The sequence below is a fragment of the Triticum urartu genome, chromosome 7A, assembly GCF_056163025.1.
Source record: "Triticum urartu cultivar PI428250 chromosome 7A, HENAU_Tu73, whole genome shotgun sequence".
Classification (NCBI taxonomy): domain Eukaryota; kingdom Viridiplantae; phylum Streptophyta; class Magnoliopsida; order Poales; family Poaceae; genus Triticum; species Triticum urartu.
Window position 1 is genome coordinate 102,030,058 of NC_141879.1, and position 71,353 is coordinate 102,101,410.

At 47.4% G+C, this 71,353-nt stretch overlaps 3 protein-coding genes and 1 pseudogene across 4 annotated transcripts; all 4 read right to left on the reverse strand.

Annotated features, from left to right (window-relative positions):
- Positions 1-1,986: 1,986 nt before the first annotated feature.
- LOC147958278 (F-box protein At5g49610-like) lies at positions 1,987-4,229 on the reverse strand (annotated as a pseudogene).
- A 5,833-nt stretch (positions 4,230-10,062) lies between these two features.
- On the reverse strand, positions 10,063-11,796 carry LOC147958279 (uncharacterized). The gene has a single exon (XM_087532026.1). The coding sequence runs from the start codon at positions 11,794-11,796 to the stop codon at positions 10,063-10,065; it is 1,734 nt and encodes a 577-aa protein (XP_087388152.1).
- Positions 11,797-24,296: 12,500 nt separating this feature from the next.
- Positions 24,297-29,434, reverse strand: LOC125520434 (F-box protein At5g67140). Of its 2 annotated transcripts, none has more exons than XM_048685352.2 (5): positions 29,051-29,434; positions 28,813-28,959; positions 28,551-28,677; positions 27,944-28,042; positions 24,297-24,783 (listed from the first exon to the last, which is right to left on the reverse strand). In XM_048685352.2, the coding sequence occupies exons 1-5, from the start codon at positions 29,176-29,178 to the stop codon at positions 24,583-24,585; spliced, it is 702 nt and encodes a 233-aa protein (XP_048541309.2). In that variant the 5' UTR covers positions 29,179-29,434; the 3' UTR covers positions 24,297-24,582. The 2 variants fall into 2 exon arrangements, with proteins under 2 accessions (XP_048541309.2, XP_048541308.2); XM_048685351.2 differs by having other exon boundaries at positions 28,551-28,686.
- A 706-nt stretch (positions 29,435-30,140) lies between these two features.
- LOC125523765 (F-box protein At5g67140-like) lies at positions 30,141-33,793 on the reverse strand. The gene is made up of 5 exons (XM_048688835.2): positions 33,573-33,793; positions 33,323-33,469; positions 33,079-33,214; positions 30,900-30,998; positions 30,141-30,626 (listed from the first exon to the last, which is right to left on the reverse strand). Exons 1-5 carry the CDS (start codon positions 33,716-33,718, stop codon positions 30,426-30,428), a joined length of 729 nt encoding a protein of 242 aa, XP_048544792.1. The 5' UTR covers positions 33,719-33,793; the 3' UTR covers positions 30,141-30,425.
- Positions 33,794-71,353: the final 37,560 nt, after the last annotated feature.

Sequence of the window (71,353 nt, forward strand, 5' to 3'; positions counted from 1 at the left end):
CTTTTCAAAAAACTAATTGCCGTAAATTTTGAAACAGAGAGTGTTTTTTTAACTCAACAACACAAAGGACGCAGCAATGCTCAACCCTTCTAGTAAATACACTATGCTCCCTAATTTTTAAGGCCTCACAATAAATTGAGGTCTCCAATTTAGAACTGAGTCATCTGATTTTGGCGGGTCAACAATTTCTCAAGGAGCACTCTCATTCAATTCTTTTAGTTTACTATAGTCCTTAATTTTGGAGCTTTTCCATTTGATAGAGGCATTCAATTTTGGATTTGGTTCATGATTTTGACCGGGTCAACGATTTTTCAAATCATTGAGAGCAATCGACTCACAAAAACAAATCAGTCTGGCGCACCCTCTCAACACCTAAAAGAAAGCGTGAACATGTGATATTGTAACACCAATATAGTACATGTAAACACCAAAACCAAAAATTTCTCCATCCTCTCCCCCACCCGCCAGTTCCAAAATGTAAGGTGCATTTGTTTTTTGAAATTATTTTTTTAACTTTGACCAAGGTCAAAGCCAAAAATACTGACATCCACAATATTAAATAAATAAGATATAAAAATTCAATTGATGATGAATCTATATTTCTCTACTAGTTTGGTCGAACTTAAAAGATTAGACTTTTTAAAAAACTAATACGCCTTCTGTTTTGAAACATAGGGAGTAAAAAAATTATGAAAACCCAACAACACCAATGGCTCAACAAAGCGCACCCAACCCTTCTAGTCTAATATTATCATAAGCTAATGTGTTTTGTTAGGGCACTTCACAACGCTACACTTTATTTTGTTTTTGTAAGATAAATAAACACTCATTTGGTTAGTAGACTGGATAATACGAATTGAAGAAAATATGGAAACTCAGTGCAAATGCAGCTATTGTACATATACAAAAAAAATCTATCAGAAGGATTGTGATGTTCAAGTGCAGCGAACGAAATACTATGGAGATACATAGGGGAGCCTATTTTTTTTCTCATCTGACGATGATGTGTAGCTTATTTGACTCACTTAGTTTATTTTGTTTTCTGTATTTTCATGGAGGATCCGGGGTTAAACTTGTGCACGTGTTATTCCCATCTAATATGTGTAGTGCCCTTGTGCAGATGGAAGGCTGGAACATGTTCCCGTGGTGCAACTTCTTATTTACGAACAAAAATAGATACAAGGAACTTGTTGGATGCAGTGCATTACCGCTGAGGACTAAGATATTGAGACTTTCATATTCCTTAAATACTACTAAAAAATGTATGACATTTTTGGTTTTGCATAGGGCATAAAAACGTCTTACATTTTGTAATGGAGGGAGTACTTCCTCCTTCCCAAAATACAAGCCATGTGGAACAAATCCGTGTCTAGGCCAAAAGGTAAACAAACAACAGCAGTAACCATGTTGTTTGTGCACAATATGCTTAATCTGTAGGGATACTAGACATTGCTCCGAAGTCTCGAACAAAGAATCAAGATAGCTGGAGTGTAAGCACCAGCGTACTGAACGACATCACTAAAGTTGGTTCAGAAATCAACTGAGAAATAATGCAGCATATGGAAGAGCCATTTCTTTGTGTTATCTCACCCAGCAAGAAGACTTCTAGTAAAGCTGGTATTTTGTTTGCATTGATGCAATTTTTCAGTCCCTTGGTTAACAGGCAGAATAAACACATGATTTCAAATGCAGAAGACTGAATAGCTACAACAGAAGCAGATAAAAACTCGCTAAGTGGCACTCTGCATCACCGAAATCCTGATGATTATAACATAGAAAATAGACAGTACAATGGTCTGATTGGGACTCTCAATACACTAAAATATTTAGAAATGAGACGCACTGATATTGGGATTTAGGACACATAATCCTTAATAGTATCATCGACAAGAAAACCAGACTTCAGAATAATTCAGCCACATGAAACTAATTCGTCTGCAGTACGATATCTAGCCAAAAAAAAATAGAAACCATGTTCTTCGAAAATTGCAGTATGCTTAACATCTAAGGTTTCCTGGAATTGCTCCAAACAGAAAATCAAGCTAGCAGGAGCAAGGTCTGTACGTAAAACTACTGCCCATCTGCACCTGCTAATGAGTCTGAGAAAAGTGGAACATAAGGTAGATAATTCGATGCCTTCTTTTCCCGAAGATTAAGGATTTGATGGAATTTCTGATGCTGCATATCGTATGATGCCAATGCATCAACACCACATGCTTCCAGAAAAATGGTGTCGCAGTCTGGATGAAAAGCAGCCACCTTGTACTCCACCCCACCCCATTTATGTTCCGCAACTCATCATTGCTAACACTATGCTTCAAGACCCATTCTTTACTATCATAATCCTCCATGAACCAAACTGATGCTACCGTGGTATTCTTCTTTTTCTTCTTGACCCTGGGTGCCGTAGAGTAGTGCAAGCACCCCTGTGATAAACCAATTCTACCACAAGTCAGACCACCAGATGGCACACGGATAGTTTTCCACACCTTCCCCTCCATGTCCAATGCTAGCAGCAGTGCAGCACAGCATCGTCGCTCATGTTATTGGGTAACAGCCAACCAAGCAAGTGCAACATGCCATGAAAGAAGACGCTTGTAGCGCCAAACTGCAGGGAAATTTATCAACCAAGAGGCTTTCTCTACGAATCCAAGCTCCAGATTTCGAAGAGTAGATGTTCACTCCTGTGATGCATCCCTCCTGACGGGCCCCCTTAAACTGAAGAACGTGGAAGTGTGACGAGGCCGCTGGATCAAAAGCCAAACGAGTAAAGATGGGGTGGTCATTTGGCACCTCTAAGTTAGGGGGCAGGGCGGCCCACCTCTCGGTGGCTGGATTGCACACGATGTAATGGGATTCAAGTTCATCCGGCGCATTCTCATCCGTGGATGGAGAAGAAGGGACCATGTAGCAGAGGCAGAGGAGGAGGCCATTGCACGCACTACAACACCGTTGAGAAACAGAGGCATTTTCTAAAAGGCATTAAAAAAGTGCCTTGGATTACCTCTCTTTAAAGGCGTTCTGTCCAAAACGCCTTCAAAGGCCCCTCGTTAGCAGGCATTCTAAAAAAATGCCTCAAAACATGCTTAATTAGTGGCATTCTGAAAAAGTGCAGTAATATGTAATAGTTTACGGAGCGTTTCGCGAAATGCCAGTACAGAATGAGAGGCGTTTTCAGAAAATGCCGTAATAGATCAGAGTATAGGGGGCGTTTCGAAAGTTGCCAGCACGCACTTTTGAAGGCATTCCGGAGGAAAATGCCTCGAAAGCTCGGTCAGATTTTCAAATGAGCCCCTAATGTATCAAATATCTATCTATACGGCCTTCCACTTGGGCGAGCCACCTGTCCAGATGGAGACATTATAAAAGTGTAAAGCTTCCTCAAAACTGAACAGAGAACTGAATGGTAGGTTGGTTGGGGTGGTAATCTTTTTCCCGAGAGGTTGCAGTCGTGCTGCTTTTTTTTTGTGAGCTACTCCCCTTGCTCGCAAACAACGTAGCAGTTTATTAGTCCCATACCGCCCCCCGAGCTAAAATCTGGCCGGTTTATAAGGTGAGCCGCGCATCTTCTCATGAAGATTCTCTAATCTAAGAGGAAATGAACCTGTGCATTTGATTCAGTTTGACTTGTATGTGATGACCATACCTTCATTGAGCTGTGCGGACGGGGATGATTTGGGCCGAACGCCTCAGCTGCTGTTCAATACTGACAGACGTGATCATCGGAGGCATTCTCCAAAAGTGCCTCTAAAGACCTTTCCCTTCGGGATTATCTCTAGCGCTTTTCTAAAATACCTTCTTATGTCTTTTAAGGCACCTTTTGGGTCTTTAAAGGCATTTTAAAATGCCTCCTAATTGCTACCGTGTTGTAGTGACGTGTCCAGGACGCACAAGTCCTTGTTGGGTGGCAAGAAAGGGAGGGACATGTCGACCGGCGGGGCTGCACCGATGGAGAAGTCTGCGAACCGAAAGTAATGGACGCGGGGGCCTACCTTGTAGTAGGTGCTGTAGAGGAAGCCCGCGAGAGTGTGGGGCAGCTTCTTGCGGTTGGCGGGGTCGGCGATGAGGTCGCGCCAGGACGGGAAGACACACTTGAAGCGGTGGACGGACCTGGCGGGGAGGCGGGAGAGGATCTCCACGATGAGGTCGTCCGTCAGGAGGGTGGTCGCCTCCGCCGGACCATTGGTGATCCTTGCCTCCCTCTTCTTCCTAGAGCTCTTCCGCTCCATGGCGCCCCTTAAAAGAACAAGGGGTCAAGAGAAATCAGTCTAGGGAAGAAGGACAAATTGATGGGGATCTAAAACACCTTAAAAAACCAATTATAAGGCATACAAAAGTCAAGCTATGTTGCATAACTAACAAGATCCCAAAAATAATATTCAAAAGTACTCACGCTATAAATTAATATAAGATCTTTTAGGTCTCTAAAGTAGTATTTGTTCAATGGTGGCTCAACTAATAAAGTAAGACATAATCAAACAATGATATATAGCATAAATGATACGTACTACAAAAGATGATACCAAATCAAAGGATTTATAGATCTGGGCCTCCTATGAGTACATCTTAAATTGTAGAAGAAGGTAAATCTTCAATGGTTTGAAATGCAAACCAGTGCATCTTCAATGGATGTACTACGAGGAACATTATCAATTTATATTGAGATAAAGGACATGTGTCCGTGGATCCGGCGGTTTGAACTTGAAAAAAATTGGCATTGTGTTGTTTCTTTTATTCATTTTGCCTTCGTGTAAAATTAGATGGAAACAAAATTTACTAAATCGGTTTCAAATTTACAAAACTTCAGAATCTAGTACAAAACAACCAAGGAAAAGAAACAACTTTGAATTTCAATCAAGGTTGCTAGCAAGAGAAGTTGGGATTGAGATGAGCAGTATGGATACCTTTGCTTTGCGTGCGAGCCGCTGAGCTCGAATCAGACTGGGCGAACGAACAATGGGGCGGCCGGGCGGGGCACGGCGACGACCAGGCAGCGGCGGCAGGGTAGGGTTCTTTTCTTTCTCGTCAGAAGAGGACTCGCGCAGGCACAGGCGCAGCCGCACGGTCGCACTGTTTTTTTTGTTCTCTTTCGCTGTGTTTTATTGGGCCGAGTCTCAGGCCCAGCTAGGGTTAGAAGTCGGCTGCGCCCAAGGCCGAATTATTTTTCCTATATTTTTTTAGGGCATTTTTTTTCTTAGATATAGGGGCTGAGAAATTTTCAGAGTTCGGACGCCCCAGGCCAGCTCTGCCGTTGGATGGGGAAGTAGCTCGCTGTTTCTCCGTGAGCGTCAGGAGTTTGTCTCGCAAAAAAGAGGAGAAATACCTTGGTCCCTTAAAAAATCTCTAATGATAACGCCCATTCGTGTGGAGTGCTTCAAATTCAAGGGCCGTGCCTCGGTTTTGGTGTGCCAGAGGTGTCAGAGTCATACTTGGCGGCGATTTGGACTCTCGTAGAGCCCCTTGGTTTGTGTCCGATTTGCGGGAAAACAGATGCGCAAACACGTTCGCTGACAAATGGATCCGCGTTGGATTGCAAAGTGCGTCTGAACAGCTCGGTCCGGGCGTTTGCGGATGTTTTGAGGGTCATCGTTGAAGATGCCCTTACCTTACATTATTTATTCTTTGTAACATGTATACAAGGCAACATATGCCAACACATCAATCTGTATCAAGAACAACACAAATTCTTTAATCTTCACTTTTATTTCAATGGTAATTTCCATGGAGCGATGGATCACGGTATATAGCAGGGGTATTTTGTTCATGGACCTTTATTTTTTTTTGAGGGAAAACCCAAAAGGGTTACACAGCCGGACTACAATCGTTTGACAAAATATCCTGCAGCTCACTCGGAGCATAGCCAAAGAAAATAAAATCGTCATGGGTCCTCACGCGCGCTGCAAGATAGTGTGCTGCTTTGTTTGCAGTCCTACTAATCCATCCAATTTCAACGCCCCTGAATCCAGCAGAACTGATCGGATTCCAGCAATGATTGGGAAAAGACTTGATCTATTCGTGGACCCTGGGGTTAGCGCAGGGACCAGCGACGAGCAGTCCACCTCCACCTGGATTGGGCCCCTGTAGATCTTAGCTAGTTCCTGAAGGCCATGCAGCAGCGATAGCCCCTCCGCCTCTTCCACCGACGAGCAATTATCTAGCTTGCATCCCAATGAGAAGAGGATCACACCCTGGGCGTTTCTAGCAATGGCTCCACATGCACTTGCTCCGGAGGCGGCCTCAAATGCCGCATCGGTGTTTAATTTAGTAACACCCTCCGGCGGTGGCAGCCAGCTTGACGACACGGGCTTTGACACCTGAATCCCCTGGTCCCCAAACAGAGTCTGGCATCTAACTGCGCTCCCAGGCTTCCGTTTATCTTGGGATGCATTGATCTCTTGCTCATACTGAACTAGAAAAGCGGCCGATCTTGATATATGCTCTTTGCCATTTCCGTGGACAATGTTGTCGCGCAGGTATCATGCCCGCCACAGCAGGAGAAGAATTCTGTTCCGTGTCTTTCCATCGCATGAATTTAACAGGCTTTGGAGCCAGTCTGTTCCAGTGTAGCGGAAAAGCTCCTCTCTAGGCAGAGCCCATTTGGCCCTCATTTCCTGTCGAAGTGCTCTGCTCTTGGTGCATTTCACCACTGCGTGGTACTCGTTCTCCTCTGCGTTACCACAAATGTTACAGGTATTATCAATGGCAAGAGTATGTTTGCATTTGTTCATCTTGGTTGCTAATGTATTAGTCGCTACCCTCCAGGCGAATATTTTAATCTTCTCCGGTATACCTGCTTTCCAAATGAGGTCCCAGCTGCTACGATCATCTATCTCAGCTGTCGAGCTTGACGTTTGAGGTCCGATTCCCTTGAGCTTCGTCGCTAGCTTATAGGCACTCCTGTCCGTAAACACACCTGACTTCTCATAGTGCCATGCTATGCAATCAGCCACCTCCCCTTCTGGTATTCTGATCTTGAGGATTTCAGAGGCATCAAAGTGGTTAAATATACGCTGGATAAGCGCCTGGTTCCACTGTTTTGATATAGGATCTATGAGTTGGTTCACCCACCGGATTCGAGATCTGCACGTAAAGTTTGCCGCTCTGAGGCCCTCCCTTCTCGGAATCCATTGGTCCTTCTGTACTTGGATACTCCTCCCATCTCCTATCCGCCATATCAGCCCTTTCTTAAGCAGCTCAAGGCCAAATTCGATGCCTCTCCAAGACTGTGATGCATCAGCGGCAAACACCGTATCCATCAGCTCTCCGTTTGGATAATATTTCGATTTCAGAACCCTAGCGCACAAACTATCAGGGTTTTGGATCAGCCTCCATCCTTGCCTGGCTAGCAGTGCTTGGTTAAACAAGTGCATATCCCTAAACCCAATGCCTCCCCCTCTCTTCGGTTTCGTCATTTTGTCCCACGACATCCAATGAACCTTGCGCTGGCCCTCCTCTTCTCCCCACCAGAATTCTCTTATTAATCTTTCATATTTCTCACAGAAACCAACTGACATTTTAAACACGCCCATGGTAAAGGTCGGTAGTGCTTGCACTATTGATTTGACGTATACTTCTTTCGCAGCAAAGGACATATGTCTACCATTCCGGTTGCTACATCTCTTCATGAACCTTTCCATGATGGGCTGAAAGTTCTCATCCTTCATTCTCCCCTCTGGCGTTGGTAGCCCCAGGTATTTGCTTTCGAACGTAGAGGTTTCCACCAACAAAATGTTCTTGACCTCAGTCTGAATGTTACTTGGGCACCTCTCAGAGAACAGTACCGAGCATTTGCTAGTACTAAGGAGTTGCCCTATGCCACTTTGAAATCTGTCCAGAGCACTCCGGATAACTTTTGCTTGTTCTACGGATGCACGAAAGAACAACATACTGTCATCCGCGAATAGCAGATTTGAGATACCTGGGCTTCCCCGAGCGACCTTGATTGGCGTGATGGATCCTTCCTCTACTTCTTTTCGCATTATGCGTGTCAAGCCTTCCGCTACAAACAGGAATAGATATGGGCTCAGTGGGTCCCCCTGCCTTAAGCCTCTCGTCGGTGTAAAGCACTCCAATAGCTCTCCGTTAAACTTCACTGTGTAGCTGACCGAACGGACGCAAACCATAATCCAGGTTATCCATTTCTTACTGAACCCGTACTTAACCATCACACCCTCAGGAAGTTCCAATCTACTCGGTCATAAGTTTTGGCGAGGTCGAGCTTGTAGGCACAATGCGTGTTTTGCGGGACCTTACTGTGGCTGATCTTATGGAAGCATTCGAAAGCTATCAACGCATTGTCCGTAATCATTCTCCCTGGAATGAAAGCGCTTTGAGTCTCCGAGATAAGCTCATCCAAAAGTGGTCTCAAACGGTTGACCAAGCATTTTGAGATCACCTTGTAAATCACGTTGCACAAACTGATCGGCCGGAAATCCTTTAGATTTTTGGGATCATTGCCTTTGGGAATTAACACTATGACTGTGTCGTTCAGTCCCTCCGGCATTGTGCCTTCTACAAAGAATCTCTTAACCGCAGACACCACCTCAATTTTTAGCACCCCCCAGTTCCTTTGGTAAAACCTAGCATGAAAACCGTCTGGTCCAGGGGCTTTTAGTGGGCCTATTTGGAACAAGGCATCACTGATCTCTTTCTCCGTATATTCCTTCTCCAGTTCCTCATTCATCCCTTGACTCACAAGCTCACTGAACAGCCCCAAGATTTCCTGTGGTTTTACATTCTTGTCTTCAGCGTAGAGCACCTTGAAAAAAATTGTCGCCATTTTATGTAGATCCGTTTTTTGCTCTATCCATTCCCCTTTCTCATTCATCAATTTTGTGATGCTATTCTGTTTCCTTCTCCACGTCGCCTGCTGGTGAAACCATTCCGTATTCCTGTCTCCTTCCCGTAAATATGTAGCCCTTGATCGTTGTCTCCAAAGTATCTCTTCCCTTAGTAATAGTTCATCAAGTTCCTTAGTAACCTTTCTTATCTCTGTGTCGTTTGCTGCACATGCCGGTCTGTGCATCAATGTGCGTAGCTGATTCCTGAGTTTGCTGGTCTGTTGTGTAATGGACCCGATTTTCTCAGAACTCCACTTCCCCAATCTCTGCTGCATTATACGTAGCTTCTCCTGTATATCCTGTAAACTTGTTGCCGGCCTCGAGCTATTCCAACTCTCTTCTATCGTAGATTGTAAGGACTCCTCTCTCTCCCAGAGTGCTTCATACCTAAATTCTTTCTTCTTCCTGTATTCTAACTTCATTCCAAACTGAAGGAGCAACGGCAGGTGGTCTGACCTGGTGGATCAGATGTGCTCTACCTGCGCATTTTGAAACCTATTACTCCAACATGGTGTGGCCACACCACGGTCAAGCCTTGCCTTTACATTTCTCCTTCCCTCCTTCTTGTTATCAAAAGTCCAACCTGGACCCCGGTATCCCAGATCGTGCAAGTTACACCAGCTCAACACTTCTCTAAAGTCTGCCATCTGCTTCTCTGATCTCTTAGAGACTGAAAAATGTTCACTTTGCCAGAGTGTCTCGTTAAAATCCCCAATTACTAGCCATGGGGTGCTGGAGTGGTGTTTAATTCTTTTCAGGAGGTTCCACATGTGTCGCCTGTCTTGTACCCTCGGCTCCCCATACACAAAGGTTCCCCTCCACCACATCTCATTCGGGTTATTCCGTATTAGCACATCAATATAACGCGGGCCAACGGATAACTTCTTTATTTCAACGGAGGCATTCCAGTACATAGCAATTCCATCCCCTTTCCCTTTTCCATCATGAAGCATGCAATTTTTAAAGCCTACTCCCCAACCAAGACTACGTACCCTCTCTTTATTCTGCCTAGTTTCTGAGAGGAAGACGATAGAAGGACAATGCGTGCTTACCAAGCACACTAGCTCCTGAACTGTCCGAGGCTGTCCCAAACCCCGGCAGTTCCAGCTGAGGAGCTTCATGGCTCCTGACGAACGCTTGCAGTCGCGTCCGCCAGTTCACCGGGAGCCCCTGGCCCGATCACTGCCAATACTTTCCCTTGTCCTTCCTCTTCCCTGTTTAGCTACCCCTCTGCACCTCGTTTTTTCTTATGGTAATCAGACTCCCCAGTGGTGTGGTCCATCTCTGTCAGGGTAACCCCCTCAATCATGCGTTCACCTCTCTTCCCAAGCACCGAGGTGTTACTCTTGAGGTTTCCCCCAAGCTTCTTCTTTCCATGTCCGTTCTTCCCTGATCTTGTGGCCAGTTTTGCTGTTGTAGTCTTCATGTCAGGTTTGATACCTTGCTGAAACTGGCTCTCCTGTCCGAGCGAAGCGACTACTTGCTGCTTCTCCTGCTCTTTCTCCATGCCGAATCCTTGTCCTTGACCTTCCTCCTTCATGCTTTCCATGCCTGGTGCCATCTGTCCCTTGGTTTTGCCTGTACCTCCTTCCTCTGAGCCTAGCAGAGCCAGGTCCGGTGATAATTCAGAGTCCTTGTGAGAATAGGGGGCCGGTTCAAAACCAGGTGGAAACTCTGGTGTTTGAGCCCTACCCAACCCACCATGCCCGGCTGTGTTCACTGGGAGGTCGCCCATCTGGTGTTGGTTGGTGCCTTCATCATTCCCATTGCGCACACACCCTGTCCCTTGAAGTCTGGGCGTCTTCATCAGAGCATTTCCTTCAGCAATGTTTTCCTTCTCAGTGCCCAATTTGATGGCACTGACAGCAGCGATCGCTTCTTGTACCAGCGGATCAGCAAGAACTTCTTCTGGTACCCCTCTGTATCTCTCCGCAGCAAGCTTTGGTGGTGCAGACCGTGCTTCTCCTTCTGCCGCAGGGTCGAAGTGAAGGAGCCTTCTGGCACTAGCTGTTTCCGGCACTATGAAGCCTCCTCTACTGTTACTTCTCTTAAACGGGGAGGCACGCAGCGCTGTCGAAAACCTCATCTTTTGGAGGTTTGCCGGCAGCTTACACTCGCGTTGACCATGCCCAAGATATCCACAGAAACTACAAAACCGAGGGAGTCTCTCATATTTTACATTGAGGCGATACATCACCTTCTCTCCGAACTCATGAAACTCTAGCTTACTGCGTAAGGGCTCATCCACATCATGATTAATTCTGATCCTTATAGACTCCCCCCAGATCCTGCCCTCACTATCCGAGTCCACCTCAAGTACTTCACCGAGCTCATCTCCTATCTTGCGTGCCACATGATAGAAGAACATGATCGGGGGCGCATCGAAGATGCGTGCCCAGATCGGCATGTGGGCGACCTCCACGTCTCCCGGTCTGGCTCCTCCGTCCACCGCAACCATCAGGAACGGATCCCCTTTGTGTGTCCAGGGCCCGTTATTGAGGATGAAGCGAAGATCCTCCTCGCGCTCGAACTTCAGGAGAAACCTGTTGTTCTTGAGCGGGGAGTAGTTGAGGCGCCCCCTTAGCCCCCACTTGTTCTTCAGCTCCTGGAATAGGCCTCCTACGCCGAACAGCTGCACGGAGAAGAAGAGTCCGATGGCTATCCACCTGGACCGCATGGCTGCCCTCTGCTTGGACAGGTCTAGGCCAACCACATATGCAGCCTGCTCTTTCATATGGACAGGAAACACTGGAGTAACTGCATCTCCAGCCGCATCATACCTTGCATCCTGGGGTGTTTGCGTCCCCTGATCCACCGACGGCTGGCACAGGACGCCCTGGGCCTGTGACGGCCCCCCACGCTCCATTGGCCTCCCTCCCAGCACGGTCTTGCCGTTGGAGGCCACCCCCTCGATCTGGTCCACCGGTGCCTTGTTCTTTTGGAGTTGGTCTGCCATGCTTGATGGTTTGATCGTAGGTGTGTTGAATATCTGATGAGCACTGGCCCCTTCTCTACAGCCCTTTATACCCTCTGTGGCTCGCTCAGGTAATCTTGTTTTAGCCGCGGTCAGTGGGGAAAATTGAACTCTTGCCTCTCTTTCGCAGATCTGATCCTTGAATTTTTGGTTCTTTCCTCCTCGGTCATCAGGTGGATCCGCAAGTTGTGTGCCCCCGCACATACTTTCCGATTCATCCTGCTCTCGATCTCGCAACCTGGCGCACAAATCTTCCCGTAATTGTTGCAGTTTCCCTCTAATCCTTTCCCTGCCTCCCCCTTGCTGATTCGTTTCCTCCGATGTATGAAATGCTTCCTTAGATAGGATTTGTCTCACATACCTCTGTATCGCGAGCCTTGATTTGATCCATGATTCCCTCGATTTCCGCAGATCCTCTTCTTCGCCAGAACGCCAATCCTCATCACCACGATCTCCTTCCCTCTTGATCTCACTGGATCTCGCCGGGGCAGGGGCCTGCGATCGCCTCCAGATGGACCTTTATGTTTGTTAGTTGTAAAAGAGATACATCGGACTAATGTTGAATTATTGAAAAAATATGTTGTGTCTCTTCCGATTTGTATTTGCCTATTCGTGGGTGAATATGCTTTTTTTAAAGTGAGATGCTTCGCTTTTACGAAAACCAAGAAATGTGGAATGCTTGCAAAGAGCTTATGCTTCTTTAGTCTAGTGGAATCTAATACTATCTTCAAACTGATGTGTTTTGTTAGAGTACTGCACAAAGCTACACTTTATTTCGTTTTCTCAAGATAAGCACTCATTTTGTAGTACTAACACGAATTGAAGCTGAATATGGAAACTCGGTGCAAATGAATCTATTGTACACATACAAACAAATCTATCAGAAGGATTGTGATGTTCAAGTGAGTGATTTGGGTCGCGTTTCTCGCTGCTGTGCGTGTTGTCGGTGGACCATGGCTGTGCGGCTTCGATGGCAGGTTGCTGCGGTGGCGGCGGTGTGAGGCTACAAGGACGTTGCTGCCCCAATCCTTGGAGGTGTGGAGATGTGCGGCGATACGGACGAAAGTCTTGCCTGGTGTTTACCGGGCCGGCGGCGAGGGCACCCGCGGATGTCTTTTCCCTTCTTGGAGGTGTCGCCGAGGCGTGCAGCCATCTCCCTGCCTCGCTTGGCATTGGAAGTTGTCTTCGGGCGAAAGCCTTGATTTGCAGGATCGGCATGATGACGGCGCCTCGACGTCGTTTCTCTGTTGGGAGCATCGTTCCTAGAGACACGGTTTGGAGGTCCTTCGCTGCATTCCTCTGGTGTGCGCTGCTGTTCATGATTGATCTACCACGGCACAATGTACGACCATCGCTAGTGATTCCAAGAAGGTGGCTTTTTCGGGTCTGATCGAGTCTCGTCATTCACTTGCAACCTCCTTTAGGCATAAAGAGTGGATGGTGCGTCGATAAGGGAAGCTCGGTGAGAGTTGATGTTTCTTCGGTGGTGACCGGCATCAATCGAGACGCGGCTAGGTTTTTCGGTTTTGGGCAGGCGCTTTTGTGTTGTTGTTGTTTTGCTGTGGGTGGAGTGGAGCTATTGCTACACTCGTTGTTCGCAGCGCGTTGTAGTTGCCTTGTATTTGAAATTCTCTCTTCTATAAAGCTATGGTACGCATTTTGCGTATTCTCAAAAAAAAAAATAAGTGAATGAAATCCTATGGAAATACATAGGGGAGCCTCTATTTTTTTCCCATCTGATGATGATGCGTAGCTTATTTGACTCCCTTAGTCTATTTTGTTTTCTGCAATGTCATGGAGGTTGGAGGGTCCAGGGTTACACTTGTGCACGTGTGATTCCATCTAATATGTGTAGTGCCCGTGTGCACCTGGAACGCTGGAAAATCTCCCCGTAGTGCAACCTTTTAGGCCTAATTTGGTAGTGAGGGATCCGCCCGGGATCCCTGTCGTTTCAGAAATGATGCAGCCTAGGAAAGAGCCATTTCTTTCTTTGTGTTTGCTCACCCAGCAATAAGACTTCTTAGTGCAGCCGGTATTTTCTTTGCATTGTTGCAATTTTTCAGTCCCTTGGTTAACATGCAGAATAAACACAGGGTTTCAAATGCAGAAGACTGAATAGCTACAGCAGAAGCAGATAAAATCTCGCTAAGTGGCACTGCATCACCGAAATCCTGAGGATTATAACATAAAAAACAGACGGTACAATAGTCTGATTGGAACTCTCAATACACTAAAATGTTTAGAAATGAGATGCACTGATATAGGGATTTAGGACATATAATCCTTAATAGTATCATGAACAAGAAAACCTGACCTCAGAATAATTTAGCCACATGAAACTAATTCGTCTGCAGTACTATATCTAGACAAACAAAAAAAATAGTAACCATGTTCTTCGCAAATATTGCAGCATGCTTAACATCTAAGGTTTCCGGGGATTGCTCCAAACATAAAATCAGGCTAGCACTAGCAGGAGAAAGGGCTGTACGTAAAACTACTGCCCATCTGCACCTGCTAATGAGTCTGGGAAAAGTGGAACATAGGGTAGATAGTTCGATGTCTTTTTTTTCCCCAAGATTAAGGATTCGATGGAATTTCTGATGCTGCATATCGTATGATGCCAATGCATCAACATCACATGCTTCCAGAAAAATGGCGTCGCAGTCTGGATGAAAAGCAGCCATCTTGTACTTCACATCCAACTCCACCCCATTTATGTTCCGCAACTCATCATTGCTAACACTATGCTTCAAGACCCATTCTTTACTATCATAATCCTCCATGAACCAGACTGATGCTACCGTGGTATTCTTCTTTTTCTTCTTGACCCTGGATGCCGTAGAGTAGTACAAGCACCCCTGTGATAAACCAATTCTACCACAAGTCAGACCACCAGATGGCACACAGATAGTTTTCCACACCTTCCCCTCCATGTCCAATGCTAGCAGCACAACATCGTCGCTCATGTTATTGGGTAACTAAGCAAGTGCAACATGCCATGAAAGAAGACGCTTGTAGCGCCAAACTGCAGGAGAAATTTATCAACCAAGAGGCTTTCTCTACGAACCCAAGCTCCAGATTTCGAAGAGTAGATGTTCACTCCTGTGATGCATCCCCCCTGATGGGCCCCCCTTAAACTGAAGAACGTGGAAGTGTGACGAGACCGCTGGATCAAAAGCCAAACGAGTAAAGATGGGATGGTCGTTTGGCACCTCTAAGCTAGGGGGCAGGGCGGCCCACCTCTCGGTGGCCGGATTGCACACGATGTAATGGGATTCAAGTTCATCCGGCGCATTCTCATCCGTGGAAGGAGAAGAAGGGGTCATGTAGAGGCAGAGGAGGAGGCCATTGCACGTGTCCAGGACGTTGGGTGGCAAGAAAGGGAGGGACCACTACTAGGAAAAGGCTTATGAGTGGCGCACCTGTTTTGGCCATTAATGGCGCACTACAGATGCGCCACTATCATCACGCCACTAGTAACATATACTAATGGCGCACCCCCGATGCGCCATTAGTATACCATACTATAGTGGCGCACCAGGCAATGTGCCATTAGTAAGTCACACGGTGCGTCATTAGTATGCCTCCCAGGGGGCCATATTCACCTTGTGCTCTGGGTTACTAATGGCGCACTAATAGATAATGCGCCACTAGTATTTTTATAGCAGTGCGCCACTAATGTGATGTTTGGTGCGCCACTAGTATGAATATTATGATTTTTTTTATTTTCTGATATTTACACAGGTTACAAAATATATTACTGCACAGAATATAGACAGCACAACATATAAACAGCAGATTCATCAAATACAATAGAAGATTAGTCTCCGAATACAATTCATCATATTAGTCTCCGAATTCAAAAGACCGAACAAAGTTAGAACATTACAAGCCTCGAGACCGCGAGTAGCGAGTTTGTCGAAAGTAATACTGCATTCGGAGATAATTGAGAGATGTGTCCTCTCTTATCTCCGTGCTACTGCTACTGCTATGCCTAAACATGACTTAGATTGAACTGAGGCAACATGTGGTGCATGTCGAAAGTAATACTAATCCTAACTTGATCAAGTTTGGATTGTACTACTTTCGACATGCACCACATGCATGTTGCCTTCACTTCAATCCAATCCATGTTTATTTCACCCACAGATATATAATAACTCTTCATGCTCGCATCATGCATCATCATAATAACAAGTCCTACTAATCATCATCATACAACTTCTACTCGTTATTAAAAACAAGTCATACGATCATCATCCTCATAGTCATTGAACCAACCCTACTTAATTGTTCTTAGCACATGATCATCAGTATTAGGTAGGACCTAAATACCCTCTTTAAGGTAAAATAGTATAAAACAAAATAGACCCTGACTCTCCATTATGGAGAATGGAGATCATCCTGTCTCCAATTCTTGCGCTTCGATTCCTTTTGCTTCCAAGAACTTCCTTACGACTGTCCATACATTTTTTCCATCCTTTGATTTGCATGTCTCCACTTCTTTTAAAAATCTGGTATGGACAGTTGAGATTCGTAGGATGACCTGGCTGTATGTTCAAAACATTAAGGCTAGCTTTCTGATACATCAAATGAGGCACACAATTCTCTGGGATTATCTGTTGAAAAACATAGTAATAACTTCATAGTTAGCAATGATGTACTAGTTTTAGAAGTATGCAAAAGATGCACGGATATCGTAATAATAAAAAATCTTACCAGGTTATCTCCATGGTAGTTACCGTAGTTGAACACATGCACTAGTGGCACGTATTGACCATAATGTTGAGAAGTTTGATTGTAGATATTGTAATTCTCAATGTCAGTACAAAATTCGACCAGATGATTTTTCTCCTTGTAAGTTAATTCGGAGCTATCGGTGTAGTGGGTTTTGTCTACCATCTCCCGCACATTCTTTGAAGAATGAAAATAAACTGTCAATGGAAATAAGTTGTCAACTATTTCGAAATGAATAATATAAATTAGTTAATAATTAACTATGTTTGAGAAACTCACATAGCGGTAGAACTAGAGGCGTATCAACAAGGACCCAAATATCCATATTGTCTTGGTCGATGTCAGGATCACCAAGATCCATGGTGACAAGCATACCCTCATCAAAACCATACATCTTGCAAAATGCTTCCTAATTTTTGTAACCAAAATGGTTTACGCTCTCAGAATTATACAGATTTACCTCAAAATCCACATCATGATGAGTCCTTAGGTGAATTTTCTTTGTTTCATAATAACTTTCATGGTCTTCAAAATCCATCCTCTCCAAGACATAGCGTCTTGCATGGCATGGGATAAGCTATACCCGAATTGTAAAAGATGAAAATTACACGTTGAAATAGTTGAAGTCATGCTTAATTATGAAAAAAACACTTGTCGTCGTTGTGTACCGTTTCAACTTCGAAGGTCTCCTCGAGCTTAATGCCGAAGCGCCGATCATCATCCAGATGAGGCCTGTCGCACAGACCTCGATCGTCGTGGCACCAGCCGCACTTGTTGGGGAACGTAGTAATTTCAAAAAAATTCCTACGCACACGCAAGATCATGGTGATGCATAGCAACGAGAGGGGAGAGTATGATCTACGTACCCTTGTAGATCGACAACGGAAGCGTTTGGTTGATGTAGTCGTACGTCTCCACGGCCCGACCGATCAAGCACCGAAACTACGGCACCTCCGAGTTCTAGCACACGTTCAGCTCGATGACGATCCCCGGACTCCGATCCAGCAAAGTGTCGGGGAAGAGTTCCGTCAGCACGACGGTGTGGTGACGATCTTGATGTACTACCGTCGCAGGGCTTCGCCTAAGCACCGCTACAATATTATCGAGGACTATGGTGGAAGGGGGCACCGCACACGGCTAAGAATATGATCACGTGGATCAACTTGTGTCTCTAGGAGGTGCCCCTGCCTCCGTATATAAAGGTTCAAGGGAGGGGGGCCGGCCGGCCAGGAGAGGCGCGCCAGGAGGAGTCCTACTCCCTCTGGGAGTAGGACTCCCCCCCCTTTCCTAGTTGGAATAGGATTCGTGGAGGGGGGGAAAGAGGAGAGAGAGGAGGAAGGGGGGCCGACCCCCTCTCCTTGTCCAATTCGGACCAAGGGGGGGAGGGGCGTGCGGCCCATCTCTGGCCACCTCTCCTCTCTTCCACTAAGGCCCACTAAGGCCCATATACCTCCCGGGGGGTTCCGGTAACCTCCCGGTACTCCGGTAAAATCCCGATTTCACCCGGAACACTTCCGATATCCAAACATAGGCTTCCAATATATCAATTTTTATGTCTCGACCATTTCGAGACTCCTCGTCATGTCCGTGATCACATCCGGGACTCCGAACAACCTTCGGTACACCAAAATGCATAAACTCATAATATAACTGTCATCGTAACCTTAAGCGTGCGGACCCTACGGGTTCGAGAACAATGTAGACATGACCGAGACACGTCTCCGGTCAATAACCAATAGCGGAACCTGGATGCTCATATTGGCTCCTACATATTCTATGAAGATCTTTTATCGGTCAGACCGCATAACAACATACGTTGTTCTCTTTGTCATCGGTATGTTACTTGCCCGAGATTCGATCGTCGGTATCTCATACCTAGTTCAATCTTTTTACCGGCAAGTCTCTTTACTCGTTCTGTAATACATCATTCCACAACTAACTCATTAGTTGCAATGCTTGCAAGGCTTAAGTGATGTGCATTACCGAGAGGGCCCAGAGATACCTCTCCGACAATCGGAGTGACAAATCCTAATCTCGAAATACGCCAACCCAACATGTACCTTTGGAGACACCTGTAGTGCTCCTTTATAATCACCCAGTTACGTTGTGACGTTTGGTAGCACACAAAGTGTTCCTCCGGCAAACGGGAGTTGCATAATCTCATAGTCATAGGAACATGTATAAGTTATGAAGAAAGCAATAACAACATACTAAACGATCGGGTGCTAAGCTAATGGAATGGGTCATGTCAATCAGATCATTCATCTAATGATGTGATCCTGTTAATCAAATGACAACTCTTTGTCCATGGTTAGGAAACATAACCATCTTTGATTAACAAGCTAGTCTAGTAGAGGCATACTAGTGACACTCTGTTTGTCTATGTATTCACACATGTATTATGTTTCCGGTTAATACAATTCTAGCATGAATAATAAACTTTTATCATGATATATAAGGAAATAAATAATAACTTTATTATTGCCTCTAGGGAATATTTCCTTCAGCACTCCCCCGGGAGACTTTCGTCGTCTGATGACGACATTTCATACGTTCATAATTCAAAACTACATCATCTCTTGCGTCCGATGACTTGTGCATTTTCAGCCAGGCCTAGTGGAGTTGGCCTAAAAACATTTCTTTCTTTAAGCCTGCTACATCCATATTAGGGTTTATCGATGACGAGCAACTGACATTAGTAGGTCATCCTACCAGATTAGGGTTTATCGATGATGAGCAACTGACATTAGTAATAACTATGAGTTGATATCACACTTCTATATGTATAACACAAGAGGCAGTTGATCCTACTTAATTAAGTACTAAGATACCCCAGCCCATGCATTAGTCGCAAGCACCCCATATGTCCTATTTTTAGCAAAGTCATGCTAAAATTCACGGAAAATTTCAGCATGACCTTTGCTGAAAATAGGACATATGGAGTACCCGAATTTGCCGGAACGGAAGTTAATCGACATTTCGGCAAACTTAGGGGCCTCTCGGGGTACCTGCAAAATCATCACGACACGATGGTCGGAGACAAAACCCAGCAAACTAGCAAAGTTACTGACGTGTTTACAGAAATTGTTTTCTGTAAAATATGATCATCATCTTTACAAGTCTTTCTCAATGTGATCACAGAAACAAAGCAGCACCACAATCTGCCTCTACTTTCGTATGGATGAAAAGGCCACAAACCATATGGTCCTCTGCTTTCATATGGACAAAATAAAAGTTGACACATATAAATGGAAATGAAAAAGGATAGTAGGAAATGAAAAAGAATTATGCTCAAAGAACAATGGTAACAGCAAAGATGATAAGTATATTTGAAACAAGAAAACAAGACATGCATAGGCTATATTTGAAACAAGATATTCTGCCAATCTTTGTTAACTGAAGCTAAGATGATAAGTATATCTAGAGTGCATTAGCTATGGTTCTTATCTAGCTAAAATAAAAGGAGAAAATTGCTTATTTACACCTCACAAATATTTTGGCTTGCTGATCTAGGTAGAAGGCATTTTTGTCATCGGTGCTAGTCAGATCTGAACCTTACATCAAATACACTTCTCAATGTTCACTGAAATTTAGAGAATAGATTGAGAGAGATAGCAGCAGCAAGAAGTTGAGGTTCAGACTCTGAAGAGGAACAACAGGGGTGCAAGGAGATGGAGTAGAAGCAGTAGAGAGCGGCGACGCACCATCTCCAAAAAGAGACACCTCTCAGCATCAGCATCAGCATCCAGGGAGGAGCTGCATGACACCATCTCCAAAAAGAGACCACCACAAAGCCAGAATGCTTTGCTTTCTTACTCTTCTTACTCCTCCTTTTAACACAACCAGAAAGCTACCACCACCTAAATAACAAACACCTCCTTGGATATGCTAAAACCACAAAATGATCACGGCAGTGTGTTTGTGGCATCCGTGCATGTGACAAGATATGCTAAAACTTAGCTCAACAACCAATACAAAGTAACTTAGCCCAAGAACAAGCTTTGTGAAAACCAATAAGTCACACATATAAAACCACCTTTGTGAAAACAGTCCACACCAGAACAGAGTCCACTCACATAAGTCACACATTATGTCGATTCAACAACTACTACCCTTTACACTAGCATTGATAGAGCCCGATCAGTCAAAAATTACATAAAAACCATCGTAAAAGAACTTGTGTATAGAAAAATCTCAAAAATTAAACAAATTAGTACATGATGCATGTTCTATGAACCCTGAACATGTACATTGGGAACTATTACAAAAACTGAGAAAACATTATGCGTGCTCTCTGAACATGTACATTGAAGAATGAAAAACAACTATCTGGTGCGGGCTCTTTTGCTCTGAATTCATTGAAGAATGACAAACAACTATCTGGCCATTAGCAGGAGTAGTAGCTAGGGGCAGCAGGCAGCACTAGCAAAGAAGCAGCGGCGCAACAAGCAAGAGCAGCAGCAGTGCAAGAGCGGCGGCGATGGCAAGAGCAGCAGGAAGCAAAAGCAGCAACGGCAGCGGCGCTATAGGCAGAAGCAGTAGCAGGCGAGCAGCAGAAGCAGAGTGGCAGCAACGGGCGCGTGCGAGGCGCAGCCAAGAGAGAGCGTGGGTGGCTGCGGGCGACGACAGGCACGTGGGGGCGCAGTGCAGCAGCGGCAGCAGGTCATCGGTGAGCTCGGGGACGACAAACGACGACGAATCGAGGCGAAGTAAAGGGGGATCCGGAGGATAAGCTCACCACGAAGCCGGGGACGTGGTCGGGGAGGCCGGGGACGGACCAGAGCGAGACGGGGCCACGCGCAGGAAGAGACAGCGAGAGGTGGCTGCTGCACCTCGGCGAGGTGGACGCGCTGCTGCTTCTCCTTGTCGGCGGGGGTCGTCGGCGGCGGTGGAGAGCGGGCGCGGGGGGTGAGGGAGGGGGATCGATCTGGCGAGGGGGAAAGGGACAGAGGGGGGAAGGTTAGCAATGGCGCACCACCCAGGGGTGCACCATAAGTACATCCATAGCAATGGCGCACCACCGAGGGGTGCGCCATAAGTAACTTTTTTTTATTTTTGAAAATATCATCAAATTTGTTATTTGAAAATATCATCAAATTTGTTATTTGAAAATATCATCAAATTTGTTTTTTGGATTTTTAGTTACATTCATTTGTGAATTGGTAAAACATTTATGAATGTGAAAAAATATCATCAAATTTGAAAAAATATTCATGAATTCAAAAAGTGCCCATGAAATTTAAAAATATTCATGAGTTCAAAAAATATTAACAAATTCAATACTTTTTGTGAGTTAGAAATTCAATACCAGAATAAACACATAAATAAATATTCATGAGGACTAGAACAGAAGAAATATCATTACTAGTTTCGTAAAAAAATTGTTAGTAGTGGCACACCTTGGTTGTGGTGCGTCATTACTAGTTAAAACTATTAATGGCGCACTGTGCGCTGGTGCGTCATTAATAGTTTTGAAAAAATAAACAAATAATAAAATTTGTTAGTAATGGCGCACTGTGTGTCTGGTGCGCCATTAGTAATGAGGACACTAATGGTGTACCTGTATCTGGTGCGCCACTGCTATATAGCAGTGGCGCACCACATACATGGTGCGCCATTAATGTCCATATTGGCTATAGCCCTTTTCCTAGTAGTGGACATGTCGACCGGCAGGGCTGCGCCGATGGAGAAGTCTGCGCACCGAAAGTAATGGACACGGGGGCCTACCCTGTCGTAGGTGCTGTAGAGGAAGCCCGTGAGAGTGTGGGGCAGCTTCTTGCGGTTGGCGGGGTCGGCGATGAGGACGCGCCAGGACGGGAGATGCACTTGAAGCGGTGGACGGACCTGGTGGGGAGGCGGGAGGTTTTTTGCGAGCATTTCCAAAAATAAGATGTACATCATCCTTTTCCCAAGTGAACACTGTTTTCAAACCCGTCACTGCCCGATGAAGTTCTCAATAGATAAACACAACAAGCTAACTGGACTCCACAAAGTAACCATATTATTCTCTCTCAGCCTTTTTTTTGCGGGTGTTTTGTCTCAACCTTAATTGCAAACCTCAACAAAGTCTGAAATAAGTCGCAGAACTATGAAAACTAAAAGGTATCCTAGAATGCGATCATGAGCCTATCTCCATCCTGAGAGTTGAGCTTGCATACGGACAATTACTATAGTTCATTTTCCATGCTGAGACCAACCAAGCTACTTGCATGAAATGTAGTAGTTTTGTCTTCATTAACTGCTAATGCCACTTCATAATTCGAACTACTCCCTCCGTCCGAAAATACTTATCATCAATATGGATGAAAAGAAATGTATCTAGAACTAAAATACGTCTAGATATATCCCCTTTTATCAATTTTGATGACAAATATTTCCGGATGGAGGGAGTACCAAATAATGTGCTTTTAGGCCCTTTTATTTCGGGAGACTTTGTCAGGTGCAGTTTGCTACACAAGAGCTGTTCCAGGCCCTCTTTTATTCGTAGGATTCTCAAAACGCGGATTGGAGTGGCATGCCCACTTGAAACCCATAGGATTAGCATGGAGTGTTTGATGCCATAGGAAAAACAAAAGAAATGAAAAAAGAGGTTAGAGTGGATGCTAGATTTTCAATGAAATGTAGTACACATGATTCCATAGGAAGAATTCCTATAGAATTCAATCCTACGAATCAAACAACCAATATAAAAAAAATCCTAAGGGTTCTAATCCTTCAAAAATCCTTTGGAATTCTTTTGAATCAAAGTAGCTCTTAAGTTCAAGGAAGAGAAAAATACATACCTTCAGATTTGCGAAACGATCTACAACTGCATAGGACGATTCGTCAGTGATAAATGTCCCACCAAAGTGCCCTTGGAACCTACAGAGCAGTGGCGGAGCGTAGTGGGGACAATTCCGGGCCCTGCCCCCCCCCCCCCCCCCTCCAAAAGGAAAATTTACCAAATACACTTACTTATCTGCTAATTGCTCTACTAATCGTCCGGCGTCTCTGATCATCCTAGCCTTTTCTATGCCATATACACTCATTTGGCCCCTCCTAATATTTGATTCACGCTCCGCCATTGCTACAGAGAACTAGATTTTATAAGTTCGTATTGGTAAAATTATTAGTACAACAAAGTAGGGTTGCCTTCGTAGTTTGGATTAACCCGTTCATTTTTTTATAGCACAACAAAGTACGGTTGCCTCAGTCAGTTTTGCTCTTCCATTTTTCTTTGACTTTTTTGGACATAAATAAACAAGTTTTTAATGAACATGGCAAAACTGAAAACAATTTACGATTTTTAGGCCTGCAGAATGAATTTTGGTATATATTGTCTCACTCCTTGACCTGTACAATGAAATATTTCGTAGGCTCGGCAAGTCTTGTAGTAGGGTGGTTCAGGTGACTAACCCATGAGTGAGTCAACTCACTCACTGGACGTGCTATCCCACGCTAGTGCCTTCTCCATCCATGGCGTCAGAGCAAACCAACCCACGAAACTCTGTTCGTGCAGCTATTGACAGTTAGAACAGAGGCAGCTACCCCTTTGACTGGGTTCGCGTCCTTGTCTCACAGCTTAGCGTATGGCCGGCGAGACGTTTCCATCTTGGAAGGTTATCTTGGTGGAACACATGGTCCAACTGAGAAACTCTAGCATCAATTACTCAAGCAATGCTAAACAGTGAATAAACAAACAGCAAAAAGACCCAAAAGATAACATTGAGATCCCTGTTCCTAGTCCACCGGCATGAACATCTCAGTCAAAGGAACTTATTGTCAAATTGATCTCACAAATGAACTGAAAATGAATCTGTAACTGTACAGCATCCAACTTTTTGAACAGTCCGGATGCATAGTTTTGCAGAGTATGTACACTTTTATTCTTTACAACATGTATGTACAAGTCAACATATGCACAACACTGTCAACACATCAACACAACCTGAATCAAGAACGGCATAAAGCACTTGATTCTCACCTTTTCTTCCAATAGTAATTTCCATGGAGCCATGGACTGCGGTATATAAGAGTGGTATCTTTTTTCTTTCAGGCGACCTGCACGTCAGCGTTGAGGATCTGCGGGATGGACCTGATCCGCAGGGCGGGGCTGATGGACTGCAGGCCCGCGAAGCTCTCCGGCGACACCCGCATCCCGCCAACGTTGATGCACTCCAGTTCCGGGCACTTGTTCACGAGTGCTACTAGTCCGGCCTCAGTCACGTGGCGGCAGCTCCACAGTATGATACTCTGCAAAATATAGTCCATGGGAACCATCCTCGTTTCAGCACTGAATTATAGTTTGTAGTTGAGGTAATATAAGCGTGTAGTTGAGGACCACATAACGGCAATATATTGTCTGGACTATGTATGTGTACAACCTTGGCCATCTGCCAAATTGGAAGGTGATGACGTGGTTTCTTGTCAGGCCATTTTTGGGCCAAGGACAACTTTTTCTTATATGCTCCCTCCTTCCCAGAATAAGTGACTCAATTTTGTACTAAATTTGTACTAAAGCTAGTATAAAGTTAACCCAATTAATTTGGGACGGAGCGAGTATATGCTAACAAAATCCTACCTCTGTAAACAAATGCAAAAAAAAAGTAAGACATTCTAGATCCAATGACCTAAAACAGTAAAACGTCTTGCATTTGTTTAGAGGGAGTAACATATAGTTTGATTTACTTCAGTATTTCATACTATATACTTTGAGTGTCTTTTTTGACTAATTTTTCTGTATTAAATTTGATATTATCTAGTTGAAGTATTGAGTCATTATTTTTAAATATTTTCCATTAATTTAGTAACTACACTTTGAAGAAAATAGTATCAACAAGTTGTTTATTCAGTTTCTCAAAAAAAAAAATCACTAACATTTAGCTAGATCGAGAAATGGTGTATGATACAGCTTATATTGGAAAATATGGCTAAACACAAGAATTGTTCTGAATATTAGAAAACTTATAAAAAACAATAAAAAAATAGATAATTTTAACAATTTCAAGTTGAATGAGTTGTCCCTTAATATTTGTTTCTTAATAGATATTGCTAACTTGTTTTATGTTTAATAATTTATGCTATGATTTGATAACATTTTAAAAAATAGACCTGAATTTTTCTCCAATTTATACGTCTCCCCAAACAAACATGTTTTTGAACAATTCAAATATATGCACCTATTTATAAATGAGTATTTGTCACAAATAATTGAGTACAAAATCGGTGAGACTTTTATTCAAATAGAAATTTAAATTAATACATTTATTTGTAATAGTCCAATAATTTTTTCATTAGTGCTAATAAATCGAAAATGAGTTAAAAATAATTATTTGTATTTATTTATATTTAACTTTTTTTATACCACACAGAAGAGTTGTATGTATATACATCAACATCGTCACAACCCTTATATTTTAATGAAGAGGCGGTAGTGGAGAGATTATGACTTTTACACCGGCAAGAAATGTAGAAACTAAAGTTAATCATGACTCTTACATCATTAAAAGATAGCACGACCCAAACATAATCATTACCTAAAAAGAACACACAAACAAAAGACACAACCAACTCATAACAAAGTATGAGTCATAACTATGTTCTTTTACTTTGTTATAACTTATCTATTCGTCTAATGCATTGCATGTATTTATTTTCGGCACACCCATTTAAATAATATTTTGCGATGGCCATTTCAATTAATAATTAAACCACACTATAGTAATATACATATTTGTCATATTCTAATATTTATCCATACATATGCATTTCTTATGCTGAACTAAGAAAATTGTAATAGTATTTTTCTTAGTTCAATGGGGTTCCTTAAGGAATATTTTGTTACAATTTTCTCCAAATCTGGGAAAACCAAAAGTAGCACATCAGTTCACAAACTAATTTACGCATTTTCATTGTACTATTACAATTGTGTTTATGTGTCATTATCAATAGTAATCTTAAATATCTACAAACTTCGTGGGGTGTTCTAGAGTGTATGAACCTAACAGAATAGCTCCATAGAATTATTTTGAGTGTAATAATATCAAGTTTAGGTGTGACCAATTAAAGATTTTATAAATGTTTAATTGTTGACAATTAGTTTGTGCTCGGATCATCTGAACTCTTGCTCATTAGTAGTGTTCGCTTTTGATCGAATAAGCCATTTTTACTCTTTCGGGTGGGGGTGGGGTGGGTGTTATTTTTTACTTGGTACCAACATCATAGCAATCATAACATGCACCGACAGTTCGAATTTTAATTTTTGTATATTCATGTTATTCATTTGAACTTTTTTTCCAACTTAGTACTTCTACAAAGAACCAGTGTAAGCTGTGTGTACTCAAATTGGAGATACCAACAATTTGATTTCACATTTATATAAACATGTGAGATTGTTTTCATATACTTTTTAGATTTTGAAACATTTTTTTATTTTTTTTAAAGTTGGGCTTAAAGGAGTCCAAAATCCATTTGGAGATTTTGTGACATTTATATAAAATTAGATGTATATTCTCCTTTTTCCGAGTGGACACCGTTCTCAAACCCGTTACTGTCCAATGAAGTTTCATTCCGACACTATTTACGATTTCAAATTCTTGTAACTAGATGTTATGTAGGAATAAGAAGAAATCGCAACTCGTTTGCGCTACTCATAAAAATTGATTTCGAGGGTCTAATTTTTTTCTTCAGAATCCTTTATTTTAGTTCTTCCACCCATGCAATAGAGAGGGAATGAGGAAAGTGGGGTTACTTTTATTTCCATTCCCCCTTAAAAGATAGACTTTGAAATAGCAGTCATGAAATAATGTTGAATTCAAAAGTTTGTTTTTATAGTAAATAAAGTTTATTTTTATCATGGATTTACCACGACCTCGGTTGTGACTCAATAAATAAAAAAGTAATTTTTCTCTCTTCGAGACTATTGAAAAAGGGCATTGAACAAGAAAGAAATCGTCCACGGATAATCAAACTATCATATGCCTTGGAAAGTGATATGAGCTGCTTGGAAATGGCTGCATATAAAGCTAAAGAAGTCCACAAAGCAACCTTATTGTTACTCTCAACCTTAACTGCAAATCTCAATAAAGTCTGAAATGAGCCGCTCAACTGTAAAAACTAAAAAGTACCCAAGAAAGTGCAATAATCATGAGGCTATCTCCATCCAGAGAGTTGAGCTTGACTAATGACAATTAGTTCATTTTCCATGATAGGTCCAACTAACCTACTTGCATGACATGTACGAATAACTGTTCCTTTTTTTTTCATGAACTGCATACACCACTTAATATTCCAAACTATAAATTAACGTGCTTAATTAGGCCCTTTTATTTCAGACAATTTATCAGCTGCAGCTTGATACACGAGAGCTGTTCCAAAGGAAGCAGTAAAGTTCAGGGAAGAGAAACATACACACCTTCAAGTTTGCACAACTGTCTGCAACTGCATAGAGCGATTCGTCAGTGATGAATGTCCCACCAATGTTCAGGTGCTGCAGTGAACGAGCCTTTGAGACCTGCAGGGAATTGAATCAGGTTTGACAAATTCATATTGGTAAAAATTATCACAACAAAGTACAGATTTCTTGTAGTTCAGATTAACTTTGGCAAAAATATTTTTTTGACTTTTTGGACGTAACCAAGTGGATTCATTCCCTCAAAAAAAAAAAGTGGATTCATGATTTTTTTTTGTTTGTTTAAAAAAATTGGGAACCATGCATCAGTACGATTCTTCAGACCCACATAATAAATGGTTCTGATAAGCGTATATTGTCCACTCATTGACCTGTACAATGAATTATTCTGAAAGCAACGCCATAATAGTATGCCTGACGACATCCCGCGCGATGCGACCTCAGAATCCAGTATCCAAATCCACCTTCTACACTATGATAGGCTGATAGCAATAGCCGGTGGTAGATAGGATCGATGAACACACCATCAGTTTGACAATTTGGTGGGCATGTGTCATCAAAATTAAAAAGTTTGGTCGATGGAGGAAAAACCGACGAGGAAATTAATTACCAGATGGACGACGCCCTTGTCAGTGATCCCGGCGAGCCCCCACAGCGAGACGGAGGTGAGGTTGCCGACGCACGCCGCCGAGGAGATGTCGAGCAGGCCCTGGTCCGTGATGTGGCACCCCCAGCAGCTTCGTGAACTCCAAGAACGGGCGGAGAGAGTTAGAAAGATATGATTAAGCTATAGTTGGGGATGTGGAGCGGGAATTGAGTGTTTGATTGGCCATGATTGCTCAGGTGATCGATTGACCGATCGGCTCACATACATGTCGAGGTCGCGAAGGTTGACGGCGGCGCGGACGAGGCGCGCGGTGGACTCGTCGCCGGTGCGCTGCCCCGCCAGGCTCAGCCGCCGCCGCGTCGCCAGCGACCGGCCCACCGCGCGGCGCCACCGCCGGCTCACTGCCCCGGCCCTGGCGAACGACGACGACCACCAAATTCAAGATAGAGCAGAAGCGGTGCCCATGGAAATCAATCAAAGGCGGGCGCGTTCTTGGTTCTTACATGGAGAGGTCGTGGAAGGAGGGGAGGAGGGAGAGGACGTGGGCGAGGATGTCGGCCGGAAGCCGCTCCACGTGCGGCTCCTCCTCCGCCGGCGCCACCGCGCCGGTCCGGGCGTCGTCTCCCGCCATCTCCTGCGCGCTTGCTTCTCGAGCTCGCGCTCTCTGGCTCCCCGGCCGCGCGGAGGAAAGCAGGGGAGGACTATACTACCAGCGGCGGGCCGGCAGCATCGCGAAGGCTCACGTGATGGTGATGCGGGCGGCGGGAGGGCGACGCGAGGCGCGAGTGGACGACGCAGAGCGGGGACAGACGGGGCTTGGATTCTTGTTCCTGCACGGTTGGAGCAGGGGCGCCTTTGGATTGTGCGGACGGCGCTGCGCCGTGCAGCCGCCCTACCCCTGCCCGCCACGTTTGAAAAAAAGATCAATCAATTGATGATAGGTCCCTGGACCTGTACAACGGTATTAGTTGGGAGATTTAATAACTAGACTGAAAGATTATGAACTCGGCGTTCCTAATATTTTCGGGAATGATTTTTAGGCATGACAAATCAATTTAGTTGACGTGAGGATGACAAATTTAGTTTACAAGCACGGCAATTTTCTGGCAGAAAAAAAATGAACTGAGGCGAATTGGCTGGACGATGCGTGTGCGTCGACGTAGTTACATGAGTTTGTATGGATTTGAGATATGGTAATTGAGATGTCCAGATGTGGAATGCGTTTTTTTAAAGGTGACCAGTCACTATTTAAGGCGTTTGAGAAGTTGAATTTGTCAAATCCGGCTGTACATGCTCTAAGCTCACTCTTTACAGCAGGAGGTCGCGTGTTGGAATCCTCACCTAGCACTAATCTTTTTGTGACATTTTTCCCTGGCGAACTGATCGTACAAGTGTACAACATCCGTCAATGGACCGGCCCAGCGCGGCGTACACAGGCGGCGAGGCGATGTATTTTCTAAAAGACTATAGTATCCTTTATTATAAAATGGATGACGAGATCACATCTGTTGATGTGTTTAGGAGATTGTACCGAAGCATACAAAATCTATACTAATGCACAGCACAAGTATGTATTTCTGAGCATTTTTTGAATCTCCAGTGGCTATAATCATGCTCACAAAGATCCACCGATCACAAATAGGTGCTCCTCACCTCTCGGTAACAAGTGAATGTTGATAGGGTTTTTGTGTGCCTGATTTTGATGGAAAAACATAGGTGGGCTATGGACGGGCAACCCTAATTTTTATTTGTTGTAACACAAGTCACATACAGACAGAGCATGAACACACCAGGAATAAAAAAGCGCCACAAATCCTTCTCGTCAATCTTTGTATTTTCAGTTGCATGAACCACTGGATTACGGCAGCGCATTTTCCTTCATGAAACCTGAACGCTGGCGTTGACGATCTCCGGGACGGACCTGATCCTCAGAGCAGGGCTGATGGAGAGCAGGCCGGCAAAGCTCTCCGGCGACACCCTCATCCCGCCGACGTTGATGCACTCTAACTCCGGGCACTTGCTCACCAGCGCCACCAGGCCGGCCGCCGTGACATGGCGGCAGCTCCACAGCATGATGCTCTGCACAAGAAAACTCGGCACGTCAGTGGTTGCGTGCACGCAGGCTCAGCAGCAAAACTGATGCTGAAAATTCAAAGTATGTTCGAACACTCTACAGACGGCGTCATATGTTCTTTTTAATAATATAATAATGGCTTCAGTGTTCAATTTTTGAATGAAGTTTCACTTTGTTCGTATCGTGCTGAGGCAGGCTGCAACAGAGTATCTTCAACTGTTTTAAGGCCGTCATTTGCACACTAAAATCCTAAATTTTAGCAAGAAAAACATATATACCTTCAGATTTGCACAGTTGTTTGCAACGGCATACAAGGATTCATCGGTGATAAATGTTCCACCAATATTGAGATGCCGCAAAGAATGTGCTCTTGAAACCTGCAAGGAAAAGTTGAAAAACCACAAACAAATTAATTGATATGGTAACTCAGAATATACTAGTAGTAACCTTTGCATATGTAAAGCTCGTTCGACTCATATAACAGATTAAAAAACAGTTCTCTGGATACTTGCACGAATATCTTTTACATGCAGATTATGTACCCAAACTACATTTTCTTAGGAGGAGTGCTTCGGTACACCCTCCCCCCCCCCCCCCCCCCCCCCCAACAAAACGTAGAAGGACAGAAAGGTCATACGGAAGAAACGTATACCCACCTTGTATCGTAGACGTACAATCCCGGTCATACGAGTACATGTGAATAAGAAGAAAAAAAACTTGCAAGAGGACTCAATCGATCCCACCTGCCGCCCGAGTAGCCTGCCACCCGAGTAGAGGGAAAAAAATACTTGCACGAGGACTCGATCGATCTGGCCTGCTGCACGGCGATCACGCGGCGGCTGATCTGGATCATCGCGGGTGGGCTGAGGAGTGGAAGACCGCCGTCGCCGGTGGCCGGCCCGGTGTTGGACGTCGCCGTTCTCCGCATTGACGGCCGCCTCTAACCATCCCGATCTCCCATGCCAGCGGTTCCAACCCCGTCGTCTCCCACGTCGCGGTCGGCGGTTAGGGAAGTGGCCGGCCACGTCTTGGACAGTTGCCCACATGTCTGCACAGTCTGGCGCAATTGCATGCATGCGATCACGTAGACCATGTGCAACCAGCACCGTTTCGGTCTTCCGGAGGGGGGTTCCGAAGGAGTATTTGTTTTCACCACTACCAAATGGCCCGAAACTTTTTCCACACGTTCTCATCAACATCGACAGCACGCACGCCAATTTGCATCCTTTTTCGGCGCTCGATGGATTTCCTGGGATTTTCCCGGAGAAAAAAATACTAAAACATTGGCCGCACGTGACGCAACGTTTTTTTCATCGATCAAATGCATATAAAACTTTCCATTTCGGCAATGAAGATCGATTTGTACAAAACAAATATTTCAAAAAAACGTGAAGAAAGAAAATTTCTCGGATTTGGAAAAAATTGAAAAAAGGGAAAAAGGAAAGACGCAAGAAGAAAGGGGATAAAATATGCTAATTTACATAGTTGCCTAGGCGGCGTGGTGGTTGTTGCAATGTCTCATTAAGCAGGAGGTCGCAGGTTCGATCCTCGCTGGAGCGCCCTTTTTTGCATTATATAGAAACAGATGGGCCACAGGAGGTTGCAGGTTCGATCTTCGCTGGACCGCCCTTTTTTTGCATTATATAGAAACAGATGGGCCGGCCCGTTAGTAGCGAAGGAAAGTGAGGGGGCTGTGCGCCCGTTTGTGAAAACGCCTGTATCGGGCACAGAAGGCGCCAAATAGGATTTGACCCTTGTTGTACTAATGTATTCGTCTACGTATAAGACGTGGGTGAGGCGTGCGGCGGGTGGCCTCTTTTTCATAATATGGCTATTATGCCCTTGATTACGAATGGGTATCGAGCAATCTCAGCTTTTTTTGTGTTTAAAGGGTGTATCGAAGCAAAAGTGTAAGATCAATTATCTGAAACAGATGGGCCACAGGAGGTCGCAGGTTCGATCTTCGCTGGAGCGTCCTTTTTTTGCATTATATAGAAACAGATGGGCCGGCCCGTTAGTAGCGAAGGAAAGTGAGGGGGCTGTGCGCCCGTTTGTGAAAACGCCTGTATCGGGCGCAGAAGGCGCCAAATAGGATTTGACCCTTGTTGTACTAATGTATTCGTCTACGTATAAGACGCGGGTGAGGCGTGCGGCGGGTGGCCTCTTTTTCATAATATGGCTATTATGCCTTTGATTACGAATGGGTATCGAGCAATCTCAGCTTTTTTTATGTTTAAAGGGTGTATCGAAGCAAAAGTGTAAGATCAATTATCTGAAAGCCAATTATCACGAATGCTCCGGCTTAATAAATATATGACGACATCCAGCGACTTCACAGTTCCATACTGAAATCCTTGTGCTATACACGTGACGTGACAATGCCATCCTATCAACGTTGCAGAAGAATACAACCAAGCAGTTGCATCAAAAAAGGAAGAGAAAACGGAGCATATATACCAGACGAACGACGCCCTTGTCAGTGATCCCGGCCAATCCCCACAGCGAGATCGCGGTCAGCTTGCCGACGCACTCCGCCGTGGAGATCTGCAGCAGCCCTCCGTCGGTGATGTGGCAGCCCCAGCAGCCCCGCGAACTTCACCAAGAAAATTCACGGTGAGACAGAGTTAGAAAAAATAAATATAGAAATAAGCTTGAAAATGCAGTTTGATCTGATCAGGAACAGGTCGACCAATCTACTCACACGTCGAGGTCGCGGAGGTTGACGGCGGCGCGGACGAGGCGCGCGGCGGAGTCGTCGCCCGTGCGCTGTCCCGCGAAGCTCAGTCGCCGCCGCGTCGCCAGCGACCGTCCCACCGCCTGGCGCCACCGCCGGCTCACTCCCCCGGCCCTGACGACGACCAGAATATAAGCGAGTTATCACTCGGCACAATGGAGCCGTACGTAAGCCTGGGAACCATGGCGCGGCCATGATTATTGGTAGTAATACGTACATGGCGAGGTCGTGGAAGGAGGAGAGGAGGGAGAGCACGTGCGCGAGGAGGTCGGCGGGAAGTCGCTCGACGTGCGGCTCCTCCTCCATTTCCTTCGCCGCGGCGGCGCCGCCCCCTCCTTGCTCTGTCTGTGGCTGCATCCCCATTTTTGCTAGGTCTCGCTCTCGCCGTCGCGAGGATGGAAAGGCTTATACTGGCACGGCAGATCGGGTGGAGCACTGTATTGGAGTTGAGTGTGGACTGTGGACATGTTTCCGGAGTGTGCACATCATCGCGTCATACATGGAGATGGAGGCGCCCACCGGTCAGCCGCGCTACTAAAAATAAGTAAATTACGGCTATGACCCTAAAGTCGAGAACAAATAATTTGAGATCGTGGGTATTCGAGGTCTCGTATTCTTTTAGAGCATGTACAGTACAAAGTACTTTGCCCATAAAGTGAATGTAATTTTATACTAGTAGTATTTTTACTGATATATAACAATATTTTTTTATGGGGATAGCAAATATTTTGCTGACGAAACAAATGGTCAAAGTTGATTCTGAAATGCATGCGAGCATCTACAACCAGACCCATAACGTCCGGACGGGCTGCCCGGTTAGTGTCGGGACGCAAAAACGTCACCGAACCGAACTTCTCATAGCCAGCCCAAACGCTGGACTGATCGGCCCTTCCCATATCCAGCCCAAGATGATCTTGGGCGGATATAGGGACGTCCGGGCGCACCCGCCAGGTCTGATCCGGCCCAAATAAAATGAACCCTATTCACACTCCGGCTGAAACCCTGGTCGTATTCCACTCCACTTCTCTCCCCTCCCACACTAGCAAGCTCCTCTCAGAACAACCCTGGTGTTCTCCATGGCGGCGCCTGGATCCGACTTAGACATGTCCGGATACGAGGACTGGGAGCTCATCCCTTGCAGCCTCGAGGAGCAGATGGTCGTCCGCGCCGCTCTCCAATGCTCCCGGGCGGAGTGCATTGTCGTGGGAGCAAGTCTGACAGTAAGAATAGGGGGTATGTAAGAGGAGGCAATGTCCTAACTACGGTGAGGATGTGCATGCAAGATTTACGAGTTCAGGCCCTTCTCGAAGGAAGTAATAGCCCTACGTCTCGGTGCCCGGAGGCTTGGTCGACTGGATTATGCGTGAAAGTTATAGGGGGTGCGAACCCTTGTGCCAGAGGGGAGGGGTGGCTTATATAGAGTGCGCCGGAACCCTCTAGCCCTCAGTTACACAGGGTTCAATATTCGTTAAGACAAGGCGTTACTGGTAACGCTAGCTATAAAGGACTATAAATGACCTTTAAGACTACAGAGTGAATGCCTGACCGTTGCTATCCTGGGTGGCTTTAGATCTTCTGTATTCCGAGTGATTCTTCGTATGGTCAAATGACTCTATCTTAGTCGAGTGTAATTGAGATATCTGAGTGGTATATCTGGTCGAGTGGATTGGACTCCAAGGTGATTTCAGTCGGTATCTTCGGTTGTACTTTGAATGTCTTTGACTCTAGGCTAGTATCCTTGGGTAGGGTGTCTAGGTCAGGCCTATGACCCTACCCTAGGTACATGTCATCATCATTAGCCCCCGAATGGATTGAGGTCCGAGTGAAAAAGGGTTGAAGTTGGTTCCGACTTGATTGCACGCTTTGGAGGCATTTCATTGGAGTCTGAAAATCGTGCTAAAGCTTCAACCTTGTTTCAGTCGCCTTGATCAATTAAGAGGTCGTTGAGTGGATTATGTTGATAATCCTCGAGTGTTGTTCTGGTGCGAAATCTTCGGCGCGATTGGTTGTCCTGCGGTTCCCGGATCTCACGGGATTCGAAATTTGGAGAAGCGCGCGAGACGGAGCGGGCCGCAGTAATCGGAGCGGGTAGACAGGGGCACCTCGATCCCCGTGCCGCCTTTTTCGCCACGTATCGGGTGAGCGACTGTTGCAGGATATGACAGGATTGCTCAGGCCCACGGGCCAGCCACTCGAAAGCAGGCCCATAAAAGGTGTCGAAGCCGATGCAATGCACAGTACGCCTCATTCTTTCTCTCCTTCCTCTGCTTCTCCACCGTGCCCTCGTCCGCTCTCGACGCCCTCGCTCGGCCCGTGTGCACTCCGCCACAATGGTGAAGGACAAGACGGTGTCCTTGGAGCGCGCGAAGAAGGCGACGACGACAGCGAAGGTGTAACACCCTGGATGCAATTTATCTAATATGTACTCCAACTCTTGCCGTTTCCGGTGCTAAGTTATTTTATTTTCCCGGGTTCGGGTTTTTGTCTCCGTGTGTTGTTGTCGTTGTCATGCATCTCATATCATGTCATCATGTGCATTGCATTTGCATACGTGTTCGTCTCATGCATCCGAGCTTTTTCCCCATTGTCCGTTTTGCATTCCGGCGCTCCTATCTCCTCCGGTGGTCCTTTCTTCCTTCCTTTCGTGTGTGGGGGTTAAACATTTCCGGATTGGACCGATACTTGCCAAGCGGCCTTGGTTTACTACCGGTAGACCGCCTGTCAAGTTTCGTACCATTTGGACTTCGTTTGATACTCCAATGGTTAACCGAGGGACCGAGAAGGCCTCATGTGTGTTGCAGCCCAACACCCCTCCAATTTGGCCCAAAACCCACCAAAACTCTCTCCATCATCTAGAGCGTTCGATCACGATCGCGCGGCCGAAAACCGCACCTCATTTGGACACTCCTAGCTCCCTCTATGTCTATAAATAGCACCCTCTCCGAAATTCACGGTTCTTCTCCCCCCTAAACCCTAGATCCATCTTCCCCTCGCCGCCGGACGAAATCCTGCAGGCCGGACATTGTCCGCTCCCCCGCCGGCCACTCCGGGAGCGCCACATGTCCTGGGCGGAGGCCCACTTCGCCGCCGACCGCGCGGGCCCGCCAGGCCCGGAGCCGGCCTCCCGCTCCGCCGTGGAGCGCCTCGTCGCCGGCAGGCGTCGGTCCCGCCGCACTTTGCCGCTTCGGGCGCCGCCACAGCTTCTCGCCGGCGCCACAGACGCCACCACCGCTGCCTTCGTCCTCCTCGTCGTCCGGCGAAGCTCCGGCCGGCCCAAGTCCGGGAAGCTCCTTCCCCTCCTTCCTCCGGCGACTTTGACTCCGGCGACGTTCAACCTCGAAGTCCGTGCTGCTACAGTGTTCCCAGATCTAGATCTGATTCGGTTGACTTTCCTCCCGAAACCCTAGACATTTTGCATTTTTCATCATGCTATATCTCCGCATCCATAGATCCGTTTTGGGCGTGTAGCATATCAAAATGTTCGTCTCAGAGAGCACATCATTTCATCTCATTGCATCATTTTCATTTGAGCTCATCTTGATGCCCGACATGCTGTTGGAAGAGAGCTATTTGAGTTATTTGTCAGATCTGCTGCACCAAATAGCTATTTGTCATTTTTGCCATGATTAATGTGTGCATGATATGCTCCTGAGCTCTACATGTGTTTTGTTACATGCCATGCCATCTTTCCAGAGGTGCTATCCATGTATTTTTATGATATGTGTGGTGACTAGCACAAGCTTGCAAAGTGGTGCATTCGTTAATGCTGATTTCAGGGACTTAGAAATTCCACCAAGTCCTTGGTCTGTTTTTATCTTTATGCCATATGTTCATGTTGTTTCCTAGTGATCCGTGCCTCTTTTGAGGATGATCAGTAAGGATGATTTGTTAATCTTGTAGTGCTCTATCCATCCATGTCTTTGTTTGCATTTATGGAGCACCCTAGCTTGAGTCAGTCGAGCTCTACTTTTGCTATTTCGTGAATCTGGGCAGATTGTCTACTTGTTAGCAATTTTGCCGAGGATGTTGTTGTTGATCCGTGCATGCTATGTTGTTGTTCTTGCCATGTCTAGCTTATATAATATGTGTTCTTGATGGGTGTATGCTTAGTTTGTCATTCCTTGCTCTGTAGTGAGTGCATCGAGCTCGTAAACATGCCTACTTGTTAAGAGAATTTGCATGTTCCAGTTTTTCTCTAAGTCTGAGTTCTGATTATGTTTTAGCCATGTTCACATGCTTGCGATTGTATTTTCTGATCCCTTTTGGCTCAAGGTCACTAAGGGACTTTCGTTAATCTCTTTGAGTAGCTCCATGCTATGCTTTACTTTGTCATGTTAAGTTCCTGTAGCATATAGTTTTCATGCTCCAAAGTGTGCTATCTGATCTGAAATTCCAGGCTTGTGTTAATTTCACTAAGTCTGAAACCTGTTTACCAATTGCACTTTTGCCATGCTTGTTTTGAACCTGTTAGTGGATGAATTGGCCGTAGCTTAGTGTTCATCTTTTGTCAAGCATTATGAGTGGATCCCTGCCATGTATTTTGTTGTCATATTTGAGTGCTGTAGCATAATTATCTCGATGCATTTAGATGGCTACTTGCTGTTTATCGCAGACCGGTGCCATATTAGTTTTGCTTGCCATTTCCAAACCGTGTCTCTGATTCCGGTGTTCTTTATATCGATTTCAACCGAAATCACCTCACCTTTCAAGTGGCACACTTGGATTTCCAAGGTGAGGCCAGGTTCAATCATTCTTTGTCAAATCTTGCATATGCATCACATATCGCATACCGCATAGCATACCATGTTTGCATCATGTTATTCAAGCATTTGCACGTGGTTGATTGTGTTCCTTTTGCTTGTTTGTCTTGTTTGGGTAGAGCCGGGAGACGAGTTCGCTAATGAGGAGCCCATTGAGTTTGCTTTCGAGGATCCAGTCAACTCTGACAACTTTGCAGGCAAGATGATCATACCCTCGAAATCACTTCTATCTTTACTTTGCTAGATGCTCGCTCTTTTGCTATGCCTATGCTACGTTGCCTACCACTTGCTTATCATGCCTCCCAAATTGCCATGCCAAACCTCTAACCCACCATGTCCTAGCAAACCGTTGATTGGCTATGTTACCGCTTTGCTCAGCCCCTCTTATAGCGTTGCTAGTTGCAGGTGAAGATTGGACATCGTTCCTTGTTGGAACATTATTTTCTTGTTGGGATATCATTATATTATCTTGTTATCTTAATGCATCTATATACTTGGTAAAGGGTGGAAGGCTCGGCCTTTTGCCTAGTGTTTTGTTCCACTCTTGCCGCCCTAGTTTCCGTCATATCGGTGTTATGTTCCCGGATTTTGCGTTCCTTACGCGGTTGGGTAATAATGGGAACCCCTTGACAGTTCGTCTTGATTAAAACTCTTCCAGCAATGCCCAACCTTGGTTTTACCATTTGCCACCTAGCCTCTTTTTCCCTTGGGTTTCCGGAGCCCGAGGGTCATCTTATTTAAACCCCCCGGGCTAGTGCTCCTCTGAGTGTTGGTCCAAACTGGGCAGCCTGCGGGGCCACCTCAGGGAAACTCGAGGGTTGGTTTTACTCATAGCTTGACCTATCTGAGTGTGCCCTGAGAACGAGATATGTGCAGCTCCTATCGGGATTTGTCAGCACATTCGGGCGGTGTTGCTGGATTTGTTTTAACTTGTCGAAGTTGTCTTGTAGAACCGGGATACCGAGTCTGATCGGAATGTCTCAGGAGAAGGTATATCATTCGTTGACCGTGAGAGCTTGTCATGGGCTAAGTTGGGACTCCCCTGCAGGGATTTGAACTTTCGAAAGCCGTGCCCGCGGTTGTGGGCAGATGGGAATTTGGTAATGTCCGGTTGTAGATAACTTGAACCTTAACTTAATTAAAATGAATCAACTGCGTGTGTAACCGTGATGGTCTCTTCTCGGCGGAGTCCGGGAAGTGAACACGGTGTTGGAGTAATGTTTGCGCAGGTTGTTCTCTAGTTCTTCGTTCGTGCTTTGCCTTCTCTTCTCACTCTCATTTGCGAACAGGTTAGCCACCAGATATGCTAGTCGCTTGCTGCAGCTCCACATATTACCTTGCCTTTACCTATAAGCTTAAATAGTCTTGATCGCGAGGGTGCGAGATTTTTGAGTCCCCGTGGCTCACATATTACTTCCAAACCAGATGCAGGGCCCGATGACTCTGTTCCAGATGATGCGCTTGAGCTGAAGTGGGAGTTCGACGAAGACTCACGCCGTTACTATGTGTCTTTCCCTGATGATCAGTAGTGGTGCCCAGTTGGGGTGATCGGGACCATGTCACATGTTGGGGTTGATCTTTTATTTTGGTACCGTAGTCGGACCATGAGTGTATTGGATGATGTAATGCTATTTATGTACTTTGTGTGACGTGGTGAGTGTAAGCCAACTATGTTCCTTTCCCCTTATCACTATATTTACATGGGTTGTTGTGAAGATTACCTTACTTGCGACATTGCTTTCAATGCGGTTATGCCTCTAAGTCGTGCTTCGACACGTAGGAGATATAGCCGCATCGAGGGCGTTACAAGTTGGTAATCAGAGCCTTCCCCGACCTTAGGAGCCCCATTGCTTGATCGAATTAGCAGACAAGTTGAGTCTAGAAAAATGTTTTGAGTCATTTAGGAATTATATATCGGAGAGTTTAGGAATTATTTTTACTCCCCAGTCCCTTCATCGCTCTGGTGAGGCATCCTGATGTAGAGTTTTGACTCTTCTCTTCTCAAATTTCACTAAAAATTTTTTAGGATCATGCGGGTATCTTGGAATCGTTCCGATCGATTTGTGACGAGAACATTGTTCTTGGTGCCTCCTGTCATTTAGGGGTTGTGGCAGTGTCCCGGGGAGTTGAGCTCCGAGGTGTTGTCGTCACAATTTTATCGTTGCAGTTCTGGAATACCTGAGTTTAGTTCGCCGACATCGAAAATCTCTTTTATGCAGTTGTTGCTGAGATAACCTCGACGCCACCCAGTACTGGGGCGGGAGTTCGGGAGTATTGCCATAACTTGTATAACGGATGCTTTTCGAAGGTTGAGGTAGACGATTTCCGAAGTTTTCTCGGTTATGTGTTGAAGGATGGATACAGCTGGATGTAGGAATTGCTAGATTTGGGTGAGATATTATGCTTCCCCTGTATCCCCAACACCTGATTGCATAACCGGAAAGGTTCGGGAGTTTCATAGGTGGGAATTCTTGTAGCTCTAGTTCTTCTTCCACGGATATTTGGTTTGAGATTGGGTGATCTTTACCGAGTATTCGTTCTGGCTCCGTACCTTGTTGATTTATTCCTCTACCTAAATTCTAAGTGGCTTCTCAATTTATGGATATGTGACCATTTCAATTGGAATGCATTCGTTCGTTTTGTTCGGGTGTGAAGACTATATGTTGCAATTTCAACCCGTTGGATTCAGCTTCAATTTTTGTCTGTCAATGTGCTAATGGATGTCAACCTCTTCAGGATGGCTCCTCCAACGCGCACGACTCTGAATCCTGATCCGCCGCCACCACCCCCTCCTCCGTAGGCATGGTAAGCTGTGATGGCCGCTACCAATGCAAACACGCAGTTGATCATGCAAATTCTTCAAGAGCACAACCAAGCGAACCAAGGCAACCAAGGCAACAATTAGAATCGCTTTGCTACACTCAACCAGTTCCTTGATAACCAGCCAAAGACTTTCAGCAATTGTGTTGAGGCAACTGATGCTGACGATTGGCTCGTGGACTTGTGCAAGCATTTTGAGTGCAGTAACGTCAGGCCTGAGGACTTTGTCAAGTTCGCTTCCTTCCAACTCAAAGACCAAGCTGCAGAATGGTTTCAGCAGTACAAAGATTTCAGAGGAGGCCGTGAGATTACCTGGGATGAATTCCTTCAGGACTTCAAAGCTCATCATATTCCTCAGAGTGTGGTTGAAAGCAAGCGTGAGGAATTCCGCAACCTGAAGCAAGGCTCTATGTCTGTCTATGACTACAACAAGTTGTTTCAGAAGCTCGCCCGCTTTGCTAAGCAGGACGTCCCTGACGAGAAGAGCATGATATACCAGTTCAGGGGTGGTCTCAGAGAAGAAATCCAGCTAGCTCTCGTTCTCTTTGAGCCCAGGAGGTACGATGAGTTCTACAACATGGCATTGAAGCAAGAGGCTGCTCAACTGAAGTGTGATGCTTCCAAGAAGTGAGTCAGAGATGCTACTCCTTCTTCCTCTACTCAAGTGGCCAAGCAGCAGAAGTATTGGCTCCCTCCTCCTCCGTTCCGTCAGCCTTTTCAGCAGAAGAGCAAAGGTGGCAGTGGATCATCTCACCCACCCAACCCTGGCTTTCAGAACAAGACTTTGTCTCAAGCTCCAAGATCGAGTGCTCCGTATCACCGTCCGCTTTCAGAGGTCACGTGCAACAAGTGCCAACAGGAGGGTCACTATGCCAACAAATGCTTCAACCAGAGGCGCCTCCCTCCTCCTCCTGTGAGATCGGCAAGTACAGCTGTGGTCAAGCATAACCCCAAGTACGCCAAGGTCAACATGATGAATGCAGCTCAGGCAGAGGACTTGTCAGATGTCATCATGGGTAACCTTCCTGTTAACGATGTTCCTGCAAAAGTACTTTTTGATACTGGTGCATCGCATTGTTTCATGTCAAAGCCATTTTTTGCCAAGCATGAATTCGTTTCTTCTCATTTGGGCAAACAAATGTGTCGGCGTTCTGGGAACGGGGGTCCCCAGACTTCCCTGCCTGCGGCCTGCGGCGTGGCTCAAAGGGGGCCCAGCACGGCCCATCTTCACCAACACAAACCCAAGACCCTCGCGAGGGGCCAAGCCTCGCGAGGCGGACGACGTGAAGCTTCCTCAGGCACGGCCTCGTCAGGCTGGCTCACGAGGAGGCGGAGAGATCAAGGCGGGGTACCTCACGAGGTGCCCATGACGCAAGCCGTGACAACTCAGGGCGCCAGGCGGGTGCCAGCCCACGCAGCATCCTCCTTTCCTCTTTGGTGCAAAGGGGGCAAGCGCAGCCGCAGAGTACCGAGGCATCAGGCAAAGGTTGCCATTTCGGTGCGACGAGACCAAGACCAGGAGGACTACGGGACGGAGGTCACCGTGGAGCCCAAGACGGCGTCATCACCAGAGCTTTGCGCAGGCGAAGACTACTTTTGTCAGGATAGTTGATACTTGCTGCCCCCCTTCAAATTAGCCCGCCATTGTTGGCTCCCTTCCCACTCAATATTTGGGGAGAGGACCAGGGCCTCTATAAATAGGACCAGCCACCCACACAGCAAGGGGGTCGACGGTCAGAGCAGAGAGAGAGAGAGAGAGAGAGAGAGAGAGAGAGAGAGAGAAAGGCGGCTGAACTCGTCCCAGCAGTTCATCGCCTCAGCCAAGAACAGACCCTCGTAAGGCTGTTCTTCCTTGTATTGTCCATCATCATCAGCCCAAGAGGCAATCCATACACCACACACTGGAGTAGGGTATTACACCACAATGGTGGCCCGAACCAGTATAAACCCTGTGTCCCTTGTGTTGTTCTTTCCTTAGTTTAGATCCTAGCACGGCGGAGGGGTGCAGGAAGGTAGGAGGCGAAATCTCCGCACGCACCCCAGTGTTCGAACCTCAAGGGTCTGCCGGAACCCGAAATCCGACATTTGGCGTGCCAGGTAGGGGTGCGCCGGAATTCGTCTTCCACCGCCCCGTTCTCCTCCGACCGTCACGCCCATGTCTGACGCTCGTCGGGCCCGCGCCGAGCGCCGGGCCGCACTCGCTTCCCGCGTCGCCCAGACGGCCCCTGTCGGCGGGCATTCACGCCGTTCCCCGTCACCTGCCGTCAACGCCGCCACCGGCCCGGCGGGGGACGAGCGGCAAGCATCGTCCCAGCATCCGTCCGTGCGGCAAGACGGCCGCACCGCAACTCCCTCGCTCGCCCCAGCTGGATCTTCGTCCCGCGCGCTCCGCGCGCCCATGGAGGCTCGGGCTGCGCTCATTGCGGAAAACAAGCTCCTGCGCTACCGTCCCGTCGACGACGTCTACGAAGAATGGCTCGACCGCGTCGCCGAGCTCGTCCGCGCTGCAGGGGGCTCTTCCACGCCGTCCGTTCCGCTGCACCGCACCCTGCCCCGCGTGGGCGAAGAGGCTCCGGCGGCGCCCCGACCGCCTCCTCCTCAAGAAGACGCCATGGCTCCAAGGCGCATGGCCCCTGGGCAGAACCCGCTCTGTCAGGTGCCAACGCAGCAAGAACAAAGCTGCCAAGAAGTCCCTCGCCCGCCAGAAGCTGCCCGGGCGCTCCTTGCTCCAGCACGTCGCGACCATCCCCCTGCTCCAGCGCGTGGGGACATGCAAGGCCAGGCTCTCTGTCACCTAAGGCCTCCCGTGGCCACAGCAGGCTGCCGCGCCTACACCACCGAACTACGCAGCGTCGCATGGCTCGGCAAGTTCAAACCAGACCTGCCTCCTCGCTACGACGACACGGCCGACCCTGCGGAGTTCCTCCAGCTCTACGAGCTGGGCATCGAAACTGCCAACGGAGACGAGAAGGTCATGGCGAACTGGTTTCCCATGGCGCTCAAGGACGGGGCCTGCACCTGGCTCCTGAACCTGGCTCCAGGCACAATCTCCTCCTGGGAAGAGATGCGCACCCGCTTCATCGCCAACTTCCAAGGTACTCACGACCGGCCACCCGCCGTGAGCGACATGCGCCGCATCAAGCAACAACCCGGGGAGACCCTGCAGAAGTACATCCAGCGCTTCAACAACGCACGCCTCAAGATCCCCAAGGTGACTGAGGAGGCCATCATCTCAGCTTTCTCCGACGAAGTGCGCGACGTCAAGATGAAGGAGGAGCTGGCGATGCATGAAGACCTGTGCACTTCCTTGGAGCTGTTCAACTTGGCAAACAAGTGCGCCAGGGCTGAAGAGGGGCGTCTCTCCCTCCTCGAGCTGCCTGCCGCAGACCCAGAAGAGAAGAAGCTCAAGGCCAAGGATGTGAAGCGCAAGGGGGCTGCAGTGCTCGCGGCAGAACCAGACACCAAGCGGGGCAGAGATCAGCCCGAACCTCCCAAGGGCAGCCGGTACTGTGTGTCCACGACCTCCACACCCACAACACCAACGAATGCCAAGAACTCCGAGCCGTGCGTGAAGGAAGGATCGGCCGTCACCCCGACCGCGGTGACCGGGGCTACGGTCGAGGAGGAGGAAGAAACGCAGGACGCTGGGAAGACCGTGGGCCATGCCAAGGGTGGCGCGATCAACCTCGCGAGGATCGCTGGCAAGATCAGCCTCGCGAGGGAGACAGGAGGGATCAGCCTCGCGAGGATCGCCCGCTAGGCAACGCAGGCCTCCCACCGCTGTCGCCGCAGCCAAGGAGAAACGATGACCGCCATCAGGACGAGGAGGCTGGGGGCTTTCAAGAGCCGCGCGCGATCGCCTGCATCTTGGGCGGAGCACAAGCCCCAGCCTCTCAGCACATCTTCAAGCAGTTCGCCCGCGAAGTGAACGCAGTACTCCCCAGACTCGAAGCCACACGCCCTCTCAGGTGGTCGGCGTGCGCCATCACGTTCATCTCAGCAGATCAGCTCAAGTGTGCGGCAACCGCCGGAGTCCTCCCGATGCTTTGTTCCCCAATCATCAGCAACGTGGTGGTCACCAAGACCCTCATCGATGGCGGGGCAGGGCTCAACGTCCTGTCCGTGGAGACGTTCAACAACCTCCAAGTGCCCTACAGCCAGCTTCAGCCAACCAAGCCCTTCTCCGGCATCACTGACGGCTCCACGGTCCCGATTGGGCAGGTCTGCCTCCCTGTCACCTTCGGGGCACGCGACAACTACCGCACCGAGCTCATCGACTTCAACGTCGCTCACATTCGCCTGCCGTACAACGCCATCCTTGGGTACCCAGCGTTGGCCAAGTTCATGGCCGTAACTCACCACGGCTACAACGTCCTCAAGATGCGAGGAAGCGGCGGAGTCATCATGGTGCCCTGTGAAGAGAAGGACGCGGTGTGTTCCCTGGAACGAGCCCTTCAGGCCGCATCACTGGAAGACCCGGATCGCGGAAGAAGGAGGCTTCCCGAGACCGCCCCAAGAAGAAGAAGACATCGTCCGGCCTAGCCCCTTAGGAGGCAGGCCCCTCAGGGCCCGCGCCTGCCCAGGGGGAACCTCCCTCCATCGCCTAGGAAAGCGCGCCCAGCGCCCTCGGGGGCTCTCCCCTGGAGGGCCACCGACCTAGCTAGGGTCACGAGGGAGGCGCTTGGGCACCACATGGAGGCGTGTTTTGAAGCACGTTTCCCTCAAGAAGGAGCAAGGCAAGGAGATCCAGACCCACAGGAGTTCGTCAGCAAGGCCATTCAGGAGCTACAGGAGTCAAGAGTCATGAGAGGCGCCCGCCGCCTACCAGCAGTGGCCCCCCATCCAGGCGAGGATGGTGGGCTGCGCGTCTGCATCGACATACCAGGGCTCAACCGAGTCGTCTCTCTGGAGCGCCTCTGGCCCTCGCGAGTGGGGTGCTGCGGAGGTCCACCCCACAGCTACGTTCGCATGCCTTACGGCTTGCCGAACGCGGCTGACCCGTACCAGCGCCTCATGAGGGGCATCACGGAGGCACGAGAGGCCAGGCGTTCCGCATCCCTGGCAGAGATGGAGATGGCCCGCGAGGAGTCGCCAGCGCATCCGGAGCCTCCCGAGGCCCCTGGGCCTGGGGGCTCGTGAGGATCGGCTCCCGCGGCCCCCCGAGCCTGCTACACCAACACCCCTTCATCCTCAACATCATCAGGTGACATCTTTCGAGTTTTACTTCCAGCTGGGAGCGCCCCCAGGGCTGCATTATTTCCAGGCCGCGTGGGTCCGTCCCTGCGGCGTGTATCCCTTTCATTTCACGTCGATTAGCTTACCTTTTTGGGGGCGCCCTCAGGCTGCATGATCCCCAAGCCGCTCGGGCCAGGCCCAGTGGCATGTATCCCATTTGCGTTTATTTCCGATCATGCGTTAGACCCACCATGCTTGATTATTTGACGCCGGTCCACGAAACCTCTTCTCCTCCATGCCGACCACTTGCACGTTAAAGGGGGGGCACCTGAGCATCGCGACTCAGGGCTCTTACTGGCTCTCCAGCCCTCATCCTCTGGCCTTGTCCATGGCATGGTGACCTGGCATACCAGCGACGGCTGAGACCAGCTCGAGGGCCGGGACCCGAGGACGTAGAGTGCCGACATCTAACCAAATTTGCAGGGACACATCACAAGATAAGGCCCAGTGCCAGGCGCAACCCGCCTAGAGGTAGGGCCCCGTGAGTCCCGCGCTGGCTCACGGGTGCCCAGATACACCTCGCCAGGCCCTACTGTGCCAGCCACGTGTCAGGGCGGGGCTGTACACGCCTCGGGGGCTCCTCTTGGAGGGGGCCCCCCTCCCACATACCAATGGAAGCACCATGCTCCGCGCTGGCTGACGACACTGCTGAGGAGCGGCTATGCCCGTACACATACGGTAGCACTATGCTCTGCGCTGGTGATAAACAACTGAGGGTGGCCCCCGGGCCGCATCAACCTCAGGGAGCCCAGAGCTCAGTGTCTAGCCTCATCGTAACGCCTCCCCTCGGGAGTGCCGCGCGAGGGGGCTGGGCACGGGGGCTGCGCCTGGGTCACACCCAGACGCATGCCGCCCGGCCAGGTCCCCCCGGGCCTGGTTCGTCGCGTGTCTCTCCCCGAGCGGAGCCAAGGTACGAAGGCCGTTTGAGCGTCAAGGGGGACTCCTGAGCATCGCGACTCAGGAGCCTAACTGGTCACGTAGCTCCTCACTCCGTGGCCCCGTCCTGGTTTCCGGTCGGGACCATCGCTGGGTGAGGACGCGCGCGGTCGGGCCCTGCAGACGTAGAACGGTGGATCCACCCGCATCACACCTCCCTACTTGCTGTTCGTGCGCCAAGGGGGACTCCTGAGCATCGTGACTCAGGAGCCTAACTTGTCACGTAGCCCCTCACTCCTTGGTCCCGTCCTGGTTTCCGGTCGGGACTATTGCTGGGTGAGGTACGCGCGGGGCCGGGCTCTGCCGGCGTAGAACGTAAGCAAGTAGGAAGGAAAGGCGCTAATTTCAAGGAATTCAAAAGAAAATATTACAGTCCACACTGTTATTTCAATGCCAAACGCAATTTTAAACGCCTCCTCGAGGCATGATATGTGTGCAGGAATTAAAAGCAGGACAGGAGCCACGACGGAGTCACTTGGCGGCGTGGGAGCAGCGCGGAGTGGGTTCGCCTCACGGAGCAGCAGGGTCGGCAGCGCCTTGCTCCGGCTTGGTGCTGAAGGCCCGAAACTTCCGCAGCAGAGCCTCCGCGCGACCCTTCACAGCCTCGGTAGCGGCAGGGCACGCTCACCGCTCACTGGTTCCAGCAGGCTGTCGAGGTCGACACCGGGATCGCGAAGGTAGATGTGGGTGAGGACCCGCGTCAGTGCTGCAGAAGACAGGACACGTGCCTCGGCCTCAGCCGTGGGGCCAAGGCCAAGGGCGACATCTTCAAGAGCGTGAACCAGGAAGGGAAGCAGCTTGGCGGGACCGTCCTTGGTGCCGGCCAGCGAGCTCTCCAGGCCGCTGTCGTAAAGCGTCCTCAGTGAGGAGCGAGCCTTCGCCTCCAACGCCGTGAAGGCCACGCGGTCCTCGGCAAGAACCAGGGCCTTGCCGTCCAGCTCGGCCTTCGTCGCCCCCAACTCCTGCTCCAGCGCACCTAGGTGGTCGCGGCGCTTCCTAAGCTTGGCCTCCCGGCCCTCGACGGCTGCCTCGCGAGCCTTCATGCCTTCTTCCTGCTCTTGGCGAAGGCGGAGCTCTTCCGCGAGCCGATCCCGCAGGCCTTGCAGCTCGTCCTCCAGCGCCTTGCAGCGACCGCGGACGTCGACCACCTCCCCCAAGGCTGCATCACGGGCAGCCTTCGCCTCCAGGACGGCCTGCTTCTCCTCTTCGCATGCCGTCAAGGCCTGGACCAGCGCCGCCCGAATCGAGGCGTCGGAGCGAACCCATCCAGAAGCCAGCTCCAAATGCCCGGCCACCAAGCGGGGGTCGGCGCCAAGAAGATCCTGCCGCAGTCGGTCCAGCTCAGCAACTGTGCGATCCAGAACGGCAAAAGGAGTCGGAGAGATAGCGGCCGGTGGAGTAGGAGGAGAAGGCGGCAGCGCAGCCGCAGCATCCTGAGGCGGAGTCTGCCGCGCCCCGACAGCTGTAGTGGCGGCGGCAGGCAAGAGCACCTCGGGAGCCACTTGGGCCGCGGGGGCTGAGCTCACCCCAGCCGGCTCAGCCAGACCTCATGAGGACGACCGGGCAGGAGAAGCCTGTGTGTCGCGGTCACCTTCCTTCGCGGGCAGAAGCGCCGCCACGGATGGAACCTCGGGAGCCCCCTTCGGCTTCTTTGCTGTGGGCGCCAACCTATCCAAAGATGCGGACGTCAAGCCTCAGAAGCAGAGCAAGAGATAAAGACAAGAATCGAATGCTTACGGGTCGTCACTAGTGAGCTCAAGCGGCCTCTGGCCAAATTTGAAGCCCGAAAGCCGGCTGGAAGGATCAACCTCGGGAAGCTTGGAGGCAGAAGGTGCGTCTGCGGTTCGCCCCGGGGCCGGGGGAGACCCGCGGGAGATCAGCCCGGTCCTGTCCTTCTTCGGGATCGGGGGCGAGCTCCCGCCGTCCTGCTCATCGTCATCTACGTCGTCATCCTCGTCGTCATCATTCGGAGAGAGGCCGAGAACGCGGGACCTGCGCCTGGGAGGGGAGCCCTCGACTCTCCGTCAGTCGCCTCGTAGTTAGGCCCCTTTTTGCGCTCTCCTCCCTCTTCCTCTTTGCTGGAGTCGCCGGAAGGCACGTCCACCGGTTCCTCGGGAGCTTCCAGGGGCACTGGCCCATCCCCGTTGAAGACGGGCATGGACTTCACCACCTGCTCCCAGTCGTTGCGGAGGAACAAGGGCGTAGGAGCGCCCTCCAGCCTCGCCACATTGCCCCCGACCAGAGATTGGAGAACCGCAGCCAGGTCTCTGGCGGCCAAGGCCGCGGGGTTCGGACAGAGCCTCCACATTGGAAGCGAGTACTACCGAAGCGGAGCCAGCCGGTGCTCCAGGAACTCCCTCAGCAGCGACGCGCCGGTCAGCTTCGCCGCCGCCATGTCGGCCGGCCTCAGATCTGCGTCCATCTTCTCCAACACCATCTTCGCGCGGGGATCCGTGAGCTTCGCTCGACCCCAGTCGCTGGAGCTTGTGGGCTGCTCCGTGGGCAAGATCAGCCGAGGGTGGATGCGCCTAGCATCCACCAAGATCCACTTGCTCCTGAAGCCCTCAATCCTCTTCCCAGAGTTCGAGATGGCAATGGCGCCGCCGGACGCGACGAAGCTCGCGCACGCGGAAGCGGTCCCGCGAGAGGTTCGGAGGTAGAAGTAGTGGCGCAGCAAGGCCACTGAGGGCTGCACCCCAACATGTGCTTCGCAATAATAAGCAAAGATTGCCAGGAGAAGGACGGAGTTGGGATGGAGATGCAGAGCCTGTAGCTTGTAATGGCGGAGGACAGAGAAGAAGAACTCGGAGAAGGGAGGCACCAGGCCAGCAACAATGGCACTTACGAAGAGTGGATAGAAGGTGCTCCCTTGACCTTCAGGGGTGGCGGAGCCGGCCTTGAACACCTTCTTCCCGTCGATGCCCCACGCTGTCGCCATCCGACGCAACCGGGCAAGGCCCGCCTCCGACACGTTCGGCGAGTCCAGGGCAGACGAGTACCAAGCTGCGGCCGGGGGCTGACGAGGCGCCATGGCTCCCTAGGCCGCACGGTCAGAGCAGATCTGGAAATCTCGGAGGAAGGAAGAAGAGGCGCAAGAAAGGGGATCTGAGCAGCAGCCGAAGAAAGCAAGAAGCAGGGCCTAGGCGGATGCCACTCCTTTATCAGCTCGCGCGGTCGCTGAGGCGCCCACGTCCAGTCAACCGCCACGCGGCGCCCAAGGCCGCAGGCTGTTAGGGACTGCGGCGCTTTGTTCTTGCCCTTCCGCCTCTCTGCACGGCCAAGTCCGGGCGCGCCTTGGGCCCGGGGGCTACTGTCGGCGTTCTGGGAACGGGGGTCCCCAGACTTGCCTGCCTGCGGCCTGCGGCGTGGCTCAAAGGGGGGCCCAGCACGGCCCATCTTCACCAACACAAACCCAAGACCCTCGCGAGGGGCCAAGCCTCGTGAGGCGGACGATGCGAAGCTTCCTCAAGCACGACCTCGTCAGGCTGGCTCACGAGGAGGCGGAGAGATCAAGGCGGGGTACCTCACGAGGTGCCCATGACGCAAGCCGTGACAACTCAGGGCGCCAGGCGGGTGCCAGCCCGCGCAGCGTCCTCCTTTCCTCTTTGGTGCAAAGTGGGCAAGCGCAGCCGCAGAGTACCGAGGCATCAGGCAAAGGTTGCCATTTCGGTGCAACGAGACCAAGACCAGGAGGACTACGGGACGGAGGTCACCGTGGAGCCCAAGACGGTGTCATCACCAGAGCTTTGCGCAGGCGAAGACTACTTTTGTCAGGATAGTTGATACTTGCTGTCCCCCTTCAAATTAGCCCACCATTGTTGGCTCCCTTCCCGCTCAATATTTGGGGAGAGGACCAGGGCCTCTATAAATAGGACCAGCCACCCACACAGCAAGGGGGTCGACGGTCAGAGCAGAGGGAGAGAGAAAGGCGGCTGAACTCCTCCCAGCAGTTCATCGCCTCAGCCAAGAACAGACCCTCGCGAGGCTGTTCTTCCTTGTATTGTCCATCATCATCAGCCCAAGAGGCAATCCACACACCACACACTGGAGTAGGGTATTACACCACAATGGTGGCCCGAACCAGTATAAACCCTGTGTCCCTTGTGTTGTTCTTTCCTTAGTTTAGATCCTAGCACGGCGGAGGGGTGCAGGAAGGTAGGAGGCGAAATCTCCGTGTGCACCCCAGTGTTCGAACCTCAAGGGTCTGCCGGAACCCGAAATCCAACAAAATGGATATAGTTTCTCCTGGCAATCGTTTGAGTGCAAGTCTGGAGGTTCCAGATGTTACTATCACGTTGGGCAACTACAAGTTCCTTTCTTCCCCAATGGTCCTTGGTAACTCGGATATTGATCTTATTCTCGGAATGGATTGGCTTTCTAAGCACAAGGCTCAGCTTGATTGTGCTGCCAGGCAGATTCAATTGACTCTTTTGTCTGAGGATGTAATTGTCTTTGCCGCTCATGATGATACCATCCGTCTGTTTTCTCTCAATGAGAAGGGTGAATTGGATGCCATCTCTCTAATTCTAGTCGTTTGCAAATATCAAGACGTCTTTCCAGAAGAGCTTCCAGGAATGCCTCTGCACCGGCCAGTTGAATTCATCATCGATCTTGAGCCTGGCATGGAACCGGTGTGCAAACGTCCTTACAAGCTCGGACCCGAAGAGTTGAAGGAGCTGAAGAAGCAACTCGATATTCAAGAGCGAATGGGTCTCATCCGACCTAGTTCTTCTCCATGGGGTTGTGGAGTTCTTTTTGTGAAGAAGAAGGATGGAACGAACCGACTTTGTGTTGACTACCGTCCTTTGAACAAGAAGACTATCAAGAACAAATACCCACTTCCCAACATTAACGAGCTGTTCGAACAACTCAGAGGTGCCCAAGTATTCTCCAAGCTTGATCTCCGTATGGGCTATCATCAGATTCGAATCCGTGAGCAAGATATTCCCAAGACGGCTTTCAGAACAAGCTATGGTTCATATGAATACACAGTCATGTCTTTTGGCCTCGTCAACGCTCCTCCGACTTTCTCTCGCATGATGAACTTCATCTTCAACGCCTACACAAATGACTTCATTTTGGTCTATCTCGATGACATTCTGGTCTTTTCAAAGAACAAGGAAAATCATGCCAAGAACTTGCGTTTGGTGCTCGATAAGCTCAGGGAACATCAGTTCTATGCCAAGTTCTCTAAGTGCGAGTTTTGGCTCGATGAGGTTCTTTATCTTGGGCATATCATCTCTGCCAAGGGCATTGCGGTGAATCGTGAGAAGGTGTCTGCAATCGTGAATTGGGAACCACCTCAGAACGTGAAGAAACTCCGTAGCTTCCTTGGTCTCGCAAGCTACTGTCGAAGGTTCGTTGAGAACTTTTCAAAGATCGCAAAGCCTCTTTCAAACCTTCTCCAGAAGCACGTCAAGTACGTTTGGTCTCCGGAATGTGACATCACTTTCAACACTTTGAAAGAGAAATTGGTCACTGCTCCAGTTCTGACTCCTCCTAATGAATCCAAACCGTTCGAGGTCTTCTGCGATGCCTCTCTTCAAGGTCTTGGTGCAGTGTTGATGCAAGAGAAGAAAGTTATGGCTTATACCTCTCGCCAGTTGAAGCCCAACGAGAAGAACTACCCCACTCATGATCTCGAGTTGGCGGCAGTTGTGCATGCTCTTTTGACTTTGAGACATCTCTTATTGGGAAGAAAAGTGGACATTTTCACTGACCACAAGAGTCTCAAGTACATCTTCACTCAGCCTAATCTCAACCTCAGACAAACTCGTTGGGTCGAAATGATTCAAGAGTATAATCCGAGTATCGAGTATACTCCAGGAAAGGCCAATGTGATTGCTGACGCATTGAGCAGGAAGGCTTACTGCAACAGTCTGATTCTCAAGCCTTACCAACCCGAACTTTGTGAAGCTTTCCGCAAACTCAATTTGCAAGTTGTTCCTCAAGGTTTCCTCGCCAACCTTCAAGTCTCTCCTACTTTGGAAGATCAGATTCGCGAGGCTCAACTTCTTGATGCTATGGTGAAGAAGGTGAAGATTGGGATTGCCAAGAGTCAACCCAAGTACAAGTGCTACCGCCTTGATGACAAGGATATTCTCTTCTTCGAGGATCGTATTGTTGTGCCCAAAGGTGACCTTCGTAAAGTGGTCATGAATGAGGCTCACAATTCACTCCTCTCCATCCACCCTGGGAGTACGAAGATGTATCAGGACCTCAAGCAGGCTTATTGGTGGACTCGAATGAAGCGCGAGATTGCTAAGTTCGTGAATGAATGTGATGTGCGCAGAAGAGTGAAGGCAGAACACCAAAGGCCAACTGGTCTCCTCCAACCTCTTGCCAATCTAGAATGGAAGTTTGACCACATTGAGATGGACTTCGTGACTGGGTTTCCAAAGTCCAAGCGTGGCAATGATGCTATATTCGTTGTCATCGACAAACTCACTAAAGTGGCTCACTTTCTGCCTATCAAAGAGTCTATCACTGCAGCTCAATTGGTGGAGCTGTATACCTCTCGGATTGTCTCGCTGCACGGTATTCCACAGGTGATCCCTTCAGACCGTGGCAGCATCTTTACCTCCAAGTTTTGGGATTCTTTTCAGAAGGCCATGGGCACCCACATCCGCTTCAGCACAGCTTTCCACCCTCAAACTAGCGGTCAAGTCGAGCGTGTCAATCAGATTCTTGAAGATATGCTCAGGGCTTGTGTGATCTCCTTCGGCATGAAGTGGGAAGATTGTCTTCCATATGCCGAATTCTCCTACAACAACAGTTTTCAAGCGAGTTCGGGCAAGGCCCCATTCGAAATTCTGTATGGCAGGAAGTGCCGTACCCCACTCAACTGGTCTGAAACCGGTGAACGTCAACTTCTTGGAAATGACTTAATCACAGAGGCAGAAGAGATGTGTAAAGTCATTCGTGATAACCTCAAAGCCGCGCAATCGCGCCAGAAGAGCTACTATGATAGTAAGCATCGTGATTTGGCTTTCGAGATCGGAGATCATGTGTACCTCCGCGTCTCTCCAATGAAAGGTACTCGTCGCTTCGGTATCAAAGGGAAGCTTGCCCCTAGATACGTGGGTCATTTCAAGATCGTCAGCAAGAGAGGCGATCTCGCCTATCAACCCGAGCTTCCTTCAAACTTTGCCAATGTGCACGACATGTTCCATGTCTCTCAGCTCCGCAAGTGCTTCAAGACTCCTGACCGCACCGTCAACGTCGAAGACATTGATCTCCAAGAAGATCTCTCTTATTGTGAGCACAACGTTGCTATTCTTGAAGAGACTGAACGCAAGACTCGCAATAAGTCAATCAAATTCCTCAAAGTTAAGTGGTCACACCATTCCGACCGTGAAGCCACCTGGGAACGCGAGGATCACCTCCGTTCTGAGTACCCGGCGTTCTTCCAGTCCTAGATCTCGAGATGAGATCCTTTCGTAGTGGTGGAGTGTTGTAACACCCTGGATGTAATTTACCTAATATGTACTCCAACTCTTGCCGTTTCCGGCGCTAAGTTATTTTATTTTCTCGGGTTCGGGTTTTTGTCTCCGTGTGTTGTTGTCGTTGTCATGCATCTCATATCATGTCATCATGTGCATTGCATTTGCATACGTGTTCGTCTCATGCATCCGAGCTTTTCCCCCATTGTCCGTTTTGCATTCCGGCGCTCCTATCTCCTCCGGTGGTCCTTTCTTCCTTCCTTTCGTGTGGGGGTTAAACGTTTCCGGATTGGACCGAGACTTGCCAAGAGGCCTTGGTTTACTACCGGTAGACCGCCTGTCAAGTTTCGTACCATTTGGACTTCATTTGATACTCCAAAGGTTAACCGAGGGACTGAGAAGGCCTCGTGTGTGTTGCAGCCCAACACCCCTCCAATTTGGCCCAAAACCCACCAAAACACTCTCCATCATCTAGAGCGTTCGATCACGATCGCGTGGCCAAAAACTGCACCTCATTTGGACACTCCTAGCTCCCTCTATGTCTATAAATAGCACCCCCTCCGAAATTCACGGATCTTCTCCCCCCTAAACCCTAGATCCATCTTCCCCGCCGCCGCCGGACGAAATCCCGCAGGCCGGACATTGTCCGCTCCCCCGCCGGCCACTCCGGGAGCGCCACGTGTCCTGGGCGGGCGCCCGCTTCGCCGCCGACCGTGCGGGCCCGCCAGGCCCAGAGCCGGCCCCCGCGGCCCAGCCGCCAGGCGCCGCCCGCGCCTCTCTCCTCCTTCGCAGCGCCACTCGTGCCGGCCTCCCGCTCCACCGCGGAGCGCCTCGTCGCCGGAAGGCGCCGGTCCCGCCGCACTTCGCCGCTTCGGGCGCCGGCGCCGTGGACGCCACCACCGCCGCCTTCATCCTCCTCGTCGTCCGGCGAAGCTCCGGCCGGCCCAAGTTCGGGAAGCTCCTTCCCCTCCTTCCTCCGGCGACGTTGACTCCGGCGACGTTCAACCTCAAAGTCCGTGCTGCTACAGTGTTCCCAGATCCAGATCTGATTCAGTTGACTTTCCTCCCGAAACCCTAGACATTTTACATTTTCATCATGCTATATCTCCGCATCCATAGATCCGTTTTGGGTGTGTAGCATATCAAAATGTTCGTCTCAGAGAGCACATCATTTCATCTCATTTCATCATTTTCATTTGAGCTCATCTTGATGCCCGAAATGCTGTTGGAAGAGAGCTATTTGAGTCATTTGTCAGATCTGCTGCACCAAATAGCTATTTGTCATTTTTGCCATGATTAATGTGTGCATGATATGCTCCTGAGCTCTACATGTGTTTTGTTATATGTCATGCCATATTTCCAGAGGTGATATCCATGTATTTGTGTGATATGTGTGGTGACTAGCACAAGCTTGCAAAGTGGTGCATTCGTTAATGCTGATTTCAGGGACTTAGAAATTCCACCAAGTCCTTGGTCTGTTTTTATCTTTATGCCATATGTTCATGTTGTTTCCTAGTGATCCGTGCCTCTTTTGAGGATGATCAGTAAGGATGATTTGTTAATCTTGTAGTGCTCTATCCATCCATGTCTTTTTTTGCATTTATGGAGTACCCTAGCTTGAGTCAATCGAGCTCTACTTTTGCTATTTCGTGAATCTGGGCAGATTATCTACTTGTTAGCGATTTTGCCGAGGATGTTGTTGTTGATCCGTGCATGCTATGTTGTTGTTCTTGCCATGTCTAGCTTATATAATGTGTGTTCTTGATGGGTGTATGCTTAGTTTGTCATTCCTTTCTCTGTAGTGAGTGCATCGAGCTCGTAAACATGCCTAGTTGTTAAGAGAATTTGCATGTTCCAGTTTTTCTCTAAGTCCGAGTTCTGATTATGTTTTTGCCATGTTCACATGCTTGCAATTGTATTTTATGATCCCTTTTGGCTCAAGGTCACTAAGGGACTTTTGTTAAGCTCTTTGAGTATCTCCATGCCATGCTTTTCTTTGTCATGTTAAGTTCCTGTAGCATATAGTTTTCATGCTCCAAAGTGTGCTACCTGATCTGAAATTCCAGGCTTGTGTTAATTTCACCAAGTCTAAAACCTGTTTACCAATTGCACTTTTGCCATGCTTGTTTTGAATCTGTTAATGGATGAATTGGCCGTAGCTCAGTGTTCATCTTTTGTCAAGCATTATGAGTGGATCCATTCCATGTATTTTGTTGTCATGTTTGAGTGCTGTAGCATAATTATCTCGATGCATTTAGATGGCTACTTGCTGTTTATCGCAGACCAGTGCCATATTTGTTTTGCTTGCTATTTCCAAACCGTGTCTCCGATTCTGGTGTTCTTTATATCGATTTCAACCGAAATCACCTCACCTTTCCAATGGCACATTTGGATTTCCATGTTGAGGCCAGGTTCAATCATTCCTTGTCAAATCTTGCATATGCATCACATATCGCATACCGCATAGCATACCATGTTTGCATCATGTTGTTCGAGCATTTGCACGTGGTTGATTGTATTCCTTTTGCTTGTTTGTCTTGTTTGGGTAGAGCCGGGAGACGAGTTCGCTAACAAGGAGCCCGTTGAGTTTGCTTTCGAGGATCCAGTCAACTCTGACAACTTTGCAGGCAAGATGATCATACCCTCGAAATCACTTCTATCTTTACTTTGCTAGATGCTCGCTCTTTTGCTATGCCTATGCTACGTTGCCTACCACTTGCTTATCATGCCTCCAAAATTGCCATGCCAAACCTCTAACCCACCATGTCCTAGCAAACCGTTGATTGGCTATGTTACCGCTTTGCTCAGCCCCTCTTATAGCGTTGCTAGTTGCAGGTGAAGATTGGAGATCGTTCCTTGTTGGAACATTATTTTCTTGTTGGGATATCATTATATTATCTTGTTATCTTAATGCATCTATATACTTGGTAAAGGGTGGAAGGCTCGGCCTTTTGCCTAGTGTTTTGTTCCACTCTTGCCGCCCTAGTTTCCGTCATATCGGTGTTATGTTCCCGGATTTTGCGTTCCTTACGCGGTTGGGTAATAATGGGAACCCCTTGACAGTTCGTCTTGATTAAAACTCTTCCAGCAATGCCCAACCTTGGTTTTACCATTTGCCACCTAGCCTCTTTTTCCCTTGGGTTTCCGGAGCCCGAGGGTCATCTTATTTAAACCCCCCGGGCTAGTGCTCCTCTGAGTGTTGGTCCAAACTGGGCAGCCTGCGGGGCCACCTCGGGGAAACTCGAGGGTTGGTTTTACTCGTAGCTTGACCTATCTGAGTGTGCCCTGAGAATGAGATATGTGCAGCTCCTATCGGGATTTGTCGGCACATTCGGGCGGTGTTGCTGGATTTGTTTTAACTTGTCGAAGTTGTCTTGTAGAACCGGGATACCGAGTCTGATCGGAATGTCTCGGGAGAAGGTATATCCTTCGTTGACCGTGAGAGCTTGTCATGGGCTAAATTGGGACTCCCCTACAGGGATTTGAACTTTTGAAAGCCGTGCCCGCGGTTATGGGTAGATGAGAATTTGGTAATGTCCGGTTGTAGATAACTTGAACCTTAACTTAATTAAAATGAATCAACTGCGTGTGTAACCGTGATGGTCTCTTCTCGGCGGAGTCCGGGAAGTGAACACGGTGTTGGAGTAATGTTTGCGCAGGTTGTTCTCTAGTTCTTCGTTCGTGCTTTGCCTTCTCTTCTCACTCTCATTTGCGAACAGGTTAGCCACCAGATATGCTAGTCGCTTGCTGCAGCTCCACATATTACCTTGCCTTTACCTATAAGCTTAAATAGTCTTGATCGCGAGGGTGCGAGATTGCTGAGTCCCCGTGGCTCACAGATTACTTCCAAACCAGATGCAGGGCTCGATGACTCCGTTCCAGATGATGCGCTTGAGCTCAAGTGGGAGTTCGACGAAGACTCACGCCGTTACTATGTGTCTTTCCCTGATGATCAGTAGTGGTGCCCAGTTGGGGCGATCGGGACCATGTCGCATGTTGGGGTTGATCTTTTATTTTGGTACCGTAGTCGGACCATGAGTGTATTGGATGATGTAATGCTATTTATGTACTTTGTGTGACGTGGCGAGTGTAAGCCAACTATGTTCCTTTCCCCTTATCATTATATTTACATGGGTTGTTGTGAAGATTACCTTACTTGCGGCATTGCTTTCAATGCGGTTATGCCTCTAAGTCGTGCTTCGACACGTAGGAGATATAGCCGCATCGAGGGCATTACAGAAGGGCAAGAAGACGGCTCGGGGGATGTCGTCGCCGTCTAGTCTGCCGCCGGGCTGGATCCAGGGGGACTGGATCCACTCCACCGTCGAGCGGGATGACCTGGAGAGGCTTGTTGTGGACGGTATGATTGCTGACAAATCTTGAAGGTTGCCGGAGGGGGAAACCGAGCCTCAGTTGCGCGAGGGTGAGTGTGTCCTCCTCACTACTCATGTCGACCGAGGTCTTTCTCTTCCTCCGCATCCGTTCTTTAGGGGTTTCCTGAACTTCTTCGACACTCAGATTCATCACCCTCCCAAACACAATCACGTACCTTGTTGCTTTCATCTTGCTGTGTGGAAGTTTCTTGGGCTGTCAACCACACAGGGGTATGTTCAAACACATATTCACTTGCCGCTCTTAGTCGGTGAAGAAGGCACATCCGATTGATGAGAAGACGCATGTGATCCGAATGTGCAGGGGTTTAGGAATTCAAACTAGGGGTAGGAGCACTTTTCCTTCCATAACCCTTCCCGAGTCAGTTTGGGGATGGCAGTCGACCTGGTTCTACTGCAAGGACGTCCCGACTCCTGGTCAGTTGACCGGTCTTCCCCCCTTCACTATGGAGCGACTCCGCCAACCTTCTTCATTGACTGTGACCCCAGAGGAGAAAGGCGAGGTGTCTCTTTTAGTCGACCAGGCTGTCAACTTAGTCCGGGAGGGTGTGACTGGCATGGATCTGTTGGAGGTGTTCCTCAGTCGACGCATCCAGCCTCTCCAAGCCCGAGAATACTACCTCTTGAGCATGCGTTGGTTTTCCCTTGAAGAGGAAAGGGTGATGCAGCAAAGTAGCGTAAGTATTTCCCTCAGTTTTTGAGAACCAAGGTATCAATCCAGTAGGAGATAACACGCAAGTCACCTAGTACCTGCACAAACAATCAAGAACCTCACAACCAACGCGATAAAGGGGTTGTCAATCCCTTCACGGTCACTTACGAAAGTGAGATCTGATAAAGATATTAATATAAATATTTTTGGTATTTTTGTTATATAGATTGGAAAGTAAAGATTGCAAAATAGTAAACGAGATGCGATAATAAAATAGATGTAATATAATAAGAAAGAGACCCGGGGGCCATAGGTTTCACTAGTGGCTTCTCTCATGATATCATGTATTACGATGGGTGAACAAATTACTGCCGAGCAATTGATAGAAGAGCGCATAGTTATGAGAATATCCAGGCAATGATTATGAAATATAGGCATCATGTCCGTGTTAAGTAGACCGAAACGATTCTGCATCTACTACTATTACTCCACACATTGACCGCTATCCAGCATGCATCTAGAGTATTAAGTTCATAATAACAGAGTAACGCTTTAGGCAAGATGACATGATGTAGAGGGATAAACTCAAGCAATATGATATAAACCCCATATTTTTATCCTCGATGGCAACAATACAATACATGCCTTGCTGCCCCTACTGTCACTGGGAAAGGACACCGCAAGATTGAACCCAAAGCTAAGCACTTCTCCCATTGCAAGAAAGATCAATCTAGTAGGCCAAACTAAACCGATAATTCGAAGAGACTAGCAAAGATATCAAATCATGCATATAAGAATTCAGAGAAGGACCAAATATTGTTCATAGATAAACTTGATCATAAATCCACAATTCATCGCATCCCGGAAAACACACCGCAAAAAGTATTACATTGAATAGATCTCCAAGAACATCGAGGAGAACTTTGTATTGAGAACCAAAGAGAGAGAAGAAGCCATCTAGCTAATAACTATGGACTCGAAGGTCTATGGTAAACTACTCACACATCATCGGAGAGGCTATGGTGTTGATGTAGAAGCCCTCCGTGATCGAATCCCCCTTCGACAGGTCACCGGAAAAGGTCCCAGATGGGATCTCATGGGTAAAGAAGGTTGCGGTAGTGCAAAAGTGGTTTCGTGGCTCCCCCTGATGTTTTAGGGTATAAGAGTAAATATAGGCGAAAGAAGTATGTCGGTGGAGCTCCGTGGGGCCCATGAGGATGGGAGCGCGCCTTCCTGCTTCATGGAAGCTTCACGGAGTTCCAGACTTCCACTCCAAGTCTCCTGGTTTGCGTTTGTTCCAAGAAAGATCCTCGCGAAGGTTTTGTTCCGTTTGGATTCCGTTTGACATTCCTTTTCCGCGAAACACCAAAATAGGCAAAAAAACAGAAACTGGCACTGGGACTCTGGTTAATAGGTTAGTCCCAAAAATAATATAAAAGAGCATATTAAAGCTTATTAAACATCCAAAATAGATAATATAATAGCATGGAACAATAAAAAATTATAGATATGTTGGAGACGTATCAAGCATCCCCAAGCTTAATTCCTGCTCGTCCTCGAGTAGTTAAATGATAAAACAGAATTTTTGATGTGGAATGCTACCTTACATATTTTCAATGTAATTTTCTTTATTGTGGCATGAATGTTTAGATCCAAAGATTCAAGAGAAAAGTTTAATCTTAACATAAAAATAATAATACTTCAAGCATAGTAACCAAGCAATTATGTCTTCTCAAAATAAAATAGCCAAAGAAAGCTCATCCCTACAAAATCATATAGTTTGGGTATTCTTCATCTCCGTTACACAAAATGCTCCCATCATGCACAACCCCGATGACAAGCCAAGCAATTGTTTCATACTGAGCCTTTTCAAACTTTTTCAACTTTTACGCAATATATGAGCGCGAGCCATGGACATAACACTATGGGTGGAATAGAATGGTGGTTGTGGAGAAGACAAAAGGGAGGAAGATAGTCTCACATCAACTAGGCATATCAATGGTCTATGGAGATGCCCATCAATAGATATCAATGTGAGTGAGTAGGGATTGCCATGCAACGGATGAACTAGAGCGATAAGTGTATGAAAGCTCAACAAAAGCAACTAAGTGGGTGTGCATCCAACTTGCTTGCTCACGAAGACCTAGGGCAATTTGAGGAAGCCCATCATTGGAATATACAAGCCAAGTTCTATAATGTAAAATTCCCACTAGTATATGAAAGCGACAGAATAAGAGACTCTCTATCATGAAGATCATGGTGCTACTTTGAAGCACAAGTGTGGAAAAAGGATAGTAACATTGCCTCTTCTCTCTTTTTGTCTCTTTTTTGGGCCGTCTCTTTTTTTATGGCCTCTTTTTTTCGTCCGGAGTCTCATCCCGACTTGTGGGGGAATCATAGTCTGCATCATCCTTTCCTCACATGGGACAATGCTCTAATAATGAAGATCATCACACTTTTATTTACTTACAACTCAAGAATTACAACTCGACACTCAAAATATGACTCTATGTGAATGCCTCCGGTGGTGTACCGAGATGTGCAATGAATCAAGAGTGACATGTATAAAACATTATGAATGGTGGTCATGCCACAAATACGGTGTCAACTACATGATCATGCAAAGCAATATGACTATGATGAAGCATGTAATAATAAACGGAACGGTGGAAAGTTGCATGGCAATATATATCAGAATGGCTATGGAAATGCCATAATAGGTAGGTATGGTGGCTATTTTGACGAAGGTAAATGGTGGGTTTATGGTACCGGCGAAAGTTGCGCGGCACAATAGAGGCTAGCAATGGTGGAAGGGTGAGAGTGCGTATAATCCATGAACTCAACATTAGTCATAAAGAACTCACATACTTATTGCAAAAATCTACAAGTCATCAAAACCAAGCACTACGCGCATGCTCTTAGGGGGATAGATTGGTTGGAAAAGACCATCGCTCGTCCCCGACCACCACTCATAAGGAAGGCAATCAAAGAACACCTCATGCTTCAAATTGGTCACACAATGGTTACCATACGTGCATGCTATGGGACTTGCAAACCCCAACACAAGTATTTCTCAATTTCACAATTACTCAACTAGCACGACTATAATATTACCATCTTTATATCTCAAAACAATTATCAAGTATTAAACTATTCAATGCACTCTATATGAAAGTTTTTATTATAGCCATCTTGAATTCCAATCATATTAGGACTAATTTCATAACCAAAGCAAATTACCATGCTGTTATAAAAAGAGTCTCAAAATAATATAAGTGAAGCATGAGAGATCAATAATTTCTATAAAATAAAACCACCACCGTGCTCTAAAAAGATATAAGTGAAGCACTAGAGCAAAATTATCTAGCTCAAAAGATATAAGTGAAGCACATAGAGTATTCTAATAAATTCCGATTCATGTGTGTCTCTCCCAAAAGGTTTGTACAACAAGGATGATTGTGGTAAACTAAAAATCAAAGACTCAAATCATACAAGACGCTCCAAGCAAAACACATATCATGTGGTGAATACAAATATAGCCTCAAGTAAAGTTACCGATAGATGAAGACGAAAGAGGGGATGCCTTCCGGGGCATCCCCAAGATTAGGCTTTTGGTTGTCCATGAATTTTACCTTCGGGTGCCTTGGGCATCCCCAAGCTTAGGATCTTGCCACCCCTTGTTCCAAAATCCATCAAATCTTTACCCAAAAACTTGAAAACTTCACAACACAAAACTCAATAGAAAATCTCATGAGCTCCGTTAGTATAAGAAAGCAAACCACCACTTTAATGTACTGTAATTAACTCATTATTTATTTATATTGGTGTTAAACCTACTGTATTCCAACCTCTCTATGGTTCATATCCCCCGATACTAGCCATAGTTTCATCAAAATAAGCAAACAATACACGAAAAACAGAATCTGTCAAAACAGAACAGTCTGTAGAAATCAGGAGGTTTCGAATACTTATGTAACTCCAAAAATTCTGAAAAATTAGGACGACCTAAATAAAATGTATATTGATCTACTGCAGTTGGAATTGGTATTTTATCGCACTCTGGTAAAAAAGGAAAATTATTTTCGTGAGCGCATACTTTCTGTTTTTTTTCAGCAAGATCAAACAACAATCACCCAAGAAGATCCTAAAGGCTTTACTTGGCACAGACACTAATTAAAACATAGAAAACACAATAATAACAAAGGCTAGATAAATTATTTATTACTAAAAAGGAACAAAAAGTAAAGAATAGAAATAAAATTGGGTTGCCATCCAACAAGCGCTATCGTTTAACGCCCTAGCTAGGCATTGATAATTTCAATGATGCTTACATGAAAGACAAGAATTGAAGCGCGAAGAGAGCATCTTGAAACACGAGACAAACACATCCAAGTCTAACATACTTCCTATGCATAGGCATCTTATAGGCAAACAAATCATCATAGCAAGCAAAAACTAGCATATGCAAGGAAGCGGAAAGAAATAATAGCAATCTCAACATAACGGGAGGTAATTTAGTAACATGAAAATTTCTACAATCATATTTTCCTCTCTCATAATAATTACATGTGGGATCATAAGAAAATTCAACAAAATAGCTATCACATAAAATATTTTCAACACGATCCACATGCATGCAAAGTTGACACTCTTCCAAAATAGTGGGATTAACATTAACTAAAGTCATGACCTCTCCAAACCCACTTTTATCGAAAATTGCATAAGATTGAACATTCTCCAAATACATGGGATCTAAAGTTGACACTCTTCCAAACCCACTTTCAATATTGCAAACATTATTATCAATCTTATATTCATCATGGGGCTTAAATAAATTTTCAAGATCATAAGAAGAATCACCCCAATCATGATCATTGCAACAAGTAGTGGACATAGCAAAACTAGCATCCCCGATCTTAGGGTTTTGCATATTATTAGCACAATTGACATTCATAGAATTTATAATAACATCATTGCAATCATGATTTTTATTCAAAGATCTATCGTGAATCACTTTATAAAGCACTTCATCACAATTTTCAGATTCACGGATTTCAAGCAAAACTCCATAAAGATAATCTAGTGCACTCAACTCACTAGCAATTGGTTCATCATAATTGGATCTTTTGAAAAGATTAGCAAGAGGATGAGGATCCATAACAATAGATATTTAGCAAGCGAAGATGCAAGCTAATAGAAGGCGCATGGTAACACGAGCAAACATAAGGACGAACGGAAGAGGGCGAATAAAACGACAAAGGTGAAGTGGGGGAGAGGAAAACGAAAGGCAAATGGCAAATAATGTAATGCGAGGGAGAAGAGTTTATGATGGGTACTTGGTATGTCTTGACTTGAGCGTAGATCTCCCCGGCAACGGCGCCAGAAATCCTTCTTGATACCTCTTGAGCATGCATTGGTTTTCCCTTGAAGAGAAAAGGGTGATGCAGCAAAGTAGCATAAGTATTTTCCTCAGTTTTTCAGAACCAAGGTATCAATCCAGTAGGAGATAACATGCAAGTCACCTAGTACCTGCACAAACAATCAAGAACCTCACAACCAACGTGATAAAGGGTTTGTCAATCCCTTCATGGTCACTTACGAAAGTGAGATCTGATAGAGATTGTAATATAAATATTTTTTGTATTTTTGTTATATAGATTGGAAAGTAAAGATTGCAAAATAGTAAACGAGATGCGATAATAAAAGAGATGTAATATAATAAGAAAGAGACTCGGGGGGCATAAGTTTCACTAGTGGCTTCTCTCATGATAGCATGTATTACGGTGGGTGAACAAATTACTCCCGAGCAATTGATAGAAGAGCGCATAGTTATGAGAATATCTAGGCAATGATTATGAAATATAGGCATCACGTCCGTGTTAAGTAGACTGAAACGATTCTGCATCTACTACTATTAATCCACACATCGACCGCTATCCAGCATGCATCTAGAGTATTAAGTTCATAAGAACAGAGTAACGCTTTAGGCAAGATGACATGATGTAGAGGGATAAACTCAAGCAATATGATATAAACCCCATCTTTTTATCCTCGATGGCAACGATACAATATGTGCCTTGCTGCCCCTACTGTCACTAGGAAAGGACACCGTAAGATTGAACCCAAAGCTAAGCACTTCTCCCATTGCAAGAAAGATCAATCTAGCAGGCCAAACTAAACCGATAATTCGAAGAGACTTGCAAAGATATCAAATCATGCATATAAAAATTTAGAGAAGAACCAAATATTGTTCATAGATAAACTTGGTCATAAATCCACAATTCATCGGACCTCGGCAAACACACGGCAAAAGGTATTACATCGAATAGATCTCCAAGAACATCGAGGAGAACTTTGTATTGAGAACCAAAGAGAGAGACAAAGCCATCTAGCTAATAACTATGGACCTGAAGGTCTGTGGTAAACTACTCACATCATCGGAGACACTATGGTGTTGATGTAGAAGCCATCCGTGACCAAATCCCCCTCCGGCAGATCGCCGGAAAAGGCCCCATATGGGATCTCACGGGTATAGAGGGGTGCGGCGGTGGAAAAGTGGTTTCGTGGCTCCTCCTGATGTTTTTAGGGTATATAAGAGTATATATAGGCGAAAGAAGTACGTCACTGGAGCTCAGTGGGCCCACGAGGGTGGGGGCGCGTCCTCCTGCCTCGTGGAAGCTTCGCGGAGTTCCAGACTTCCACTCCAAGTCTCCTGGTTTGCGTTTGTTCCAAGAAAGATCCTCGCGAAGGTTTAGTTCCATTTGGATTCCGTTTGATATTCCTTTTCTGCGAAACACTAAAATAGGCAAAAAACATAAACTGGCACTGGGCCTCCGGTTAATAGGTTAGTCCCCAAAAAAATATAAAAGAGCATATTAAAGCCCATTAAACATCCAAAATAGATAATATAATGGCATGGAACAATCAAAAATTATAGATACGTTGGAGACGTATCAGAGACCACCCGATGTGGATGTACTTAGGCCCTGTAGACACCGCTCGGGTCCATCCAGAGGAGGTCATCGAGGAGATGGTGGCTCAGTGGCTGCGAAGCATCACCGGAAACAAGGATAACCCCAGGGGGTCCAGGAGAGTTCAGCCATTCGACACCAACCGCGAGCCAGAAGAGGTCAGGCCCAAAATACCGAGTGCTTTTTCCTTCCGATTTGCAATTGTCCTTGAATCTGATTGAGTCTTGATGACTTGCGCCTTGCAGATTTACACCAAGATGTACTCGATGCCAAGCAGGAAACAACTCTAGGAGGGAGAGGAGAGCGCAGACGAAAGCGCCGACTGGCAATCCGGAGATGATAGTGAAGACGACAGTGACGACTCGGGTAACAAGGAGGAGGTCGGCTCACTGGCCCGCTCAGAGCATCGATCCAAACAATCCCAAGACCCTGCAGGTGGGTGTGGCAAAGCAGCTCCACCAAGCACGCACGTGCCAAAGCGCACTCGGACTTCATCTCCAGAACCGTCAGAGAAGGCCGCTAAGCAGCCCAAGGTTGTCCCACCGAAGACTCGGAAGGCCCTGCCCAAGATCAAGGTGCATGTTACTGTTGCTTCTGCGTAAGTGTTTGCTTCTTCTTTTTGTTTTCTATGTTATTGTCGACTCATCCGCTTGCTTGACCGAGTGAGTTTTGGAACTTTAAGTGCTGCTACTTCAGGGACGTCCATGGATATCGACAAGGAGCAAGATGACGAGGAGACTCAGATGCGGCCACTTCTCGAGTAGGTACAGCTCCACAGCCATGCTCTTAATTTGACAATTGTCCTGTTGGTCGACTGAAATCTTATGGTCGATTGTTTTGTAGCGCCACCAAATGTTATTGAATTTCCAGACGACTATGACCATGAAGACGTGCCACAGAAGAACACTGGGAGAAGGGGCAGGACTTCGAGCAAGAAGGTGCCTGCCAGCAAAGTGTCTCACTCAACTTCAGCGCCAGAACTAGTCGTTCAGCAATATGGAGATCCAATTAGGACTTCTGTTTCTTTCGTTGATCTTGTGCTGACTGATCAACCTTCGGCATCGACTGCTCAAGCCCTTGTTCCAACTGTGCAACTCCATGCTTCAGATCCCCTAGCTGCCTCGTCTGTTCCACCAACTCCGCTCTTTGTTAGCCATCATGTCCCGAAGGACTAGGTAGGCGCTGCTAAGGAAGCCATACGCCAAGCAGGCCTAATGATGGACCGAATGAAGGTGGTGTATGAGGCCAACAAGGCTGCCTATGATGCTAGCTCTGCCCTTCAAACAAACGTATAGGTAAGTGGGATTGTAAGTTGATTTCTGACTGGTCTTCAGCTTGATCTTTGTTCTGTTAGGATATGCTACTTGAAAACTACTGCTTTATTATTTGTAAGATGTCCGTGGATGAGCGTTTTCAAACCTTATGAGCATCTATCATGAATTTGCACCTTGCATCTGTTCACCCAGTGGGTGTCCTCTTTTGCTTCGTAGCTTTTTCAGTTGAATCGACCAGGTTGTGTCGAGTGAACTCTTGAACCAGTGGGGGCACGCTGAGTGTACCCACTGGGTGTAGTCCCTAAGACCGCCGTCGAATGTGATTCAGCGGGGGTCTTTCCAAAGTGTTATTTCACCACGGGATCCCTAGAACTTGTTTGTTTGTAGTACATTCACTCGGTCTTAGACGGATCGTGTCGAGTGAACTCCGAGCCAGTGGGGGCACGCTAAGTGCACCCACTGGGTGTAGTTCCCGAGACCGCGGCCGACTGCGGGCAGTCGGTGGTGGTTTGAGAACAAATGTTGCTATTGTTTTACTCCTTCCACTCGGGTTGGACGGGCCATGGCGAGTGGGAAATGGAACCAGTGGGGGCATGCCAAGTGCACCCACTGCGTGTAATCATGGAGACTGCTGTTGAATGTTCAATTCGGCAGTAGTCTTGGAACTCTTTTTGTCGCAATAATTTGAACTTGTAACTTATCGCTCAAAAGCAATCGATCTTTGTTTCTGTCGACTTACGAGTCTTATTCGTTGACTGCAGAAATCTTTTGAGCTTGGGGCCCAGTTTGCTGAATTGCAGAGGAAACAAATTCAACTCAACCTCGATCTGGAGCTGGCCAAGGAGAATTTAAAGAAGGCCCAAGACGAAGCAACCATTATGGGAGGTAACAATTCTATCGACTGTCAGTCTTGCCATCTTTTATTTTCACCCTTTAAACCGAGTGATTCCACTCGAACAGATGTGCGTATTGAAAATCGTCAACTCCAGGATCGCCTGAAGAATGTTATTTCTTTAGACAAAATGAAGCAGGCTCTGGAGCAGAAGGATCTTGACCTCTCAGCAACACAGAAGACGGCACGGGAGAAAACTGAACTCGCCAACAAAAAGTTGGCTTCAGTCGGAAAGTTAGAAGAAGAGAACGCCAAGTTGAAAGCCACTGTCGATGAAGCCAAGAAGGAAGTCGTGCAGCTAAAAGAGGAGAAGGTGGCCTTGACAGACAGAGTCACCGATCTCATTCGGAAGAGGGACGAGTTGGAAGCTTATTTGGGAGGTCTTGCCAAGAAGATGTTCCTCATGCTTGAAGGTACTGTTCTTTATCCGACTAACTGCAAAGAACTTTTCTGTTGTGTCTCTATCATTTCAACACCTTTTTGTTTGTGCAGAATTCTATCAGAACTTTGATCAGGAAGAAACCGTGCGGATCGAGACAAACTTGGACCCTATCAATTCTCCCGTCAAGGATGAAGCCGCCATGAACGTGTTGCAACTGGAATCCCGTCTTGCCAATGTTTTGGACTACCTTGGCCGAATGAAAGTAGCAGTGTCGCGGATCGACACGGAGCTCTGGCCTGGTGCGACGTTCTAGAATGACCTCGAGTTCCTGATGACTCGACTCAATGGCATCCTTGAACGAGTGCAGGCGTGGAAGAAGTCATCCGCTCACTGCGGTGCTGACGTGGCTCTATCGCTGGTCCGGGTCCATTGCAAGGAAGTCAAAGGAGAGAAGCTGGCGGCGCTCAAGGTTGCCAACACCAAGAAGCTTCAATTTCAATCTTTCATGGAGACCTTCATCGACACAACGACTCACATTGCAGACGGCATCGACCTTGACAACTTCGTTGAGCCAGCAAGTCCTACTCCTGCCAAGTGAAAACTTGATTTTATTTGCCTCGGAATGCCGAGTGATCCTATAATTGTTAAAAATCTTTCGAGCTTGATGCTCGAGTTCTTCTGCTGGTGGTTCTGAACCTTTATGTATTTATCCGACCTTGGTTTTTCTTTTGAATGTGGTTGCTTTGTCTTTATCACCTTCAGGTTTCTTGACTCGAGCGAATTGGGAATCACAACTGAATCTTCAAGTGATAGGGTCGCTCTTCACTCGGATTAGACATTGTACTTGTGGCGCAGCTCCGAGTGCGACCAGACGTTGTACTTGTGATGCAGCTCCGAGTGCAGCTGAACGTTGTACTTGTGGTGCAGCTCCGAGAGCAGCCAGACATTGTACTTGTGGCGCAGCTACGAGTGCGCCCAGACGTTGTACTTGTGGCGCAGGCCCGAGTACAGCCAGACATTGTACTAGTGGCATAGCTCAAGGTGCGTGGCCAAGCCTCCGAGTGAGAAGGTTGTTCTTAACCCAAAGCATATTTTGAAACTTAGGCGAGTACGGGGTCGCAGCTAAGCCCCCGAGTGGGAGGATTGTTCTCCATTCAGAGTAGTTTTGTTACTTAGGCGAGTACGGGATCGCGGCTAAGCCCCCGAGCGGGAGGATTTCTCTCCACTCGGAGTAGTTTTGTAACTTAGGCGAGTATGGGATCGTGGCTAAGCCCCCGAGTGGGAGGATTGCTCTACACTCGGAGTAGTTTTGTTACTTAGGCGATGATAACCCACAAGTATAGGGAATCGCAACAGCTTTCGAGGGTAGAGTATTCAACCCAAATTTATTGATTCGACACAAGGGGAGCCAAAGAATATTCTCAAGTATTAGCAGCTGAGTTGTTAATTCAACCACACCTGGAAACTTAGTATCTACAGCAAAGTGTTTAGTAGCAAAGTAATATGATAGTGGTGGTAGCGGCAACAAAAGTAAAGACAGCAAAAGTAATGTTTTTGGTATTTTGTAGTGATTGTAACAGTAGCAGCAGAAAAGTAAATAAGCGTAAACCAGTATATGGAAAACTCGTAGGCACCGGATCAGTGATGGATAATTATGCCGAATGCGGTTCATCATGTAACAGTCATAACATAGGGTGACACAGAACTAGCTCCAATTCGTCAATGTAATGTAGGCATGTATTCCGTATATAGTCATACGTGCTTATGGAAAAGAACTTGCATGACATCTTTTGTCCTACCCTCCCGTGGCAGCGGGGTCCTATTGGAAACTTAGGGATATTAAGGCCTCCTTTTAATAGAGAACTGGAACAAAGCATTAACACATAGTGAATACATGAACTCCTCAAACTATGGTCATCACCGGGAGTGGTCCCGATTATTGTCACTTCGGGGTTGCCGGATCATAACACATAGTAGGTGACTATAGACTTGCAAGATAGGATCTAGAACTCTCATATATTGATGAAAACATAATAGGTTCAGATCTGAAATCTTGGCACTCGGTCCCTAGTGACAAGCATTAAGCATATCAAAGTCATAGCAACATCAATCTCAGAACATAGTGGATACTAGGGATCAAACCCTAACCAAACTAACTCGATTACATGATAAATCTCATCCAACCCATCACCGTCCAGCAAGCCTACGATGGAATTACTCACGCACGGTGGTGAGCATCATGA

What these genes read in the sequence shown, in the direction of transcription:
- LOC147958279 (XM_087532026.1), bottom strand. Translation starts at nt 11,796, where the DNA reads ATGGCAGACCAACTCCAAAAGAACAAGGCACCGGTGGACCAGATCGAG.
- LOC125520434 (XM_048685351.2), bottom strand. Translation starts at nt 29,178, where the DNA reads ATGGCGGGAGACGACGCCCGGACCGGCGCGGTGGCGCCGGCGGAGGAG. An exon ending in AACCTTCGCGACCTCGACAT is followed by an intron (nt 28,687 to 28,812) that starts GTATGTGAGCCG and finishes CCGTTCTTGGAG; the next exon opens with TTCACGAAGCTGCTGGGGGT. An exon ending in ACAGTTGTGCAAACTTGAAG is followed by an intron (nt 24,784 to 27,943) that starts GTGTGTATGTTT and finishes TATATTTTGCAG; the next exon opens with AGTATCATACTGTGGAGCTG.
- LOC125523765 (XM_048688835.2), bottom strand. Translation starts at nt 33,718, where the DNA reads ATGGGGATGCAGCCACAGACAGAGCAAGGAGGGGGCGGCGCCGCCGCG. An exon ending in TCCTTCCACGACCTCGCCAT is followed by an intron (nt 33,470 to 33,572) that starts GTACGTATTACT and finishes GGTCGTCGTCAG; the next exon opens with GGCCGGGGGAGTGAGCCGGC. An exon ending in ACAACTGTGCAAATCTGAAG is followed by an intron (nt 30,627 to 30,899) that starts GTATATATGTTT and finishes TTTCTTGTGCAG; the next exon opens with AGCATCATGCTGTGGAGCTG.